Source organism: Haliotis cracherodii, unplaced genomic scaffold (assembly GCF_022045235.1).
Source record: "Haliotis cracherodii isolate W230 unplaced genomic scaffold, xgHalCrac1.p SCAF_7, whole genome shotgun sequence".
NCBI lineage: Eukaryota > Metazoa > Mollusca > Gastropoda > Lepetellida > Haliotidae > Haliotis > Haliotis cracherodii.
In genome coordinates this window covers 48,943,419-49,010,014 of record NW_027266330.1, presented here as the reverse complement: position 1 = coordinate 49,010,014, position 66,596 = coordinate 48,943,419, and the positions used below count along the sequence as shown (strand labels likewise).

General features: G+C 40.7%; 3 protein-coding genes and 2 pseudogenes across 3 annotated transcripts; 3 read left to right on the top strand and 2 right to left on the bottom strand.

The window, feature by feature from the left end:
• Positions 1-21,382: 21,382 nt before the first annotated feature.
• Positions 21,383-35,646, bottom strand: LOC139448525 (monocarboxylate transporter 9-like). Its single transcript, XM_071230080.1, has 6 exons — positions 35,508-35,646; positions 25,662-25,891; positions 24,695-24,838; positions 23,029-24,099; positions 21,942-21,992; positions 21,383-21,719 (listed from the first exon to the last, which is right to left on the bottom strand). The coding sequence occupies exons 2-6, from the start codon at positions 25,861-25,863 to the stop codon at positions 21,646-21,648; spliced, it is 1,542 nt and encodes a 513-aa protein (XP_071086181.1). The 5' UTR covers positions 25,864-25,891; positions 35,508-35,646; the 3' UTR covers positions 21,383-21,645.
• On the top strand, positions 29,399-31,411 carry LOC139447619 (uncharacterized; annotated as a pseudogene).
• A 10,582-nt stretch (positions 35,647-46,228) lies between the features above and the next one.
• Positions 46,229-47,553, top strand: LOC139448414 (uncharacterized). Its single transcript, XM_071229968.1, has one exon. It carries the CDS (start codon positions 46,273-46,275, stop codon positions 47,551-47,553), a length of 1,281 nt encoding a protein of 426 aa, XP_071086069.1. The 5' UTR covers positions 46,229-46,272.
• A 7,647-nt stretch (positions 47,554-55,200) lies between these two features.
• On the bottom strand, positions 55,201-59,417 carry LOC139448571 (monocarboxylate transporter 9-like). The gene is made up of 5 exons (XM_071230140.1): positions 59,216-59,417; positions 58,246-58,389; positions 56,580-57,650; positions 55,497-55,547; positions 55,201-55,274 (listed from the first exon to the last, which is right to left on the bottom strand). Exons 1-5 carry the CDS (start codon positions 59,415-59,417, stop codon positions 55,201-55,203), a joined length of 1,542 nt encoding a protein of 513 aa, XP_071086241.1.
• Positions 59,418-62,511: 3,094 nt separating this feature from the next.
• LOC139448202 (uncharacterized) lies at positions 62,512-64,524 on the top strand (annotated as a pseudogene).
• Positions 64,525-66,596: the final 2,072 nt, after the last annotated feature.

Genomic DNA, 66,596 nt, shown 5'->3' with positions numbered 1-66,596 from the left:
TTTTCAGTATTCAATTATTAAATGTGATATTAGTCCAAGTTTAAACTCTTTGATTTCGATGACATTTAATTTATCAGATATGGAAAGAGGAAAAGGATATTGGAAATTTAATAATTCTTTGTTGTATGATAAGGAATATGTTGAACAAATAAAGAAAATAATAAAGTTTACCCTTAATTAATATGAGGATAAAACATATTTGGAAGGTAAAAGGTATGTGATTAATGATCAGTTATTATGGGAAACTATATTACTTGCTATTAGAGGAGAGTCAATATATCATTCATCCACAAAAACAAAAAGAACTATTGCTAGAGAAAAAAAATTAGAAACTAAACTGTATGATCTGGAAACAAAAATAGATAATGTAGAATTAGAATCGGAAAAGACCAAAATATTGAGCACCATAGATGAACTAAAAGCCGAAAGGGAGGATATGCATGTATATAAACTTAAGACACAGGGATTATTCGTCAGGTCAAAAGCAAAATGGATAGAGTATGGGAAAAAAAACAGTAAATATTTTCTGCATTTAGAACATAGACATTTTTTAAATAAATCTATTAGTGAATTAATAAAAAGTGATGGAACAGTGATTAAAAAACAAAATGAGATATTGGAAGAAACAAAATTATTTTATCAAAAATTATATTCCAGTGAAGAATGTACACAAATTAATTTAGAAGAGCTTTTCACTGAGATAAATATTCCAAGACTAGACACAAATATTTCATTAGATTTAGAAGGTGAAATATCTTATAAGGAAGCTCTTGTTGCACTAAAAAATATGAAAAATGATAAAAGCCCTGGACCTGATGGCTTAACATCAGAATTTTAAAAATTCTTTTGGAATGACATTGGTAAATATCTAATAAATTCTCTTAATTATGCATACAGAAATGAATCTTTATCAATAACACAAAAACAAGGATTGATTACATGTTTGCCTAAAGAAAACAAATCTAAATTACATGTATTTCTAAAAAACTGGAGACCAATATCACTTTTGAATACCTCATATAAATTAGCATCAGCAATAATTGCAAATAGAATAAAAAAAGTACTACCCCAAATTATACATGAAGACCAAAAAGGTTTTGTTCCTGGAAGATATATTGGAGAAGTGACGAGGCTTATTTATGATTTAATGGATTATACTGATACATACCAAATACCTGGTCTATTATTACTCATAGACTTTGAAAAAGCTTTCGATTCAGTGGATAGAAAATTTATTTTAGATGTTTTAGAATTTTTTAAATTTGGACCACAACAGTGGGTAAAAACATTTTTTAATGGTATGGAATCAAGTGTTCTAGTAAATGGTTTTGCAAGTTCTTTCATTAAACTAACTAGAGGTTGTCGTCAGGGCGATCCGTTATCACCATATTTATTTATTGTGTGTGCTGAAATATTGGCAATTATGATTAGGAGCAACAAAAAGATTAAGGGAATTTAAATGGGAAATGTAGAACATATCTTAGCTCAATTTGCTGATGATACTACTCTAAGTTTAGATGGTACAGAAAATGGCCTCTATGCAGTAATGAATACATTATAGTTTTTTGCTAGATTTTCAGGATTAAAGGTAAATACAGATAAGACCAAAATAATATGGATTGGATCCAAAAAGAGATCAATACATAAACTATGTAAAGAATGGAAGTTAGATTGGACAAGTACAAAATTAAAATTGTTAGGAATAAATTTTGATGTGGACCTTGAAAAATTAGTGGAGATTAATTATGAGGAAAAACTGGAAAAAAATGAAAAGGAAATGAATCAATGGTCAGCAAGAAGTTTGACACCAATAGGCAGAAATGTAGTCTTAAAATCCCTTCTATTGTCAAAACTTAACCATTTATTCACTGCAATACCAAATACTTCAGTCGAAACTATTGAAAATTTTCAAAAAAAATGTTTTAGATTTGTATGGAAGGGTAAATCAAGAGAAGCAATATTTCATTACCTAAAAAATATGGAGGAATTAAAGTACCCATTATAAAAGATGTTATAGCAGCACAAAAAATAGTATGGGTGAAGAGATTACTGTATAGTCAGTCCAAGTGGTCAACTCTAGTTTCTTATTGTATACCGAATAGAAACAGATTACTATTGATTGCAGATGCTATGTACATTAATACTTACATCATCCCAAATGTTGTAAATTTATTTTGGAAAGATGTTTTGGAGGAATAGTCGCGATACCCGGGAATGAATAAAATAAAGACTAAAATTGAATTTATAAGCCAATGTCTATGGTATAATAACAATATTATGATTGGGGGAAAACCGGTATTTTATGAAAATTGGTTCTGTAAAGGTTTAATTTTTATTTGTGATTTATTGAAGGATAGCGGGGAAAATATACCTATGAAGAATTTGTGGAAGCATACAAAATTGAAACTGATTTTCTTACATATCAAGGTTTATTAAGTGCTGTCCACCAATATTGTAAAACCAACAATTTAGATAATTATACGGGAATATATTTACGACCTATATTACCCTTCAATGTATCACTTATAATTAAACTGTAAAGGCGGAAGTAAAGACTTTTATAACACTCTTCTACAACCAAATTTCGTAAAAACCCATGGTATGCTTAAGTGGGAAAATGTTTTACAAACAAAATTAGTAATAAAGAGTTGGAAATATAATTTGATGGTTAACAGACGTACACAAAGTGTAAGCCTAATTTGGTTTCACCTTAAGATACTACATTACATTCTTGCAACAAATAGTTATTTATTTAAGATTGGTTATGACGATACCCCCACATGTACTCTTTGTAAAACTTGCCCAGAAACCATTATTCATATGTTTTGTGAATGTCAATATACAATTCATATTTGGGAGGATTTGAAAGATTGGTTAGGGACAACAGTGGAAGGAAGTATTGAGTGATTAACCAAAATCTTTTATTTGGATTTAAAGGAAAAAACAATAACCCATTATATATTCGATTTTTAATTGCAAAATTTGTAATTTATAAACAAATGAGAAAGAAATCAATTCCACATTTTAAACAAGTAAAGTGGGAAATAATTAACTATTATGAAGCTACAAGATCTATTGCTTTCTCAAATTGTAAACAAGCTAAATGTTTCTCTTTTTGGTCTTCATTCCACACATTATTCAAGAATACCAAGATATGATTTGATATTACAATTTGTCTGTTATTCTGTATAGAAACCTTATATATAGATCTACCAGATGTATCAGAGAAACAAACTACTGAATGTACAACAAGGCGATTTAAATATATACCATGCTGATCTTAATGTAATATGTCCCATGTATACTTTGTATTTGAAATGCTGTGAATAAGAAAAAAAAGAAAAAGAAAAAGAAAAGGAGTGTTTATTAATGCACGTTCCACAAGACCTTTCACAGCCAAAATATTTGCTCAATAGACTCACGTTTTCGCGGATGTACCTCTATACCATGCACTGCCCACAATTCCAGACACTAAATACCACGATCACTGCACAGTTCGTTACTTGCTGCTGCTGGGTACATTGTACTGACAGTGAATTGTACCTTGGCTAACATTCAGAATCGGACTGATTTCGATAAATTGAAGAAACCTCGTTGGTGTCATGTCATTAAAGTACGACTGACATACATGACAATCGTTTAATGGTTATACCGCTATGCCATACATTGCTCACAACAATTTAAGACACAAACAATCCTATGTTGTAACGACAATAGGTTGGAAAACAGGCGCCAAAAGTGCCACTACCTCTCTCACTCACCCTCACTGTCCACCCACTCACTCACTCACTCACTCACTCCCACAATCCACTCACTCACTCATTCACTCACCCCAAAGTCCACGCAATCACTAACTCACTCACTCACTAACCCCCACAGTCAACCCACTTACTCACCCCCACAGTCCACCCACTCACTCACTCACCCCCACAGTCAACCCACTTACTCACTCCCACAGTCCACTCACTCACTCACTCACTCACTCCCACAGTCGACCCACACATTCACTCTTCCCCACAGCCGACTAACTCACTCATTCACTCACGCCCACAGTCCTCCCACTCACTCATCCCCACAGTCCTCCCACTCACTCATCCCCACAGTCCACCCACTCACTCACCCCCACAGCCCAACCACTCACTCACCCCCACAGTCAACCCACTCCCTCACCCCCACAGTACACCCACTCACTCACCCCCACAGTCCAACCACTCACTCATCCCCACAGTCCACCCGCTCACCCCCACAGTCAACCCACTTACTCACTCACTCACTCACCCCCTAAGTCCACTCACTCACTCACTCACTCCACCAACACACTCATCCCCACAAGCCACTCACTCATTCACTCACCCCAACAGTCCAACCACTCACTCATCCCCACAGTTCACTCACTCACTCACTCATCCCCACAGTCAACCCACTTACTCACCCCCAGTCAACCCGCTCACTCACTCACCCCCACAGTCAACCCACTTACTCACCCCACACTCACTCACTCACTCACTCACTCACTCACTCACCTCCTCAGTCAACTCACTCACCCCCACAGTCCACTCACTCACTCACTCACTCACCCCTTAAGTCCATTCACTCACTCACTCACTCACCCCCCACATTCTACCCACTCACTCACCCCTGTCCACCCGCTTACTAACTCACCCCCACAGTCCACCCACTTACTCTCTCAATCACCCCCGCAGTCCACCCACTCACTCAGCCCCACAGTCCACTGACTCACTCACTCAACCCTTAAGTCCATTCACTCACTCACTCACTCACTCAACCCCCACATTCCAACCACTCACTCATCCCTGTCCACCTACTCACTCACTCACCCCCACAGTCCATCCACTCATCCCCACAGTCCACCCACTCACTCATTCACTCACCCCCACAGTCCACCCACTCACTCATTCACTCACCCCCACAGCCGACTCACTCACTCATTCACTCATCCCCTCAGTCCACTCACTCACTCACCTACTCACTCACACCCACAGTCAACCCACTCACTCACCCCCACAGTCCACCCACTCACTCACCCCCACAGTCCAACCACTCACTCATCCCCACAGTCCACCCGCTCACTCACTCACCCCCACAGTCAACCCACTTACTCACCCCCTAAGTCCACTCACTCACTCACTCACTCCACCAACACACTCATCCCCACAAGCCACTCACTCATTCACTCACCCCAACAGTCCAACCACTCACTCATTCACTCACCCCAACAGTCCAACCACTCACTCATCCCCACAGTTCACTCACTCACTCACTCATCCCCACAGTCAACCAACTTACTCACCCCCAGTCAACCCGCTAACTCACTCACCCCCACAGTCAACCTACTTACTCACCCCACACTCACTCACTCACTCACTCACTCACCTACTCACTCACTCACTCACTCACTCACTCACTCACTCACCTCCTCAGTCAACTCACTCACCCCCACAGTCCACTCACTCACTCACTCACTCACTCACTCACCCCTTAAGTCCATTCACTCACTCACTCACTCACCCTCCACATTCCACCCACTCACTCACCCCTGTCCACCCGCTTACTAACTCACCCCCGCAGTCCACCCACTCACTCAGCCCCACAGTCCACTGACTCACTCACTCAACCCTTAAGTCCATTCACTCACTCACTCACTCACTCACCCCCCACATTCCAACCACTCACTCATCGCTGTCCACCTACTCACCCCCACAGTCCACTCACTCATTCACTCACCCCCACAGCCGACTCACTCACTCATTCACTCATCCCCTCAGTCCACTCACTCACTCACCTACTCACTCACCCCCACAGTCCACCCACTCACTCATCCCCACAGTCCACCCACTCACTCACCCCCACAGTCCACTCACTCACTCATTCACTCACCCCCACAGTCCACCCACTTACTCACCCCCACAGTCTACTCACTCACTCATTCACTCACCCCCACAGTCCACTCACTCACTCACTCATTCACTCACCCCCAAAGTCCACTCACCCACTCACTCATCCCCACAGTCCACTCACTCACTCATTCACTCACGCCCACAGTCCACCCACTCACTCATTCACTCACCCCCACAGTCCACTCACTCACTCACTCATTCACTCACCCCCAAAGTCCACTCACCAACTCACTCATCCCCACAGTCCACTCACTCACACATTCACTCACCACCCACTCACTCACCCCTGTCCACCCGCTTACTAACTCACCCCCGCAGTCCACCCACTCACTCAGCCCCACAGTCCACTGACTCACTCACTCAACCCTTAAGTCCATTCACTCACTCACTCACTCACTCACCCCCCACATTCCAACCACTCACTCATCGCTGTCCACCTACTCACTCACTCACCCCCACAGTCCATCCACTCATCCCCACAGTCCACCCACTCACTCATTCACTCACCCCCACAGTCCACCCACTCACTCATTCACTCACCCCCACAGCCGACTCACTCACTCATTCACTCATCCCCTCAGTCCACTCACTCACTCACCTACTCACTCACCCCCACAGTCCACCCACTCACTCATCCCCACAGTCCACCCACTCACTCACCCCCACAGTCCACTCACTCACTCATTCACTCACCCCCACAGTCCACCCACTCACTCACCCCCACAGTCTACTCACTCACTCATTCACTCACCCCCACAGTCCACTCACTCACTCACTCATCCCCACAGTCCACTCACTCACTCATTCACTCACGCCCACAGTCCACCCACTCACTCATTCACTCACCCCCACAGTCCACTCACTCACTCATTCACTCACCCCCACAGTCCACCCACTTACTCACCCCCACAGTCTACTCACTCACTCATTCACTCACCCCCACAGTCCACTCACTCACTCACTCATCCCCACAGTCCACTCACTCACTCATTCACTCACGCCCACAGTCCACCCACTCACTCATTCACTCACCCCCACAGTCCACTCACTCACTCACTCATTCACTCACCCCCAAAGTCCACTCACCAACTCACTCATCCCCACAGTCCACTCACTCACACATTCACTCACGCCCACAGTCCACTCACTCACTCATTCACTCACCCCCACAGTCCACTCACTCACTCATTCACTCACTCCCAAAGTCCACTCACCCACTCACTCATCCCCAGTCCACCCGCTCACTCACTCACCCCCGCAGTCAACCCACTTACTCATCCTACACTCACTCACTCAATCACTCACTCACCCACCCACCCACTCACTCACTCACTCAATCACTCACTCAATCACTCACTCAATCACTCACTCACTCACTCAATCTATTTTGTACCGACAAAGGGTAGGATGATTCCAACATGGACATGATGCAATTAGGGGTCCATGATATGTAAAATGACTTGCACGTAATAATTTTCTACAGTCCTTATAAATGAAGTAAACTGATACCAAACCCTTCTATTGACAAATTTAACAAATCGTAGGGGTTATTGTCTTAGCCTAACCTTTTCATACATAATTGTGAACTTCACCTTTAATATATACTGAACCGCAAAAGAACCGTCACCATGGATAGATATATGAGAAACCTTATTTGTCCAAACACTGTAAACATACTTTGAGACATATTAAAAAGACGAAACTTGCCAAAACTGATCATCAAGGTGTCAAATGTTCTTAAGGTGAAACACAACACTAGTCTCTGAGAAAATGGCATCACAAATCATCGATGACTGCCCTTCAACGTCGATACATGAAACGGATGAGGCGGTTGATGAAGGCCATAGGCACTTGAGCCCATACTCTGAGGAACGCCTGACGCACTTCAGCTGCAGTTGTCGGCCTGTCGGACGTCATTCAGTCGTCTTTGAATCTCGTCCCACGGGTGCTCAATGGGATTTAAATTAGGACAGAGGGCAGGCCACTGCATGGCTCTGATGCCATTCTGCTGGAGGATGTCTCTTGTTGCTCTCGCAGTATGGGCATGGGCGTTATCATGCTGAAACTCGTGGTTGCAGCGCTAGCTAAATGAGGTCTCAAGACTTGATCACTCTACCGAGCTGCTGTGACACCATTGCCTCTCCCTGGACAGATGTTCTGGAAGACCACAGGGCCGACCATCTATGCAAGACTAATTCCACCCCACACCATGATGCTCGGACCACCTCACGAGCCTCTCTCAACAACACAAGCATCGGAATAACGTTCCCCGCAGCGTCTCCAGGCTCGCTCGCTCTCTCTCTCTCTCTCTCTCTCTCTCTCTGCCATCTGCTGTTGAGATACAGTAACGGCTCTCGTCTGAGAAGAGGGCTCTTCTCCACTGCTGTTGGCGTCAATGCTGGTGCTGTGTTGCCCACTGAAGACGGTCCCGGCGATGACGTGGTATCAGAATGGGTCCTCGGTGTGGCCTGTGACAGTGGAGGTGTCTGCTCGTCAATCGTCGACGCACGGTGTCCGCACTAATGTGTAACTGGTGTGTCCCCATGGTCTGTCGAGCAGTTTCCCCAGCAGTAACAAAGCGATCTTGAAGATGCTGTCGCACAATCTGAAGATCCTGACGCCGGGTGATGACCCTTGGTCTTCCACTTCGTGGTCGGTCATCTGTAGTGTTGGTGGTCTGGTACCGTTGCTGGAGCCTGTATAAGGTCCTTACGTGGACTTGAAATGGATTGGATTCTTGCCGGGCGGTTTGTCCAGTTTGCAATCGTCCAAGGGCTTGGTGGCGCTGATTTCTTGTCAATCTTGGCATGTGGTGGCAATTCAATAACGAATGAATGTTATCCGATCTTTGTGGATTTTTATAGAGCAAGAAATGGGGGAGCGCATATGTATTTCAATTTGCACGGAGCTGAGGTGCATCGGGTTACCATGGCCGCTGCCGTATTGCGTTTAGGCGATAGCTTTTATTGTCATCTGCTTTGTTTTTTTTATCATCAAATGTCATTTTTCCGGACAAGTTAATGTTACATTTTAGAAACTTTGACAAACATTACCCAGATATTTAAATGACAACTTTCCATGCAATGTTATGCATGTGAGGTTTCGTTTGCGGTTCAATATATAATGAAATATTAAACATAGACTCTATTAATGTTGATAACTTGATAACTTAAATATTCCAGACAATCGTCGAGGCGGTATGACGTTTGAATGAATATAAATTATTTATTTATTTTACTATTAGTGACAAGAATGATTAGATATTGGTTATATTTAATGTTTGTTATTTAAGCGATTTTGTTTTCAATCACATTGTCAATCTATATAGTTATGCTATTTAGATATATGAAGGGAAATGTGTTGATGAATTAACAGGTTTCTTTCATTGCTGCATTACCTATTAGCTATTAGCTAGCTATATATATATTCCACAGTCATGGTGCAGGACCACCTAACATGTTAATCCGGATTAAACAGATGGAAGCATACACAGGACATAATCCACAACATTCAAATCTTTATTTTACATACAGAAAATTGTAATTAATATCTTATGTTATATGTACATATGATCGATTCTTTATTTCCCATGTATATATGCATACACTATATATGACACAATATCGAACGGGGAGAAATGACATTGACATTTGATTTATTAAGAATAACATTTATTATCAGTACTGATGCAAGAGGTGGGAAGGTGCATCAGCGTACTTCTATTTGTCCTTCTCTCGGTAGTTATCCTTTCAGGTCAGACAAGTCCAAGTCCTTGTATTTCTGTTACGTCAACAGGGGGCTTCTGGCCCCCGGCATATTGAAAATTGTGGATCTGCACGTTGTTTTTCCAGGAGGGTGATCATCTCAAAGATGTTGGGATGAGCCTTCCAAACCGGCTTCTTCAGTCTGCAATGCCGACCCTCCAGATGGTTCATGGTTTTGGCCCTTCGGTGGTGTAGTGACCCATTGCAATAGGTGCAAGTCTCCTTCTACTCAGAAGCTGGTGACTTTATCTGCAATTGTTGGTCCTCTGGAATGATATAGAGACTTCCTTTATGCCGACTTGGACAAGAGGATGGGTGTCCATGTCCTTGACCCTGGGATAACCTCCGTGGCCTAATAGTAGAGCGTCTGCACGGAGCGCGGAGGGTCGGAGGGTCGGGGGGTCGATCCCCGGCCGCGTTGTACCAAACGACGTTCCTCAGTGATCTTAACTCATGACTAATAGTTGAAGCCAAGGAGATCAAGTCTTACAGCTAACACATAAAGGCTCACAGATCACGCCTCACACCTGACAGATCAAAGATCATAGATCACCACTCACAGCTTACAGACCAAGACTCACAGTTCACCACTCACAGATCAATATTCACAGATCAAGACTCACATCTATGATGCTATATCTACTCGGTGATGATGCAGTAATTAGAAACAAAGTTTAGTGTATAGAAGGCATTACCTCACCCAGGTAATGTAATCTCCTCGAAAAACAAGCAAGGGTTACATGGTAGAAATTCTAAAAATGCATCTTCGTATGTATATTACGACCATGTATAAAAACATGCTTAGATAATAACATGAACCTAAAACACATTATATTCGAAACAAACAACCAAGTCTGTAAAGTCTTTTGTGAAAATGACATGCTTACAGCCACATATGTCTGCAGGTGAACAAACTTAGTGTTCCCAAACTCAAATGTTGTCATTGCCTTTTTACCGGAAAGTGGACTACTGACAAAATGCAGGTTTGGATTGAAAAGCAGTCGTAAAATCCTTCATTGTGTGGCGCAACACTCACCAACGTCATAATACGAACAAAGAGAGCTGTCATTAAGAATAGCACCAGAACTTCAACTATGACGAGGGGTTTATTTCTACCACATTGGGCAAGACTACATACGCTTTCAGTCAGATCAAAACCACGCTGAGGGTAAACCCAACATGTTTACCGACATCCAGAATCCTAAATAGAAGCTGGGAAGTTCATGTCATATTCCTAGCAGATGGTAGTTTAGTGGTGAAAGTGTTCCCGCGGTTTGGTTCCCTTTATGGATATACACTGTGAAGCCCTTTTCAAATGTGTGTGTGCGTGTCTGCGTGTCTGCGTGTCTGCGTGTATGTCACTGTACTAGTCCACTTTATGCCGGCTTTATAGTAATTGTCCATTGACACGACATACTGCAACGTTGATAACCTCTTCAGGCTCGTACTGATTTCGAGCATCTCTTAAGTGTCTAATTTGGACAAATTTGAATTTCCAAATCTACAGCAGTTCCTGCTAATATTGTTGTTATCATATGCATCATGGTAAAGATAGGGATTGTTTGCTCAAAGCGCTGTGACTCCAACACTTTAACATAGATTTTACGAACTTTAATTTGAAACTACAGTATTACTGTAATGTTGTTGTTCAATATCCGCTGATCTGCGGTCAAAGGCTAGTTTATGTAAAGGCTGTTGCGGTATAACGGAAATAATGGTGACTCATACATTTTATTACGATTGTTTGTTCTGCAATCGGAATTGTTTTTGGCATAACCGGTGGTATCTTACTTCTACATATCCTTATCAAGAAATCTTGATCTTGATGATCAATTACACAGTTCCTGGGATCTGAAGACAAAGAAACCTATGCGTGGTGAATCCGAATTTATTCGACTTTCTGAACTCCTATGCTTTAATATAGACTTATGTTATAACCTCTATCTGCAATGTGTCAGCAATACAACACCTCTGTCAGCAATACTTTAGCAACACCACACCTCTAGATCTGTCAATGATATTCAGAAACACCACATCTATGTCAGCAGTGTTAAAATATTGCAGTAATGCTTTTCAACTAACCTTCATGTTTTGCGATTATTAATCAAATGCGGTTTAAAGATGTCTTTACAATTTGAAAAGCTGTTTCTGCACTAGTTTGCCCAATTTGGCTTTTTCATGGGTTTTTTAAATGTCTTTTTGCAATAACTTCTGGTACAGGAATCCAATAACACAATCATGTAGGAAACATTTGCATCAATCGTTTACCATACAAGGCGCCTACTGCTATACAATAAGCCAGACTGCCCCATACAGAAATACATTCTTTCTTCGGAGATTGGATAAGCTCCCATTCATTAAATCTCATACTTCCTTTTGTTTTATATTTTGACGGTTTCAATATCTTACTAGCTTATTATTTGTCATGTCGGTCACGGGTTTTATAACGGACAGTGACACGTTGTACAGAGTTGTCTACCTTAGTCGTGACAGTATTCCATTATCGCAGAGATAATGATGTATTAGTCAGAATGTGTTCGTGTTCTCGTGATAAATGTCACTTGACTTTCTTACAACATGACACCTGTCAGGCCGTCGCATACCTTAAATGGCCGCAAACCCACATGACTTACTTATGATACTCATGCGCTGACACCTGACGTTTACTCAAGGAATATTGCAACATTTCAAAACCAATTAGTTTGCGATGTCGAGATAAAACGCATCACTGCGTGGCTCCTTCGTGAACATTAAACACATAATAGAATTCCAGATTTCAGTGAACTTTCTGAAGAAGGGGAGGTAATTGGCGAGGAGCTAAATGTAGTGTAATAGCTTCTCCCGGTAGACGCCAGCAACAAAGGTGAAAGGTGAAGGTAGCGCCTATTTAAGGGGTAAAATAACCAGCAAATTTGATTGACGTCACCTAAAACCCTTTGTTTCTCTGCTATCTGACCTAACTCTCTTGGCTAAGTAACTATTGATCGCTTTTGGAACATTGAAGTTGGTGAGTAAGTAAGAGAACCTTACAACTTCATGGATAACAGCTTCTGGTTTATTGCATGTAGCAATGTTTCGATGTAGTTTCTAACATTATCTCCCATTCATTAATATTTTGACTGTTTCGATATAGCGATGTTTCGATGTAGATTCTTACCCAGCTTGATAATGGTGTAAGAATCAACATTACGTCTTCTGTGACATAAGTAAGGCATTTGATGAGGTATGGCACAAGTAATTATTATCTAAATTCAAAGCAGTGGGCATTGATTGAAATTAAATTAAATATTTATCAATAGATTACAGAGAGTTGTAATAATTGGTCAGGCCAATGTAACACATTTAGCAGTCGGTGTACCTCAGGGATCTTTATTGGGTCCTCTACTTTTTCTTATTTATATAAATGTCGGTGTGGATAATCTGCAATATACGACTGTTTGCTGATGAAACTTCATTTCATGTAGTATTTCGAAGATCCCTTAACTACAAGCACAATACTTATGGTGATCTCAATTTAATCGCAGAATAATATGATCAATGGCAAGTAATTCAGTTTTCACGCAAGTGCCACCTTGACATAGAACACCTCTGTCCAGGAAAGGAGAGATCATTAATGAGGTAGTATACCATAAGCTTTTATAAGTATTATTACAAGAAGATGCCAAATAACATATCAGTAATATCACTATGAAAGCTCGTCCTATGATTAATTGCTTGGGGAGTTAAAATACCGCTTGGCATAGAAATCACTAGAAACAATGTATTTATCTGTTATTTTGTCTGTTCTCGACTACAACTCCAATATATGCTGGGATTTTGTCTGGCAAAAGCTGCATGACGAGATCTTTTGTTAGTTAAACTGTGTGCCTGAAGAGCATATAAGACAAAGTATTTTTGTGGCAGACATTTGTTTTTCAACAATCTGAAGCGTAATTACTTTTTTTCAAAAAGATTCTGCGACAATATTTTTTTGTTCTGATAAAATCCCAACCTTAGTGAGTGAGGCTTAATGTTTAAATATCGGAATAAAATATTGTTTGTGGAACGGGGCCCTGGGTCACCTTGCTCGACAAGCAAAGGTGGCTGAGGACCAGTTGCAACCCGGAATCACAGATCCGAAATGATGAAAAAATGGCATAAGTGTCCTGAGGCGTTCTGGCGGCACTGTCTGCAACAACTCCCTGTTTGTGATGACCATGGTTGTTACGAATGTATTGTGCTGTCCTAGTATCTCCTAGCAAATTGGGACAGGGCACTATGACCATGTACGCGAGACGATTATCCCCGAGTTGATTATATTATCACTAAAATAATAAGAAAAAGATGCAAACGAAAATGTTAATACTGCCACGTCAGTGGTGCTCACCTGTGATTATCGTCAACAATTTACAATTTCACAAAGGAAAAACACTTGACAAAAGTTGCTGCATTATTGATATAAAACTAGTTGCTGTCTAGATAAAGAAAAGTAACATTTAATTTTACAGGAAAGAAGATTATATTTTGAGAAAACCTAGGAGCATGGTCAAAACACAAATTGCAATCACTGAATTGTCCACTTTTGATTATTGATAGATCACTGTCATATAGCTGGAATATTACTACCAAACGAGCAGAAAAACATACATACAAGTGAACACGTTTATTAGGGAACAATTATGTTATCTTCTTTGTGAATGCGGCGTTAAAGAAGAAACAACATTCTTTTGTCAAAAGTAATGAGTTTGTTGACGTCATGACACCATCAGTAACAGTTAACGGAGTTCATAATGCTACGTGTAACATCCACGGGCACCCATAACTCATCTCCAGCCTTGACCACCAGTGACACAAACATCAGCTAAATTATCCTGCCGTATCTGGAAGCAACTTCACGACATGGCTATACAGAGGGCAGTGTGTAACTCGTTCCAAGCATTTTCAATCGTGTCCAGAACATCTAGGTTCAATTGACATTGGCCTTGCCAGTCACAGTTAGATGCAGCGTCATAGCTATAGTAGGAAAATATCTAATGACGATAGGCACCGTATGAGAAGGGTCATATCCACAGAAAATCTTGTCTCTGGACTTGGATGCTTCTCACGGAGCTGTGCCCCAATGATCAGGGGTGGCATCAAATAAAAATAAAGTATTAAAGAAAACGTGGTTATAGGTTCACAAGTTTATTAATAACGGTTAATTACAATAAAAGATAGCATAAACCCAGTCTGCGCTGACACATATCACTGTTTAATTACATCACCGCAAACATACCAGTTTAACCAAACAACTGATTACAGTTAAACTGCGTGCCTGAAGAGCATTTAAGACAAAGAATTTTTTGTGGCAGACATTTGTTTTTCTGAAGCGTAATTACTTTTTTCAAAAAGATTCTGGGACAATATTTTTTTGTTCTGATAAAATCCCAACCTTAGTGAGTGAGGCTTAATGTTAAAATATCGGAACTTACGATCACCTTATCCCTGAGGTTGTTTGTAGAACAGGGCCCTGGATCACCTTGCTTGACAAGCAAAGGTGGCTGAGGACTAGTTGCAACCCGGAATCACAGTTCCGAAATGATGAAACAATGGCATAAGGGTCCAGGGGCGTTCTGGCGGCACTGTCTGCAACAACTCCCTGACTGTGATGACCATGGTTGTTACGAATGTATTGTGCTGTCCTAGTATCTCCTAGCAAATTAGGACAGGGCACTATGACCATGTACGCGAGACGATTATCCCCGAGTTGATTATATTATCACTAAAAAAATAAGTCATAAAATAAATAACATCCACGGGCACCCATAACTCATCTCCAGCCTTGACCACCAGTGACACAAAGATCAGCTAAATTATCCTGCCGTATCTGGAAGCAACTTCACGACATGGCTATACAGAGGGCAGTGTGTAACTCGTTCCAAGCATTTTCAATCGTGTCCAGAACATCTAGGTTCAATTGACATTGGCCTTGCCAGTCACAGTTAGATGCAGCGTCATAGCTATAGTAGGAAAATATCTAATGACGATAGGCACCGTATGAGAAGGGTCATATCAACAGAAAATCTTGTCTCTGGACTTGGATGCTTGTCACGGAGCTGTGCCCCAATGATCAGGGGTGGTATCAAATAAAAATAAAGTATTAAAGAAAACGTGGTTATAGGTTCACAAGTTTATTAATAACGGTTAATTACAATAAAAGATAGCATAAACCCAGTCTGCGCTGACACAAATCACTGTTTAATTACATCACCGCAAACATACCAGTTTAACTAAACAACTGTATTACAGCAATAAGAACTAGAGTAGCTAAAACAACACTTTGAAAAGATACTGACCGGATGTGCAGAGAGAAAATTAAGTCGACTGCGACCAATTAACACCTGAGTCAACTAACTCCACGCTCTAGTGAGTGAATAACCTCGTCTGAGTAAATAACGAAAAATAAACACTGAGACCTTATCCCTAAAATAGTCACTTAAGACTACAAAATAGACGATTACGTCTGAATATCCACTAGGCTTAATCGACTGAAGTCTCAGTCACTTTGACTGAACAAGAAAATTCTAAAGTTCCCTAATACCTAGTTATTTACTAGAAAAAGGAGTATTACAAACCCTAGTAACTAAGTTTGTTTCATTACAACCAGACTAAGTCAGAATCTAGATCAACATATCCTCAAACCTACTTACGGACCAAACTGACGTCGGGGGTGACAACCTCTTCTGGACCGTCGGGCAACTGACTGAGGCACCAAGTCCGTTTATCACTAGACTGTGACATGGGTAAATTTGATCTACGGTGACACTTAATTATTGAAACAAGTCCTAGATATTTCAATGCATGTGCAACCGTAGCAGATCAAGGGTGATGTAAGGGGACAGGTTCATTGGACTCTTTTTTTAAAAGTACAATTCATTGTATTGACATACCAAGTCCTCCTTCATCCGTCTCATCCTATTTAAAACCCCTACTTCCCCCCTTTCGAAATACAGACCACCTCCGTGGTCTAGTGGCTAGAGCATCTACCCGGAGAGCAGAAGGTCTTAGGTTCGATCTCCAACCGCGTCACGTCAAAAGACGTTAAAGATGGTACTTGCTGTTATCAAATATGGCGCTCGGCATTAAGGGGCTAAAACAAGTACTGGTCGGATCGGGGTCAGTGTAATGTGTCTGAGTGGGGTATTAATGTTTAAATTATCTCAGTGCGCTGGCACTATAAAATCCACGTTCATCGCCACATCAAACCCCATTCCACCTCACTTGCTAAAACCAGATTAAATAGGAATTGGGAAATCTTAATAATTGTTTCAATGTAGGCAGAGATCAATCATTGCCACACACTAGTGGACGTTTCCGAGTTGAATTAATATTGCACTCAGTGGTTAGTTTTCGAGTTTAACATTGATTTAACTTTGTTATATTTTGAAAAGGACGCCAAAGTCAGTACATTTTCAGCAAAAGCAAGGCTGTCGACATCAAATGGTCAGACTCTTGCCAAGGTTTTGAAACCTAAGCAATGATCTGTCCCGTCGGATCGTCTGTTTGTTAGTTTATCGCCACATTCAGCAATAGTACTTGGTCAAGACAATTTAGTGACTGACATCGTGAATATTGATCCACGCAATTGGGATACAAGGCATGCAGTCAAACCAAGTCCCCGAACCTGATCATCCCATCCAATTTAGCTGCATATTTACCCATTTACTGGAGACCTATATTCCTGCCGGGAATCACCGCGTGTGATGATGGGAAGTACAGCTTCAAGTTTTGAACTGCATTGTCATTAATAAAACGGCAATTCGAAATATATTTTGTTACCCGTGTTGGCAGACGTACATGTGCTGGAGTCCTAAACTGTCACTGATTCCCTTTATCATTTATTATTTTTATCATAGCGACCAATTTGTGACAAACTTTGTCTGAAAGAACATTAACTTCCAGAGGCTAATTGCCTTTAGCCATGGCATGTATATGTCTAGAATCACTTAATTGCCATTACTTATAAGATGCCTATCCCAATCGTTGATCCCTATTGACACCAACACAACAACCACTGCCTTTTGTGCTGATATATATACAAAAAACCCTGTACCGCAAGCCATCTGCTCCCTGTTGTCAGTCCATCATCTTTTTTGCAAGTTTGAATTCAGAGTGTTAGTTTCTACAGAGAACCGTAAAGCCATACCTTGCATATAGGAACAAAAAACACATACCCCCGTTATCCCTGCTGGTCAAGGACAAATAGTAAATAGTTTGTTAATTAAAAAAATATTACAGATTTTAACTGATTTTAACTTCAATGATTTAAAAACTAAGATTGAGTTCCAGTGACAATTGACCCCCCCCCCCCCCCCAATATCATATAAGAAAATCAGTAAATTAATAATTTCCATCTAGCCTTAACAGATATGGTAAAGAATTCATAAATTCAAATTAACACAAAGCACAGATACTTATGATGATCTACATGAGTGGAAACAATTTTGGAAAATATATTAGCTATACAAAACCAGTCATCAAAATTTCTAAATTCCATCATGTTTCCATGAAAACAGCAAAAGAGAAAACTTTCAGAATCTTATAAAAGATAAAAAACAATCATAGTGGTAAATGTAGCAAGTTTGCTGAAGCTAGGATACATATATTGTAAACATGGATCGTACAAAAACTCTACCCAAAATTTATGTTTCACCATGATTCTATGGAAACGGCAAAAATAAAAAAATTAAGAATTCTTCAAACTAGCAAAAGGCACAAGTATTCATTGTGGTAAATATGTGTAGCAAGCTTGATGAAGCTAGGATGCATAGTTAAAAAGATATGGGCCGTACAAAAAAACACCAAAAGTTTTAGTTTCTTAATGTGTCCATGGAAATGGCAAAAATTAAAAAGTTCAGAATCTTCAAACTAGCAAAAGGCACAAGTACTCATTGTGGTAAATGTGTGTAGCATGTTTGGTGAAGCTAGGGTGCATGGTTAAAAAGATATAGGCCGTACAAAACACCCAACCTAAAAGTTTAAGTTTCTAATGTTTCCATGGAAACGGCAAAAATTTAAAAAATCAGAATCTTCAAACTAGCAAAAGGCACAAGTACTCATTGTGGTTAATGTGTGTAGCAAGTTTGGTGAAGCTAGTGTGCATGGTTAAAAAGTTATGGGCCGAACAAAAGCTCGGACGGACGGACGGACGGGCGAGCGGAACGCTATATAACCCCGATTTACTTCGTAAACGGGTGTATAATTACGAATAGTCAATATCAGCGTCACTTGAGTCTCCAACGCACGTGCGTCCATTTTGTCTTCATGTGATAATACTATGTACCTCCATCATTGTGGATTTAGTCGTAGTTTCTGTCCGAACTTATGCCGAGTACATCCCTAATTAGCCAGGTGTTCAGGTGGTATTTCAGTTATTAAAGAAAATGTGACACTCGATTTGCTCTCACTTGTAACTTTAGATACAGATAGTAGTATGGGACGCCCAAAAGTCAGCAGAATAAAAAACACAAGACTTCTGTTCTCAAATTAGATATGAAATATGCCCTCAAGGAACACCTCATCAACAAACCTAACTATAAACTGCCTTGACAAGAAACCAAATAATTTGATTTTATCACTGGTCCTAACCCTTTGGCGTGGATGGTTGCTCAAATTATCAATCCCTGGATTTGTTTTGTCCAAACTCGAATATTTACATGCCACATTATAACTCGATTATTGAGTGCTGCGTTACACAACAAACACACACACTCATTCATAATATGATAATAGTTGTTATCATCCAAAACTGGCTCCCACAGGAGATATCGCTTGGATGAGATCAAGCGATATCTACACTGTAGATATCGCTGCAATGAAATTACATCACAATGCTTTGTAGACCATTGTGACGTCACTGGTTACCATGACGTCACAATCAAATGACATCACTAATGGCTCTGCTACTGAAGCTGTTTGCAGTACTTTTTACACTGAAGACACTGCTAATTACTGTCTACAAATTTAAAAAGTTAAAAGAATGATGTTGGATGATAAATAAAATCTCACCCTCGTGCCTTTTCATAGCAAATATATCAACACTCGTTGATAAAAGTGGCCAAAATCCTCGGCAAGCCTCGGAATTTTTCCACTTTTATCAACTCGTGTTGATATATTTGATATCAAAAGACACTCGGGTGAGATTCTCTATCTTTTTACCGTGCACTCAACAAAACATAGAAGAAATACAGTGTTACTTCAATCGTAAATTAGATTAAAGTGCACCAAACCTTGACATTAAAATTGTATGCGAAAAGTTGAAATTATTAAATGATGCGCAAGACTATTTTCAGATTCATTACTATACTGGCATGTTTCGGCAGCTGGACGATGGTTTTGGTTAATGATACATGTGTAGCAATGAACATGAGTCTCTGTGTCTTGCTATGCCAATCACCAATCTCATTAAAATCAGATCTTAGTTCTCGCTACAGCTAAACAAAGATCTGAGGACAACCCATTACGGGTCAGGTCAGACCGACCTTGCGCGAACTTTGACCGACCAATGGAATGACCAATCAGAAGGCAGCTTTCTCGTGCTTTACGCCACTAATTTCAATTTGGCGACTACGCTTCGAAACATATTTTGACAAATTCTCGATTACAACTTTGAAACCTGAACAAAAGAACATTCTGGAATGGCTAATAGATTCAGTCGTTAAACCCGTAACTATCGGTCTGAGTAAAAGTTTTCAGGGTTGCATGATTAAAAATCACATTCCGACTGTCATTTTCATAATCTGGTAAGCGACTTTCTGATTAGTCGGATGAAAGGTCGTTCTGACGTGACCCCTAATGGGTTGTCCTCAGATCTTTGTTTAGCGGTAGCGAAAACTGAGGTCAGATTTTCATCAGATTGTGCCATCACACACTTTTCGGTTTAAAAACAAAATACCAATCTTGTGATGTTTTGTTGTGGTGTGGGGGCTGATGCCATGTAAAGTAGTGGCATTGACGTGGTGTGTGAATAATCATGTTCGGAGTCACGTGTTGAGACTGAACTTAAACCAACCATCATCATTCCATGTGCAGAGTGCAGGGAGTTTAACAGTTTGCAAAAGTCTGCAATATGACATCAGTGCAAGCCAGTCTTGACAACAGATGGTGGGTTGTCACCAGCGATAACATTTATTCCTCAGTGTTTTCTAGTTCACATGCGCACGCTAAGCCAGACATGATTAAAACCAGTGGAATGTATCCGTGCGTGTTTCCGTATCGTAAATGTGATATATTGGGAATACAATTGTGATATGCGATATATATATATTTATTCAGCATGATACCCTTGTTCGTGGGTTTACGTTGTATGACGGCGGTCTGTAAATAATAGAGTCTAGATCTGGACCAGACAATCTATAGTGCTTCATATCATGAGCATCGATCTATGCGATTGGGATACGATGACATGCAACAATCAAGTCAGCGAGTCTGACTCATTAGTCGCCTCTTACAAGCATGGTTCGATTCCCGACATGGGTACAATGTGTGAAGCCCATTTCTGGTGTCCCCCGCCGTGATATTGCTGAAATATTGCTAAAAGCGGCGTAAAACCATATTCACTCACTCACTTACAAGCATGAGTTGCTGAAGACATATTCTAGCCCGGATCTTCACGGGTCTCTTTGGTTTAAGAAAACGGTCTACAACCTACATAACTTTCATGCTGCATGCTGTTGAACTTTATTTATGTTGTATCAAGTAGTGTCTGTCTGATGTGTTGTCTTCAGACATTTACCACATTGGTGAAGCCCATGATCACGGCTCTGGTAGGGGCATGTCTGAAAAGATAATCAAGGCGAACCGGAATCCGAAACCATGATGAAAAGTTTCCTGGCACGCCAAAGTGGACGTAACTGTGGTCAACTGTGCCTCCTGTGAAGTTGTAACGACAGCTGATTATCATACAGGTGTTCTAATGGACTCATTCACTCCAAAGTAATCTCCATTTATGAGGATCCGTGTAACCTCCTGTACACTGGCACAACAGCTGCACATACTGAACCTGCGATAAGACATCCACCTGTACAAAATAGACAATATTTAAATAAACTGCCTCCTATGATCCATATCTGCAAAATGGAACATGTATTTGCTGTTGATACTGAATTGTCGTTTTTACGAACAAAACGACTATACAGCGTGATTGTAATGCCCATTAATACACAAATAAATCGCATGAAACCACACTATTGTTTCTGGGCTCTAGGCTTGTGTATCGACAGCAACCTGTCTGATGTCTTACCTCCAAAGAAGTAAGTGTTATCGTAGACCTTACTGCTTTCATAGATGATACCTGAAAGAAAAGGGAAGGTATTTTTCATTTCTATTCACCAAAGTATATCTTGAATATGTTGATCCGTTGCTAAGGTTAAAACACACATACATAAACACAATCCCAGAATTTCTTCTTGCATTCTAGCTGTGTTAGTAAAGGCTAAATTATGTATGCATTTAACTGAGGCGCGTATTTATGAATGAAATGTTGCTCTTTTTTAAATAATGTAGGTTCATGATCAAAATGTAGCTTATATAGCGGGAAAACTAGAAAGTTGTGGTATGAGTTGAAAGCACTAGCCAATTAAAACTGTGTTCAATCTTACTTTCATTATTACTATATTTTGCCTGAGAGTTTACTATGCCTTTTCTATATATATATATAGAAGATATATATGTATATATATATATATCCAAGGTATGATATCTCCACTGGCCACCCATGCTTCGTTGCAGAAGTGGCGTAATCATCTCAATCTCACTTAGCACTAACTCAGCACAGATTGTATCTCTTGGTGTAATTTGAATGGGCGGCTATATTCAGGCAAAGTCATTTGAGTGAGTGAGTGAGTGAGTATGGTTTTACGCCACTTTTAGCAATATTCCAGCAATATCACGGAGGGGGACACCAGAAATGGGCTTCACACATTGTACCCATGTCAGGAATTGAACCCAGTTTTTCGGCGTGACGAGCGAACGCTTTAACCACTAGGCTACCTGACCGCCCCCAGAGTCATTTGAATCGGGTTTAAAAGTTATGACCACGAATGGATCCAAAGTATGTATAATATAGGAACTGGATACAATAGCGATATGGATACCAAATAGTTTAAACTTTTCAGCATAATAAATTCGTTATGGTGTTTTTAGTTACCATATACGTAGTCATATTAGGTGACGCCTCGTCCAATATTTTTCTGCTCACCTAATATCACACCGTTTATATGGCAACTAAATACATAACTAATAGTATAACCGATGGCCATTCAATACCCTTCAGAAGATAATCCAGTATCCTGAAACCTTAATCCACAATGGTATCAATAAAATCTTACTTGCTACAGGTGGACCAAGAATATATCCGATTCCTATGGCGAAATGAGTTACTCCAAATCCAACAGCGAGATTAGCTACCCCTACACATTCCACGGTCATTGGGCTCAGGATAGAATGAAGGCCTCCCCCATACAGGCCATACAAGGCGCTGAACACCATCTGCAGAGAATACGTGTGTGAGTAGAGCGGGAACACCAGAGCCAGGATTCCTATTATTCCAAGACAGCTAACATGGAGCAAGATGATACTTATATCCTTGTCGTTTAATATCAGGCCTGTGAATATTCTCGACATAAGGCTAGTCAGACCCGTTGCAGTGAAGAGATTTGCGGACTGAATGCGAGTGCTGCTCTTAGAGTAAGCATAATTTGGCAGATGGAAAAGGATAGCATTTTCACCCAGACCTAAGAACATCAGACTGATGTTGTAGAAAAGGAATCCATTCGCTGTTATAAGAGGCAAGTTTCTTTTAACATAACTCCACCATCTTCTTTGCAAGTTTGAATTAAGTGTGTTGGAATGTAACAGTGTTGAATCCGCTTTCATGGTGTTTCCTTCTTCTACGATCAAACAACGATTTCTTGAACATTTATTTTCCTCGCAACTCCCTGGTTTCTTTTCTGTTACCTGTATCTGATTATTGTCCTGCATATTATGGTCATCCAAACCATTCCTCTTGTTGTTAATAATGTCACATTTTACACCAGTATCACGTTGCCCCTGTTCTTCCGTCAAGTTACCCGATTCATCCTGAAGTTTGCTACCTTCAACAAAGAGTGTCACTGACTGGTAATCATGCTGTTGATCTGGGACGATAACGTTGACCGTAGCTTGTTGTCTTGGCCTCATCAGAGATCCTGCGACACAGAGGTGACTCCCTATGGCACCAAAGATCAGAAACGCACCACTGAGAGAATAATGTTTTAGTAAGATGGCAACTAAAGGGCCTCCAGCAAACAGACCCATGGCGGTTCCTGCAGTGGAGACGCCAAATGCAAGAGGGAGGCGTTTTTCAAAGTAGAGTCCAGGTATGGTACCTGCTGCATTTATTGCTAGACCTGCTCCCAAACCTAGAAAGCAGTAAAACAAAACTTTATGAACACCCAAGAGAAGTGTTATGTATTTTGTAGTTTTGTACAGGTATAGCATACTTCGAGACGGGCGCACCGTACATTTAACCCGCTTCATCAGTCAATCACTAATATGAGTAATATATTTATGTTTTGATATAGATATTTCTCTTGCACTCATTCTCTCTATTGTTTTTCTCTCGTTATTTCTCAGACCCGTGAAGATTCCGGGGTAGAATAGGTCTTCAGCAAAGCATGCTTGCCGTAAAAGACGACTATGCTTGTCGTAAAAGGCGACTAATGGGATCGGGTGGTCGGGCTCGCTGACTTGGTGGATGCATGTCATCGATCCCAAGTGCGTGGGTCGATGCTCATGATATTAATCACTGGATTGTCTGGTCCAGACTCGATTATTTACAGACCGAAGTCATATAGCTGGGATATTGCTGAGTGCGGCGTTAAACAACAAACCAACCAACCAACGTTATTTCTCAAATGGCAAATGCATTGTGGTGACTTCTTCCTGATCCATCTCATATTGAATATAATATGTTTGAACGAAATCGCCTAATAATATTACAATGTCTAATTTTACCTGTGAGGATGCCATTAGTGAACAAAAGACCATTGACGCTCTTTATAAAGGAAGATACACTCAGACCAATCAGAACCAACGTTCCTGCAAGACAGGAAGCTGCTTTGCAGCCAAATCTGCTTGTAAAGACTCCAGCGATTGGACCTGATAGAAAAACAGTCAATTAATTGATGAAGTGTTTGCAGAATACAATATATCTAGCAAAAAAGTATTTATAGTCAGATTCTTTATTGTTGATGACTTCTTAATTCTAAAGGGCTAGCAAAGTGAAAAAATGATTGTGATTTTTTTGTGAATATTAATTATCCTACATGTATTAAGTCAATAATTTATTTCCAAGGGGGGAAAAAATCGTAGCATTAGGAAAAAATGTTTAATGTACCTGTGAAAGTGTTGAAATCACATACTCTGTAATTGGTTTCCAAACCAAACATATTTGGGCAACGATGCAGCGGTGCATGACAAAGTTTTCATTTGCTTATTTGTAACTCTTGGTTACTACACATAGACATACATTGTTGAAAGTGTAAAATGGGACCTTTGATCTTGAAAAGGTGAACAATTAAAAAAATTAACAATCTGTAACAGGGGCTTTGAAAGGCATTTAGAAGTAATATACATAAGGAAGAGAATATATGGATATCAACTTCTTTATTATGAAGACCACAACGTTTCGGAGTATATGCTTACTCCTTCATCAGGTGAATGAATGCCATGAGCCAGAGAGCATATATATGTACATGTTAGGACAACAATAATTAATAAGATAACAAAAGGTGGAAAATAATAAAGGGTTATTACCTATCAACGCCAATCATCTGTTGGCTAACAAGGGAAAGCGCGTCGAACACCGGGAACTCATTTTCACCCCAGTAAGGGAAATGCCCTCAGTGGTTGCATTCTTCGTTTGGGGGACAATTTTGCCTGTTTTTTATCTTATCAAAATCTACAAAGCTGCTCTACCTACCTGACAACGTGGTCGTTCCAACCAAAGTGGAGCCGATCCAAGATGTCCGCGAAAGGTCATTTTCTACCTCTTCCAAGATGGCAATGTTGAATACACCAGGCGAATATAACAACGTCCCTATGATGAAGTTGGAAAAGGTTGCAGCAAACAGAACAACCCAGGCGTATCCACTGTCAGTATCCTTGCGGTGTCTTGTATCCATGGCAATGGTTCCCCTTTGTTCGTTGGCGCTGAGAATCACACCAAGGAAATACAACTGCAGACAGTGAGTGCGTTAGAAATTCATCATGCCATATTCATATATGTAATTTTCGTTAGATTCATTGTGACCTCCACAAGGTTTTAAAAGCTATACGCAGGTCAAGTGTATGTTGGGAGGATTACAAAGTTCATAAAACCTTATTAGAGTTATCGTTAAGCCTGGTACTGTGTGTGTCCACCATTGCCATGAATGACTGCACGACATCCTCTGCCTGTGGAACCATGAAACCTGTGAATGAGGGATTTGAATAAATTGCTTCAGATTCTGTGACACTGGTTGATGCTGATGTAGATGTCTGTCCAGCTCATCCCATGGATAATCAATTGGGTTGAGATCTGGTGCCATGACAGTACGTTTATGTCTGAGATCTCGGGTAATCAGTAATCATCCTGTGTGGGGAAGAACATCGTTATGCCGTGCCATGGCGCCTGCTGCTTGCAGAGATGGAACATTGTTGGGACGTAAGGAAGAAGACGTTTATTCATGAATGAATGAAACAAACGTTCATATTTTTTTACATTTGGATTTACATAGGTAAATGTCTTTTTAAATATATAGACAGGTTTTTAATAACAGAATCATTTGGGGAATTTTCTCTGCTACTTTTTTAAAAAGTACAAATTAACAAAAAAAGGGCACTCATTTTCTATTTCATAGCGGTTACATTTCATACAAAAACTAAACGATGACTCTGTGGTTGTATTAAATTGAGCTTTCTGTACATTCAGATTATGGTTTATACAACAGAATTTACATAAAGCTCTAAGAAGCTCTCTTTCACATGCTAAAGCAGACAGATATTTTTCTGGTTCAAGTAATGATTTATATGATGAATAAACATCAAGGAAAGAGGAATGGGTGATTTTGTAATGCCAGGTTTGGAATCGCCACAATCCTGAGAGAACCAAACATATGAAAACCCAGTTTGAAACACTAATTGTCTTACATAAGAAACCCACTCAGTTTGACCATTTTCGTCAAATGCTTTTAACATATGGTAAGAGGCATACGGATATCCTGTTTCATGTAATCTAAGCAGTCGACACCGGGACTTACCACAACGACTGTAATAGTGTACACACAATGATGTTCTTCCCAGCTCTCCCAGAATTGCATTTCTTTTACCAACGGAAAGATGTAACACTATCCAGTATGGCCAGAGGCTGTGTAGAGGTGAGCTTATTGCGTTCATCAGAAGAAAGGTTACTGACCCCCCTTAAAGGTTCGAGTGTCATTTCATGACCAGGTGATGGTCATAAATCGGACAGTGTTGACAAAGAGTTTCCAGTGTACTGTACCACGAACTTGTGTCGACCCCCCTTAAAGGTTCAAGTGTCACTTCATGACCAGATGATGGTTATAAATCGGACAGTTGTTGACCGGTTTATTGTACCACAAACTTATTTTGACCCCCCTAAAGATTTGAGGGTCACAGCTTTCCGCTGAGAAACTCCTATATAAACCGCACTGTGAGTGTAGTCGGGGAGAGAGGCAGAGAAAGGCGCTGAACACTGACCAGGACCAGACCGACAGAGCAGTCCAGAAGAAACGGCAGAAGAACACGAGCCAACGGCCAACAGCTAACAGTCAAGTCACCGCTCAGAAGGCCAGCACACTGGGACGAGCTCTAGTCAGACTGGGTCACGTCTGAAACAGCCCATAGCCTCTCTCACAGTCTCTGCCACGCCCTTGTTAAGTGTTCGCGTAGTACCAGCGTATAAAATTAGTCCTTGTTATTATCAAAACTGCTGAAACCGAAGACCGAGTTTGTCTGTTGTGCTACATATAGAGCACGTTGGGGTTCTTCTTTGGTGCCGAGACCAGGATCCCTCTCAAAACAAAGGAACAGCCTGGGACAAGTGAAGATTGACGCTCAGACCAACTTGGGTAAGTAGCTCAGATTTCTTCTGTTTCATTATTCGTTATGGCTGGCCAGGAATTGGGAGAATTTTTGACAGGGATAGCACGACAAATAACAGGACAGTTAGCTAATTTTTCAACAACTTTAGGAGCACAGGGAATAGCGCAAGTTATCAATACATTTGATGGGAAACCTACAAAATTTAAGGAATGGCCGAAAAGTATAGAAAAATATGCGGTATTAACAAATGCAGATCAAGAAAGAATAAATCTGGTAGCCTATCAGTCAAGTTCAGGGGCAGTTAGTGATTTTATCCATAGGTATCTACAAGACCATGATCAAGCAACAAGGCAGAGTATAACGTTGGCAATAGTCGTAGGTGCTCAAGGCATCGCTAATTTATTCCGTTCATTTGAAGGGGATCCAGCCATGTGTTAAGCGTTGGCAAATGCTTAAGTATATTCCGGATTATTAGGGAAGTTTTTTTTCAGCATATAAGAAACTGAAAGTCGATTTTATTAAATAGGCTAAACAAATCATAGGGATGAGGGAAACCCTAAAACGGGAGAACAAGGTTCATATCAAGAACAGAAAAGGGAAACTGTGAACACAACAAGAAATTCATCAATGCTAAGACATACACGTGGCCCAGGTCCGGTCAAAAGTATGCTAATATAGTTAGGGATTGTAAAAACATAAAGGATCCAAATATGAGGATCAGTTCTTGATCGCGGGTTTCGTCAAGGGTGTACTGACATGATAACGGTGATGATCAGTATTTGGTCGCGAGTAGCGACAAGAGCATACTGATATGATTAAAGAGATTTCCTAAACAGTCAGAACTTATGGGACGAACTATGGGGCACACAGGGGAACACATAACAGAGGTTTAAACACTGAACACTCCTTCTCATGATGACACTGATTGGAAGGAGGAGGAGGAGACAACATTCCATATAAATTAAGCTGGTAGCCCGAGCAGTGGTAGCTGGTACAGTTAAGATAGGAAAGCAAGTCATCCGAAACTTACAGAAAGCAAGACAAACAAGTAGAGTTCCATGGTTCAGTTGTGGAAAGTGAAGTTGCGGATAGCGACAGGTTCAGTTGTGGAAAGTGAAGTTGCGGATAGCGACAGGTTCAGTTGTGGAAAGTGAAGTTGCGGATAGCGACAGGTTCAGTTGTGGAAAGTAAAGTTGCGGATAGCGACAGGTTCAGTTGTGGAAAGTGAAGTTGCGGATAGCGACAGGTTCAGTTTTGGAAAGTGAAGTTGCGGATAGTGACAGATTCAGTTCTGGAAAGTGAAGTTGCGGATAGCGACAGATTCAATGGTGGAAAGTGAAGTTGCGGATAGCGACAGATTCAATGGTGGAAAGTGAAGTTGCGGATAGCGACAGATTCAGTTGTGGAAAGTGAAGTTGCGGATAGCGACAAGGAGACATGTGGATAGAATCCACTGATCTAAAACGAACTAGGGCCTCTACTGAAAACGCACATTCCAACAAAGTAAAAAGGTGGAACAGTTGCTCCAGGCAATGGCTGGTTTATTATAGTTTTATATGGTTTGGGAATAGAACCAGTGTATATGATTAATTACTCTTATGTTTCAGAGAGAACATGTTTCCTCTGGGTTTACTCTTCCTCATGTGGTTAGCACAGGGTTCGATTATGTACGAAAACATTGTATTTCAAAAACTGAATTATATTACCACGACAAGGTCTAAATGGCTAGTAACCTTCGTTATTGATTTAGACCCATATAGTCAGTTTATTGGGAAGTGTAGGTATAATATTGATCAAGTCGCGATGATGGTTAGACAGTTCGTGAGTCGCTACCACTCCGATAAATCAACAGGCATCTTAAGCATGTACATCAAATTAGACGAAGAAATAACAAGATTGAATACAACTTTAAATAGCCTAGCAGACAACTTTTAAGAATATGGTAGGTTGCGCACACGACCCAAGCGTTCGCTATTGCCGTTTATCGGTAGTGCCTTGAGTTTCTTATTTGGCACTGTGTCTGACGCTGACCTAAGTTCTATTAAACAAAATGTACGTAGGCTTGCAGAGAATCAAGCAGGTATGGCACATGTCATTCAAGAAGGGCTCTCTATTATTAATACGACAAGAATTCAAGTATCGGAGAATCGACATGCCATTAATGAAGTCATTAACGATCTGGATATAGTAGGACAAGAAATTGCTAATGTTTCCACTACATTGAGCAATGGAATAGCAAAGTTAGAATGGGCAAGAAAGACCTATTTGCAAGTGGAATTAGTAATCGAAAATATTCGAAGCATGGTACAAACGTTTTTGTCATATTTAGAACACCTCCAGCTGCAAATGAATATGTTGGCTTTGGGTCATCTGTCACCCAGCACCATAACACCAAGTCAGTTGTTGGCCCTATTAAAGGGCATAAAAACTCACCTACCTATTAGATTCAGGTTAGCAATTAATCCGGTAGACTATTTATGGGGATTCTATAAGACTTTACTGTGTACCACCGTCCTATTTGATGATAAGATATTAGTAGTCACAACGATTCCACTTTTAGATGTTAATGGTGAATTTGGAATATACCAGGCTCATAATTTGCCGGTACCACTAGTCATGAATCATTTAAATACAGGGTCAAACAACATAAATAATATGGTAGCAAAATATCGGTTAAAAACAGAGGTAATCGCAGTCAATGCACAACATACGAAATATGCATTACTGAAACCCTCAGAAGTTCAGATATGTACAAAACCACTTACGGGCTATTGCCATATCCAGAGCCCGATCTACCCAATCAATCTTAGCCAACTATGTGTAATTGCTCTGTTTATGAAAGACGAGACCAAGGTCCGACAGACATGTCACACCGAAGTCAAACCAAATGCTATATTGCCTAGGGCAGAATACCTTACTGCAGGACGCTGGGTATTGACAACCAATAAAAGGTTGGATCTTGTAGTGGTATGTGACACGGATAGCAAGTTTTCATATACCATAGTGGTCTTACCTCCGTTGTCAATAATTAAACTGAGCGCATCATGTTCAGCATCTAATGATCATTTGACCTTACTCCCTTATTATCATAATGAAAGCCAGTACGAGTTGGAAGATAATTTTCTGAAGTTAGTTCATCCCCCGAATGTTTCCAACATGTTGCTCTGGAAACCTTTTTTGAAAACTGCTATAAAACTGTACTTGACTAGGTTACCTGATAAACTCAAGAGTATCGAGAATATCCCTATGAATCATCTTATTGATCAGCTTAATCATTTACAGGCCATGGTACCAGATGAGGAGACGTCAGATTGGAAATATTTCTTGGGAATAACCTTAACTGTAGTGGGAATTCTTGGGGGAATTTTATTGTATGTAAGATTTATTAGACCCTGGCTAGCCAAGCGAGGAATGAGTAGGAGGAATGTCTTGGCTACAACCGAGTTTGAGATGGCGCCAGTTGACACTTGGAGCGCAGGTCGCGCCTACAGAGGAAACCTACCCTCTGCGCCACTCTTGACACAAAGGGACTCCGATCCAGCAGAAGAAGTTCGACCAACTCCCGCCATACGGAGCATCTACCCGACGCTGGATGCGGGGACCCGAGGGCATCGTGAGTTTGACTAACCCACGTTGACAGGAGTACGGACAACAGAGAACTACATGAACTGTTGTCGTCGCATACGATCAGAACACCATACTACAGAACTTTACAAGTTGACTGTGATAAGAAAAAGAAATATACACAACGCATGAAAGACGATTTAACATGGTCCAGCAGTTTGCACTTCGGTTCTTGATGTGCGAGGATGATTTGTACCCTGTTTCAGAATGTGTTTTATTTGTGAATTTATATATGTATGCATATTAACTATATTCTAATTAACAACGGCTTGTTGTGGCTTGTACATACATTTGAGGTATTCGTATTAACTATATGCTAATGATATGCTAATGAAGTTGACAACGGATTGTTGTGGATTGTACATATATTTTGAGGTATTCATGTATCTACGGATTGTCATAATTATTTTACGAAATTTTATGCTGAAAATTTCTCAATAAGAAAAGGGCGTATACACTATCCAGTATGGCCAGAGGCTGTGTAGAGGTGAGCTTATTGCGTTTATTGTACCACAAACTTGTTTTGACCCCCCTAAAGATTTGAGGGTCACAGCTTTCCGCTGAGAAACTCCTATATAAACCGCACTGTGAGTGTAGTCGGGGAGAGAGGCAGAGAAAGGCGCTGAACACTGACCAGGACCAGACCGACAGAGCAGTCCAGAAGAAACGGCAGAAGAACACGAGCCAACGGCCAACAGCTAACAGTCGAGTCACCGCTCAGAAGGCCAGCACACTGGCACGAGCTCTAGTCAGACTGGGTCACGCCTGAAACAGCCCCATAGCCTCTCTCACAGTGTCTGCCACGCCCTTGTTAAGTGTTCGCGAAGTACCAGCGTATAAAATTAGTCCTTGTTATTATTAAAACTGCTGAAACCGAAGACCGTGTTTGTCTGTTGTGCTACAAAGAACACTTTATAAAAAAATACTTTGAACCTTTTCAATGCTTTTTCTATAGGCACATCCCCATATTTTGAGCCATATAAAGGAACAGGAGCAGTCTTTGAATAAAATATTTTAGCAGCAGTAACAAATGGGAGAGATGGGACTTTCGTTATCATATTTAACACAGGAAAAGTCGCTTTCCCTGCTTGAATAGCTCGTGTATAACATGCTTTAGTCCAAACAAGCCTTGAAGAGAATAGTAGACCAAGGTATTTGAAATATGATACAACTTCAATTTGCGAACCTTTATAAAACCATTTCTCAGTTTTCCTCAGATGACCACCCTTTCTAAAAACTATTACTTTTGTCTTATTTAAATTAACTCCAAGGCATCATTTGACATAATTAGAGTCTAAAGCATCTAGATTTCTCTGCAGTCCGATTACACAATCATCAACAAGAGTGACATCATCAGGATATAATAAAAACGTGATTTCGTCTAAATTATCTTACACAAATATGCCTCTAAGCCCAAGAATCTCCATTTCACGTACAGATTCGTTTATAAAAAGTATAAAAGAAGAGGACTCAACATGCATCCTTGTCGGGACGTTCTCCACGATAAGGTGTACCTGTGAAGTTGCCTATGATATGAACAAGATCTGATCATCACCCATAAGAGATGGCTCCCCACATTATGACACTTCCTGTACTTTTTGTAAGCAGCGTCCTTTATAATGCTCATTCCATCGCAGATACACACAGATCCACCCATCTATTCTTTGAAGAAGGAACAGGTTTACGGGACAATGCAAAACCATGCACCAAGGTTATTAAATCGTCCAAAACACACACACACACACACACACACACACACACACACACACACACACACACACACACACACACACACACACACACACACACACACACACACCATCCCTGCTCGACCCCCATCCCCGACAAATACTGATGCAAGGGTAGTAACGAAACAATGGACATAGCGCTCTCGCGACCAACATAGATTGCTGTGGACAAATTCTTACCCGGAATCGCCACGGGGTGAACATGCCAAGCATGTTTTCTCGAAGCTGTCCTGATATGCTTTCTTTGCATCTGTGGTGTAGTGGATAAAGCGTGTGCCCAGAGAGAAGGTCTGTGATTCGATACCCTGGCCGCGTCATTCGAGTTTAATAGTAATTTACCAAGGAAAAAATGTATGTAGGGTTTCTCGTCCATTCCACGTTTTTGTTTAACAAAGATATTCTCACAATTCTCACATTATGTTATCAACTAATTTCTTGTTACTTTGGAACATACAATTGACGTTAATATGTTTTCTGTAGGGGAGAGAACACAGCTAAGTAATCGCAATGAAGTGTTCAATCAGTTTGTGCGTTTGTTAGCTTATTGTAATAGCATGGATGTTACGCAGTTGATGAATATTAATCTCATGGTCAATCAAAGAGAGTTAAAAAGTGGATACACTTTTAAAGAATTCACAGTCGGTAAAACAAGGGATCACTCACCATTGGAAAGAGAAAATGATCAGTTGTCTGTCAATGCGTTACGTCACACTGTTATGTTTTAAAATAGCCATGATAATGTTTAATACTAATGCTTCTGGTGAAATGCGTTGTGGTGAAATGCGGTTTAACGTAGCGTTCTAGATTATTGAACTTATATAGTGACGTGCATGCACCTCTGCGTGTGTGTGTGTGTGTGTGTGTGTGTGTGTGTGTGTGTGTGTGTGTGTGTGTGTGTGTGTGTGTGTGTGTGTGTGCGTGTGTGTGTGTGTGGCTGCTTGTACTAGTCCGGAATAATGATTATTTTTACAAAGCTGGCCCACTGAGATACCATGCCGCAGTTTAACACTCACACACAGTATAATTGTTTTACCCCTTTTATGCCGAGATCCAGGCAGAGGAACAGCAAATACCTTTTTTCAACGTCTCTTGGTGTGACGCTGCCAGGGATATAACCCTCGACTTCCCGCTCTCTGGGCAGACGCAGACGATTATGTGTGTGTGTGTGTGCGTGCGTGTGTGTGTGTGTGTGTGCGTGTGTGTGTGCGTGCGTGCGTGTGTGTAGTAGAATATTCCGACAAGTACTTTTGTTACTGTGTTGTTATAGGTGAAATTGGGTTTAACGTCGTTTAACATGGATTCCATTCTCTCAAACATATAATCCTGACTTCCAGAGGACAAGTTTTTTGGTATGTCCTTTCTGCCGACCCAAAGGCAGGGTAAAACATCGTCATAGAACGTATGTGCATTACGCTGGCAAACTCTTTTGACTGAGCCCGAGTTGTTTTATTCCCTATTACGTCTTTTGGTATGACACGGTGACTGAAACCGGCTTACTGCACACATTCAGTCAATAGCAGTTAAGCTTAACTGGGTAGATATTGTTCAGTATGACCTGTATGGCATATTGTCATGTACACGTGTACTTGGTTTGGCACTGTTTTGTTTTGTTTATTTGTTGTTTAACGCCACACTCAGCAATATTCCAGCTATATGACGGCGGCCTGTAAATAATCGAGTCTGGACCAGACAATCCAGGAATTGTCATCCTGAGCATCGATCCACGCAATTGGGATATGATGACATGCATGGTTTAATTCAACATGTAGTGACATATATATCCAACATTTTATTATTCTAAATAATCAGGTAATCTAGCAATGTCTAGCAACTAAATCATTCTACGAGTTTACCAACTGCGTGTACACTGTACTCATTGTGGTGTCATGGACGACAGGTGCGTGCCTCCATAGCGTTTGCAATACACTGAATATCACGGTCACTGCACAATTGGGTACTGCTGCTGCTGGTTGCAATGTACTAACAGTGAATTATACCGTGGTTAACATATTCAGAATAGGAATGATTTCGATAAATCATAAAAAAGAATCACCTCGTTATACGAGTGTTTGTTAATGCACGTTCCTCAAGACTTGTCACAGCGAAACAATTTGCTCACCAGACTCTCGTTTTTGTGGATATACCTCTTTTCCATGCATTGCCCTCAACAACTCAAGACACTGACTGCCACGGTCATTGCACAGTTCGTTGTGGTAGAGTACAATGTACTAACAGTGATTTGTACCTTGGCTAACATATTCAGAACAGGACAGATTTCGATAAATTGAAAAAGCCCACTTGGTATCATGTCATTAAAATAAGACTGACATAAATAACAATCGTCAACTTACATTTCTCCAAGAATCCTCGCTAAATGCGCACAGAAGCATATAATCCCAGGAAGAAGACAATTCAGTCACTATATTCTCAATAAACATCTTTTGTGTAACTGAATGTTTCATGCATGTCATAGCAATGGACCTGCATGGCCGCCATCATCAACCTAACACACATACCGATTGTATGGAGAAGACGACCTGACCTACATTACACCGCGCAAGCTATTAACGAACTACTTCATTGTGAATGACACCTGAACAACTTCGGGATTTTTTCTGTCATGATATAACTGAATTTCTGTTCAAGGTGGATTCAAAACTAACTCACTCAAGAGCGCAGTGAACGTCCTGTCAGTCAGACAGCCAGCGGGCGGTGAGTATCCATAGCAACTTGTCTGGATGGAAGGGAGAATCCCATTCATGGTTTCACATTACATTCTCCCATTAGCTGGGAGTGAAACTGATCCCCCATGCACTGACCTCCCGCTCTGTGATGATAGCATGGCACACTTTGGGGGACCCTTCATTCTATATCAGTGGGTGTGGAGACGGTTGTGCAAGATATATTTGTTATTGGTATTGGGTCATCGTTCAGTAAATTTAATGTAAATATTTCCTTAAACCCCCACGTTCAACCACTGATGATTCTAGACACACTCTAATTACCATTTTCTGTACCATGGTTGTTTTGCCATGTATCTCCTCCCCTTCCTCTAAATAAGTGGGGCGGTCGGGTCGCCTTGTGGTTTAAGCGTTCGCTCGTCACGCCGAAGACCCGGGTTCGATTCCCGACATGGGTACAATATGTGAAGCCCATTTCTGGTGTCCCCCGCCGTGATATTGCTGGAAAATTGCTAAAAGCGGCGTAAAACCATACTGACTCACTCTAAATATGTGGACTCTGGCCAGCCCTTGTCTTCGTCACTGAATTCATTATCATTTTGTTTTCAATTGACTACTGACCTTCGACAACAAATCTCTTGTTTCTGAATTATCTAACTGATAAAAGTGATCTTCTACTATAGCGGATCCAAGTGGGCGATCAGCGCGCTTCACTATTGAAGTACCTGGTAATGATGATGTGAAGAGAGGCATTCTTCAAAAGATTAAACAGGTGAAGATACATTTGTGGGCAGAAACTAATATGCCTGCAAATAATGCTGTCGTCCTCGATCGTGTCTTGACGTACTACCTCCAAAACCATTGCCTGACTGTCCCAAAAGATCCACCCGTGACACACCTCAAAGCAGGAGTTGGGAACACTGATGACAGGTTTTTCATCATATCCGAGTCATCCATGAAAATATGCCTAGATGTAGCAGAGCAGGATGGGCGTAAATGTTCAAGTAAAATGAACATAGGTTGTTGTCAACCAAGTTCATCGTTAACAATTCCTTTTTAGTGTATATAATTTTGTGTAGGAATTCTAATAGTTTTGTATCTATTGTAGATATTCTATATTGCAAAAATACATATTTCCAATGAATTTGATTGTTAAATTCTTGTTCCCACTTCTCACAAATGTCTGGAAAGTTAGATGATGAAATGAAGTTGTCATAAAATATCCTAGAACCTTTGCTTGTCTTAAGTAAATCAAGGCATGGAGAAGAAATGATTAGTTGCATCATGTTTAGATTATTTGAATTATGCACAAGATCTTTCCATGGCTTAGGGATGTTTAAGAGCAAACGGTTATAGCCTAATAAAGTACATTTTATGCCACACATCACTTTCAGCTCAGGGAGTGAAGGGACGTAACTCTTCTTATGGCTTAGTCACTTTGCACTTGAGGTTAAGGGTCATATCATCAAACATGTTTGCGCACATCTGTTATGTAACAGACACATTATCGGCCGTATTCTACACCAAGGTTGGTATTTTTATTTGCATTTCTATTTACTTTCTATTCCAACGGCTGCTAGCCGTATTTTTTCTTATCATTATCCCTAGTATTTCTGCGACGAAACGAAACACGTATGGGGAAATCGGATCTCCTTGTCTACATCCTCTCTCGTTGCTGAAATATGATGACAAGTGACCGTTTTGTATGACACAAGAAGTAGAGTTTGGTATCAGGATATTTACCCATGTTTGAATATAAGTTCCAAAACCAAATTTATCCAAAACCTTCATAATGAATCGTTTAGAAACTGTGTCAAAACTCACTCACTCACTCACCCCCACGGTCCACCCACTCACTCAATCCGCCCACAGTACACCCACTCACTCACTCACCCCCACAGCCCACCCACTCAACCACTCACTCAATCGTCCCCACAGTCCACTCACTCACTCAATCCCCCCACAGTCCATCCACTCACCCACGCACTCACTCAGCCCCACAGTCCACCCACGCACTCAATCGTAAACACAGTCCACACACTCACCCACTCACTCAATCGTCCCTACAGTCCACCCACTCACTCATCACCCCGACAGCCCACGCACTCACTCACTCACTCATCCCCACAGTCCACCCATTCACTCACTCACTCACTCATCCCCACAGTCCACCACTCACTCACTCACTCTAACCGCCCACCCACTCACTCACCCACTCACTCATCCCCACAGCCAACCCACTCATTCACTCACTCACTCATCCCCACAGTCCACCACTCACTCACTCACCCCAACAGCCCACCCACTCACTCACTCATCCAAACAGTACACTCACTCACTCACCCCACCGCCGACCCACACACTCACTCATCCCCACAGTCCATCCACTCACTCTCTCACCCCCACAGTCAACCCACTCACTCTCTCACCCCCACAGTCCACCCGCCCACTCACTCACCCCCAAAGTCAACCCACTCACTCTCTCACCCCCCAGTCCACCCACTCACCCCCTCACTCACTCACTCACTCACTCGCGCACTCACTCACTCACTCATCCCCACAGCCAACCCACTCACTCACTCATCCCAACAGTCCACCCACTCACTCACTCACCCCAACCAACCGCCCACCCACTCACTCACTCACTCAATCCCCCCACAGTCCACCCACGCATTCAATGCCCCCACAATCCACTCACTCACTCAGTTGTCCCCACAGTCCACCCACTCACTCAGTCGTCCCCACAGTCCACCCACTCACTCAGTCGTCCCCACAGTCCACCCACTCACTCAGTCGTCCCCACAGTCCACCCACTCACTCAGTCGTCCCCACAGTCCACCCACTCACTCAGTTGTCCCCACAGTCCATCCCCTCACTCAGTCGTCCCCACAGTCCACCCACTCACTCAGTTGTCCCCACAGTCCACCCACTCACTCAGTTGTCCCCACAGTCCATCCCCTCACTCAGTCGTCCCCACAGTCCACCCACTCACTCAGTTGTCCCCACAGTCCACCCACTCACTCAGTCGTCCCCACAGTCCACCCACTCACTCAGTTGTCCCCACAGTCCACCCACTCACTCAGTTGTCCCCACAGTCCATCCCCTCACTCAGTCGTCCCCACAGTCCACCCACTCACTCAGTTGTCCCCACAGTCCACCCACTCACTAAATCCCCCACAGTCAACCCACCCACTCACTCACCCCACAGTCCACCCACTCACTCACTCACTCATCCCCACAGTCCTCCCACTCACTCACTTACTCACTCAACCCCACAGTCCACCCACTCAACCACTCACTCAATCGTCCCAACAGTCCACATACTCACTCAATCCCCCCCACAGTCCACCCACCCACTCCCTCTCTCACTCACGCCCACAGTCCACCCACTCATTCAATCGTACCCACATTCCACCTACCCACTCACTCACTCACCCCCGCAGTCGACCCACTCACACACTCACACATCCCTACAGTCCACCCACCCACTCACTCACTCACTCAACCCCCCAGTCCACCCACCCACTCACTCACTCACTCACTCACTCACTCACTCACTCATCCCCATAGTCCACCCACTCACTCACTCATCCCACCCACTCAATCTATTTCGTAACGACAAAGGGTAGGATGATTCCAACATAGACATGATGCAGTTATAAGTTAAACTTGGGGGCCATGATATGTAAAATGACTTGCATGCAATAGTTTTGTATAATCCTATAAGTATACTGATACCAAACCCTTCTATTGACAAACATAGAGGTTATTGTCTTAGGCTAACCTATTCATACAAACTTTCCCTTTAATATATACTGAGTCAAATTAAAAACTTCACATTTTAAAAAGTAATCCCATATATGATATATAACGGACAAATGTATCAGAGAAGGTAATTTTTAATCATTAATGTCCAAAGAAGGATTTTAATTAATGGTGGTAACCATAATTTGTTCCAAGCACCTACGGCATTCGGTAATAACATCAACAGTTTAAATCATAAGTCCCAAGCACGATAATCTGATGGCACAGTAGCGTGTATGGCCACCATGTGCGTTGACAACTGCCACACAACGCCTCCGCATGGACCTTCTGATGCTTGTGAACACATGGTTGGGAAGAAGACTGCCAAGAGCATCCAGGACATGTTCGATGGGATTGAGGTCGGGAGACCTTGACGGCCAGTCCATGACGTTGACTCCCGCATTCTGAAGGAAAATCCCTACCTCTCCCTGGAACGAGGTTCTGAAAGACCACAGGGCCGACCCTCTGTGCAAGACCAATTCCACCCCGGCACCATGATGTTCGGACCATTTCAAGAGTCTCTCTCAACAACACAAGCATCCGAATAACGATTCCCAGGGAGTCGCCAAACTCTGATTTATTAAGAATAACATTTATATTCAGGACTGATGCAAGAGGTGGGAAGGTGATTAAGCGTACGGCTTTCTGTCTTCTCTCGGTAGTGATCCTTTCAGGTCAGACAAGTCCAAGTCCTTGTATTTCTGTTACGCCAACAGGGGGCTTCTGGCCCCCAGCATATTAAAGTTTGTGGATGTGCACGTTGTTTTTCCTGGAGGGTGATCATCTCAAAGATGTTGGGATGAGCCTTCCCAACCGGCTTCTTCAATCTGCAATGCCGACCCTCCAGATGGTTCATGCTTTGGGCCCTTCGGTGTTGTGGTGACCCATTGCCAAAGGTGTAAGTCTCCTTCTACTCAGAAGCTGGTGACTTTATCTGCAATTGTTGGTCCTCTGGAATGGTATACAGACTTCCTTAATGCCGACTTGGACAAGAGGATGGGTGTGCATGTCCTTAACCCTGGGATCACGAGGGGTTTATTTCTACCACATTGGGCAGCACTACATACGCTTTCAGTCAGATCAAAACCACGCTGAGGGTAAACCCAACATGTTTACCGACATCCAGAATCCTAGATAGAAGCTCATGTCAGATTCCTAGCAGATGGTAGTTTAGTGGTGAAATTGTTCCCAAGGTTCGATTCCCTTGATTGATATACACTGTGAAGCCCATTTCAAATTCCTAGTAGATGGTAGTTAAGTGGTTAAAGTGTTTCCGCAGTTCGATTCCCTTGAAGGATATACACTGTGAAGCCCATTTCAAATTCCTAGCAGATGGTAGTTAAGTGGTTAAAGTGTTCCCAAGGTTCGATTCCCTTGATTGATATACACTGTGAAGCCCATTTCAAATTCCTAGTAGATGGTAGTTAAGTGGTTAAAGTGTTTCCGCGGTTCGATTCCCTTGATTGATATACACTGTGAAGCCCATTTCAAATTCCTAGCAGATGGTAGTTATGTGGTTAAAGTGTTCCCAAGGTTCGATTCCCTTGATGGGTTTACACTTTGAAGCCCTTTTCAAATTCCTAGCAGATGGTAGTTTAGTGATGAAAGTGTTCCCGCGGTTCGATTCCCTTGATGGGTATACACTGTGAAGCCCTTTTCAAATTCCTAGCAGATGGTAGTTAAGTGGTTAAAGTGTTCCCATGGTTCGATTCCCTTGATTGATATACACTGTGAAGCCCATTTCAAATTCCTAGTAGATGGTAGTTAAGTGGTTAAAGTGTTTCCGCGGTTCGATTCCCTTGATTGATATACACTGTGAAGCCCATTTCAAATTCCTAGCAGATGGTAGTTAAGTGGTTAAAGTGTTCCCGCGGTCCGATTCTCTTGATGGGTTTTCACTTTGAAGCCCTTTTCAAATTCCAAGCAGATGGTAGTTTAGTGATGAAAGTGTTCCCGCAGTTCGATTCCCTTGATGGGTATACACTGTGAAGCCCATGGTAGTGGTAAAAGTATTCTCTTCACTCTGAAGCTGAATGTCGGGTTTGATTTCCGGATGGGTGTAGGTCATGAAGCCGTGAAAGTTCTGAAGATGTGTCAGGAAAAAGAAGAAGTGATCTTTTGTCTCAGGCACCCACCAATTTCACCCTAGTAGCTAACTCACGCGACCCGTGAAGATCCGGGTTTGAATAGGTCGTAACTTGTCGTCATAGTCGACTATGCTTGTCGTAAGAGTCGACCAAAGGGATTGGGTGGTCACGTGTGTGTGTGTGTGTGTGCATGTGTGCGTGTGTGTCACTGTACTAGTCCACTTTATGCCTGCTTTATAGTGATTGTCCATTGACACGACACACTGCAACGTGGATAACCTCTTCAGGCACAGTATACTGATTCCGAGCAACTCTTAAGTAGCTAATTTAGACAAATTTGAATTTCAAAATCTACAGCGGTTCCTGCTAATATTGATGTTATCATATGCATCATGGTAAAGATAGGGGTTGTTTGCTCAAAGCGCAGTGAATCCCACGCTTTAACATAGATTTTACGAACTTTAATTTGAAACTACAGTATCACTGTAATCTTGTTGTTCAATATCCGCTGATTTGCGGTCAAAGGCTAGTTTATGTGAAGGTTGTTGCGGTATAGCGGACATAATGCTGACTCATACATTTTATTACGATTGTTTGTTCTGGAATCGGGGTTGTTTTCGACATAACCGGTATTTCGTTGTTCTGACTTCGACAAATCCTTATCAAGAAATTAATACTTATGGTCGATTCCACAGTTCCTGGGAACTGACGACAAAGAGACCTATGCGTGGTGAATCCAGATTTATTCGACGGCAAGCAGATACAAACCACGTCGCCATCACCATAGCAACGAATATTGGTAATATTCCTTAACGTGTAACAGGCCATCCTGGATAAGCCAGGATATTATAGTAATATCCCGAACCACATTCCATCCACCATTGTCCAGTTTATTATGGGGGCAGTCGTCAAAGTGGTTGATTGATGGAGTATAGCTTTACGTCTCTTTTAGCAATATTCAACCAATATCACGGTGGGGGACACCAGAAATGGGCTTCACTGTACACATGTAGGGAATCGAACCCAGGCCTTCGGCGTGATGAGCGAACGCTATAACCGCAACGCTTCGTTCAAGGTACCGCAGTTCGCAATACCAGGTTGCGTACGAGAATCATTCCAACCATACGAAATATACCTCGTTGAAGGTATGCTTCATGGTGTTCAGTTCAAATGTTTATATACATGGGCAGATGTTTTAGCTTTTCATCTTGAACAATCTGTTCTGACGTATTGTATAATGTGAGTGGAAACAGGTGACACATACAGACGAGAGGTCAGAACGTTTAGGTGTTTGATCTTGTTTGAATACATGACCAATTCGGAGTGCTTGGGGACATTTTAGCAACACCATACGTCATATAACTCCTATGCTTTAATACTAGTATTGACTAATGTTACTGAATCTGATACTCATGCTGCTACTATGTGCCGGGGTAGAACAGAATCCTGGGCCACGTACAGGGATCAGAGATGACCAGGGACCCATTACCCGTGGTAATCCTCGCCAGTTACGTTTGACAACAGAGGGTGAGTCTGTAAATCTTGAATCAGTCATGGACGCCTTGAACAAGCTCACACACAAGGTTGACGATGTCATGAAATCGAACATTGACTTCGGGTGTAAACTCGATAATATTGACTCTACTCTTGTATCTGTTACTACTCATCTCGCAGAGGTGAAATTAAAATGTGAGAAATTGGAATCGGAAAATGAGAGACTAAGAAAATATGTGTATAATCTTGAAGATAAGGTTGATTACCTCGAGAATCAGAGCAGACGATGCAATATTATCTTCCACGGCGTAGACAGGGCGACGGATGGCGAAACATGGGATGACTGTGAGAATGTAGTGCGTAAGATCATTAAGGATAAAATGGAACTGGATGAATCGAATATTGTTATGCACAGAGCCCACAGAATCATTAAAGGAAAAGCGATCATAGCAAAGATACCGGACGATCATGATAGGAAACGGATTTACGAAGCGGCAAAGAAACTTAAGAGTTTCAATATGTGGATTACAGATGATTTTTCAAGATTGGTCAGGGAAAAGCGGAAAAACCTTAAACCTATGTTGACGAAAGCCAGGGAAGAAAATCGTAGAGCGGTTCTGCGCTTTGATAAGCTGATAATTGACGACCAGGTTTTCACGTACGATGTTGACAAGGATAGGGTGATTGAATTAGATCGGCGTCGGGGTTCCCGATCTGCACGTGCGGGTAGTCCCCAGAATGTCAACACGGATTCACATGATACTACATAGGAATGTGGCCGGGCCCACAACAGTGATATTGATGACGATGATCACACTGTATCTGTGAATGATGACGTGAGTGACTGTCAATTTATTATTAAACATTTCGAGTTTATGTCATGGAACATTAATGGTTTAAGGAGTAAGTTGGATAATACTGAACTAATTGATTTTTGTTCACAGTTCAACATTTTTTGTCTTCTTGAAGTTTGGAGAAACTGTGAGAAAGACATGATTGCAACAGTGTTCCCCGGTTATTGTGTTTATGTAAATTACAGAGATTACAATCCGCGAGGCGGTGTGGTTGTATGTGTTCGGTCTGAACTTGAGCGCTATATCAAGTATGTGTGTCTAGATTTCACCGATATTATATTGGTAGTCTTTGAGAAAAGTTTGTTCAGTTCATTGTATGATTACATCTTTGTATTTACATATATACACCCTACTGGTTCCTCTGTGGTAACAGATGTTAGACCACTGCAAGGTATAGAGTATCTCGAGCAAAGCTTTTTATTTATCACTAATCATTTTCCAAATGGTAAGTTTATAGTATTTGGGGATCTTAATGCCAGGTGTGGAAATCAGTCCGATTTTGTTGTGCATGATGGTAATCGGTACATACCGAGCTTTGAGGACATGGACTATGTGTCTGATTCTTTTGACATGCCAAGACGAAGCCGTGATGATGTATGCAATGAATATGGAAAGGAACTCCTAGATTTATGTTCAACTCATAACATTCACATGTTGAATGGGAGATGTGCGGGTGATACAGAGGGTAGCTTTACTTGTTTTAAAGGAGACGGAGCAAGCTTGGTTGATTACTGTTTATGTTCAAGTGACTTATTTACCAGAGATATTGACTTTACTGTACGTACACGGTGTGAGTCTGATCATTTTCCAATCGTTATGTCATTGCAAGTACATACTGACAGTACAACGGAGTATGGGGCAGAAAACGAGGAAAATAATACATCGTCAGATATACTAAGATATGTTTGGAAGGACACTGTTATTGAAACTTTTCGGCAGTCTGTCGCCGATATGTTATCACCTTATGTATTAGATAGTGACAGAGACCAGGTTCCACTTAATATCGAGTCTGCGGTAGAAACTTTGGTTGATGTATTTCATATTTGTGCTGAGTCTTGTGGTCTTTTAAAAAAGAAGTATAGTAATGTTTGCCGGACTAAGGATAGTAAGAATTGGTACGATGATGAGTGTATGAAATTAAAAAGACAAAAGTTTAATAAACTTGATCTATTCAGAATCTCAGGAAGTAAGGAACTTTTGAAGGAATATGTTGTAATTAAGAATAAATATAGAGAAATGTGTAGACAGAAGAGATTGAAGCATGATGAACATTGTATAAATGATCTGGTTAATAATAGTAAAAGTGGTAAATCCTTCTGGAGACGCATCAACAATATTATTTCTTCACCTTCTGTGACAGGGAACCCAGGCATTACCAATATACAGTGGACCGAATATTTCCAGCATGTGTTTAATTTAACTGATATGCTTGTGGATGAGGACATTCTAGATGAGGCAGAAACTTTTATGAACAATCATGATAATAATGAGTGCAATTACTGTAATGATGATGTTATGAATAATCTCCTTAATGCTGATATAACTGAAGAAGAAGTATCATCAGCTATACATAACTTGAAACTGGGTAAATCGGCTGGACCGGATGGAATTCTACCGGAAATGGTGAAATGTTGTAGTACTTCAATCGTATCATACTTAACTATAGTTTTTAATAGGATTATGCAAAGTGGTGTATTCCCTTACGAGTGGGCAAAGGGTATAGTAGTTCCCCTGCATAAGAAAGATAATATAAATGATGTCAATAATTATAGAGGAATAACGCTGATGGATGTATTTGGAAAGTTGATGACAACAGTATTAAATAATAGACTCAAGACCTTTGCCGACGTTTATGATACAATCCCTGAATCTCAGGCAGGATTCCGAAGCGGATACAGTACAATTGATAATATATTTACATTACAATGTTTAGCACAAAAATATCTCTCTAAACGTCGGGGTAGATTTTATTGTTTGTTTGTTGATTTCCGTAAAGCATTCGATTCGATTAACCGAAATCTCCTGTGGTATTCATTAATGAAAAATGGAATACATGGTCTTTTATTGGTGGTTTTGAAGGATCTATACTCTAAGATTCAGTGTGCTGTCAGGACATCAAATAACTCTCTTTTAGATTATTTCGAATCACTGAGTGGTGTAAGACAGGGCTGCGTGTTGAGTCCTTTTCTGTTCACGATGTTTATCCATGAATTACAGTCAATGATAGAAAGTAGTGATATGCGAGGGATTTTTATTGGAGAGGAGTTTATGGACATATTACTTTTACTATATGCAGATGATTTGTGTATTTTTGATGACACAGTAATAGGTCTGCAAAGAAAAATTGATATTTTATCCAATTTTTGTAAAAAGTGGGGACTTGAAATTAACATGTCTAAAACCGAAATTTTGGTTTTCAGAAGAGGTGGTACTTTAAGGTATGATGAACGATGGTTTTTGAATGATAAACGTATAAATGTTAGTACTTACTATAGTTATCTGGGTGTTCTGTTTTCAAATAGATTGTCTTGGACTAAATGCATTGATACTCTCAAGATAAAAGCCAATAAGGCTTTGTTTGCCATTAAACAATTGCAATTTCACTTTGTAAATATGCCAGTTAATATTTTATTTAAATTGTTTGATATTAAGATAAAGCCCATTCTTCTTTATGGTGCTGAGATCTGGGGCTGCAAAGGTAGTCAAATTGTCGAAACTTTTCATACTAAGTTTTGTAAATTTGTTTTAGGAGTTGGTAAATATGTATCAAGTACGGCAATATTAGCTGAAAGTGGAAGAAATGGTTTGCATGTGGATTATCATATGAAGTGTGTTAAATACTGGTGTAAACTGATTAGAATGAATGATGAAAGATATCCCCGACAGTGTTATTTGTTAATGAAGAAGCTGGATGAATGTGGTAGAATTACTTGGGCAACTCATGTTAAATATTTACTCGACATATATGGATTTGGTAATGTGTGGTACGAACAGAATATTGGTGATGTTAAGTGTTTCTTGCAGCTGTTTAGACAACGTTTGTTGGATTGCAACAAACAGAGTATACAGATGAAAATTTATGAGTCTCGTAAATTAAGGTATTATTCACACGTCAAGATATTATTGGATATGGAATATTATGTTACAGCTTTCAGAAATAGAGACCATAGACGTATGATGTGCCTGTTGCGATTAAGTGAATTGCCTATACGGAGTAATCTGGGCAGAAGAGAGGATATTGATTCTTCACAACGCTTTTGTCGGCTATGTAACAATGGTTGTATTGAGGACGAAGTCCATTTTGTGTTTGTCTGCCCGTTTTACGCAACATTAAGACAAAAGTTTATCCCTGTAAGATTCTATAGCAATCCATGTATTAAGACTTTTAGTAATCTCTTAAATAGCAAAAATGACTGTATACTCAGAAATGTAGCTAAGTATGTGAAGGAAGCCCTATTATTACGTACCAAGTCGTAATATTCTACCCTTAAGATTGTTTGCAATGTAAATTGTCTCAATTGTATATTACTATATATAACTGAAATGTACATGGGCCTATGGCCTCCCACACATGAATAAACACACTAATGTTATAACCTCTATCAGCAATGTTTCAGCAATACCACACCTCTGTCAGCAATACTTTAGCAACACCACACCTCTAGATCTGTCAATGATATTCAGTGACACCACATCTATGTCAGCAGTGTTAAAATATTGCAGTAATGCTTTTCAACTAACCTTCAAGTTTTGCGATTATTAATCAAACGCGGTTTAAAGATGTCTTTACAATTTGAAAAGCTGTTTCTGCACTAGTTTGCCCAATTTGGCTTTTTATGGGTTTTTTAAATGTCTTTTTGCAATAACTTCTGGTACAGGAATCCAATAACACAATCATGTAGGAAACATTTGCATCAATCGTTTACCATACAAGGCGCCTACTGCTATACAATAAGCCAGACTGCCCCATACAGAAATACATTCTTTCTTCGGAGATTGGATAAGCTCCCATTCATTAAATCTCATACTTCCTTTTGTTTTATGTTTTGACGGTTTCAATATCTTACTAGCTTATTATTTGTCATGTCGGTCACGGGTTATATAACGAACAGTAACAGGTTGTACAGAGTTGTCTACCTTAGTCGCGACAGTATTCCATTATCGCAGAGATAATGGTTGTTCGTGTTCTCGTGATAACATGACACCTGTCACGCAGTCGCATACCTTAAATTGCCGCAAACCCACATGACTTACGTATGATAATCATGCCCTGACACTTGACGTTTGGTCAAGGAATATTGCAACATTTCAAAACCAATTAGTTTGCGATCTCGAGATAAAACGCACCAATACGTGGGTCCTTCGTGAACAGTGAACACATAATAGAATTCCAGATTTCTGTGAACTTTCTGAAGAAAGGTAATAATTGAAGGAGGTAATTGGCGAGGAGCTAAATGTAATGTAATAGCTTCTTCCGGTAGACGCCGGCAACGAAGGTGAACGGTGAAGGTAGCGCCTATTTAAGAGGTAAAATAACCAGCAAATTTGATTGACGTCACCTAAAACCCTTTGTTTCTCTGCTATCTGACCTAACTCTCTTGGCTAAGTAACTATTATCTCCCATTCATTAATATTTTGACGGTTTCGATATAGCGATGTTTCGATGTAGATTCTTACCCAGCTTGATAATGGTGTAAGAATCTACATTACGTCATCTGTGACATAAGTAAGGCATGTGCACAAGTAATTATTATCTAAATTAAAACAGTGGGCATTGATTGAAATTTAATGAAATATTTATCCAATAGATAACAGAGAGTTGCAATAAATGGTCAGGCGTCCAATGTAACACATTTAGCAGTCGGTGTACCTCAGGGATCTTTATTGGGTCCTCTAATTTTACAGGAAAGAAGATTACATTTTGAGAAAACCTAGGAGCATGGTCAAAACACAAATTGCAATCACTGAATTGTCTTGTCCACTTTTGATTATTGATAGATCACTGTCATATACATGTAGCTGGAATAATACTAACAAACGAGCAGACAAACATACATACAAGTGAACACGTTTATTAGGGAACAATTATGTTATCTTCTTTCTGAATGCGGCGATAAACAAGAAACAACATTCTTTTGTCAAAAGTAATGAGTTTGTTGACGTCATGACACCATCAGTAACAGTTAACGGAGTTCATAATGCTACGTGTAACATCCACGGGCACCCATAACTCATCTCCAGCCTTGATCACCAGTGACACAAACATCAGCTAAATTATCCTGTCGTATCTGGAAGCAACTTCACGACATGGCTATACAGAGGGCAGTGTGTAACTCGTTCCAAGCAATTTCAATCGTGTGCAGAACATCTAGGTTCAATTGACTTGTACATTGGCCTTGCCAGTCATAGCTAGATGCATCGTCATAGCCATAGTAGGAAAATATATATTGACGATCGGCACCGTATGAGAAGGGTAACTCACATAGAAAGTCTTGTCTCTGGACTTGGATGCTTGTCACGGAGCGGTGCTCCAATGAGCTCCGGTTAATTACAATAAAAGATAGGATAAACCCAGTCTGCGCTGACACAAATCACTGTTTAATTACATCACCGCAAACATACCAGTTTAACCAAACAACTGTATTACAGCAATAAGAACTAGAGTAGCTAAAACAACACTTTGAAAAGATACTGACCGGATGTGCAGAGAGAAAATTAAGTCGACTGCGACCATTTAACACCCGAGTCAACTAACTCCACGCTCTAGTGAGTGAATAACCTCATCTGAGTAAATAACGAAAAATAAACACTGAGACCTTATTCCTAAAATAGTCACTTAGACTACAAAATAGACGATTACGTCTGAATATCCACTAGTCTTAATCGACTAAAGTCTCAGTCGCTTTGACTGAACCAGAAAGTTCCCAAATACCTAGTTAATCAGGGGAAGGTGGGTTATCCACGGATTACAAGAAAAACTGAGTATTGAGCTTAGAAATCAAGGAAAGGCTGGTTATACACGAATTAGTAACTCAGTTTGTTTCATTACAACCAGACTAAGTCAGAATCTAGATCGACATATCCTTAAACCTACTTACGGACGACACTGACGTGTTTCGACCGTGACCACTCCAGTGACAAGACAATCGTGAACGATTTCACGAAGTCTGGCAGGTGAAGATAGAGATCTAGAAAGACTTAAGTTATACAGCGCGCGCCGACGTCGGAGGTGACAACCTCTTCTGGACCGTCGGGGAACTGACTGAGGCACCAAGTCAGTGTATCACTAGACTGTCACATGGGTACATTTGATCTACGGTGACACTTAATTATTTAAACAAGTCGTAGATATTTCAATGCATGTGCAACCGTAGCAGATCAAGGGTGATGTAAGGGGACAGGTTCATGGGACTCTTTTTTTAAAAGTACAATTCATTGTATTGACATACCAAGTCCTCCTTCATCCGTCTCATCCTATTTAAAACCCCTACTTCCCCCCTTTCGAAATACAGACCACCTCCGTGGTCTAGTGGATAGAGCGTCTACCCGGAGAGCAGAAGGTCTTAGGTTCGATCTCCAAGATGGTTAAAGATGGTACTTGTTGTTATCAATTATGGCGCTCGGCATTAAGGGGCTAAAACAAGTACTGGTCGGATCGGTGTCAGTGTAATGTGTCTGAGTGGGGTATTAAAGTTAATGTGTATCTCAGTGCGCTGGCACTATAAAATCCACGTTCATCGCCACATCAAACCCCATTTCACCTCACTTTCTAAAACCAGATTAAATAGGAATTGGGAAATCTTAATAATTGTTTCAATGTAGACAGAGATCAATCATTGCCACACCCTAGTGGACGTTTCCGAGTTGAATTAATATTGCACTCAGTGGTTAGTTTTCGAGTTTAACATTGATTTAACTTTGCTATATTTTGAAAAGGACGCCAAAGTCAGTTTTTCAGCAAAAGCAAGGCTGTCGACATCAAATGGTCAGACTCTTGCCAAGGCGAAACCAAGGTTTTGAAACCTAAGCAATGATCTGTCCCGTCGGATCGTCTGTTTGTTAGTTTATCGCCACATTCAGCAATAGTACTTGGTCAAGTCAATTTAGTGACTGACATCGTGAATATTGATCCACGCAATTGGGATACAAGGCATGCAGTCAAACCAAGTCCCCGAACCTGATCATCCCATCCAATTTAGCTGCATATTTACCCATTTACTGGAGACCTATATTCCTGCCGGGAATCACCGCGTGTGATGATCGGAAGTACAGGTTCAAGTTTTGAACTGCATTTTCATTAATAAAACGGCAATTCGAAATATATTTTGTTACCTGTTTTAGCAGACGTACATGTGCTGGAGTCCTAAACTGATTCCCTTTATCATTTATTATTTTTATCATAGCGACCAATTTGTGACAAACTTTGTCTGAAAGAACATTAACTTCCAGAGGCTAATTGCCTTTAGCCATGGCATGTATATGTCTAGAATCACTTAATTGCCATTACTTATAAGATGCCTATCCCAATCGTTGATCCCTAGTGACACCAACACAACAACCACTGCCTTTTGTGCTGATATATATACCAAAAAAATTGAACCGCAAGCCATCTGCTCCCTGTTGTCAGTCCACCATCTTTTTTGCAAGTTTGAATTAAGAGTGTAAGTTCCTACAGAGAACCGTAAAGCTATACCTTGCATATAGGAACCAAAAAGAAGTGAGCAAAGCTCACATACCCCCGTTATCCCCGTTGGTCAAGAACAAATAGTAAATAGTATGTTAATTAAAGAAATATTACATATTTTAACTGATTTTAACTTCAATGATATAAAAACTAAGATTGAGTTCCAGTGACAATTGACCATACCCCCCCCCCCCCCCCCCCCCAGCAAGTTTGCTGAAGCTAGGATACATTTATTGTAAACATGGATCGTACAAAAACTCTACCCAAAATTTATGTTTCACCATGATTCTATTGAAACGGCAAAAATAAAAAAATTAAGAATTCTTCAAACTAGCAAAAGGCACAAGTATTCATTGTGGTAAATGTGTGTAGCAAGCTTGATGAAGCTAGGATGCATAGTTAAAAAGATATGGGCCGTACAAAACACCCCCAAAAGTTTAAGTTTCTTAATGTGTCCATGGAAATGGCAAAAATTAAAACGTTCAGAATCTTCAAACTAGCAAACGGCACAAGTACTCATTGTGGTAAATGTGTGTAGCAAGTTTGGTGAAGCTAGTGTGCATGGTTAAAAAGATATGGGCCGTACAAAACACTCACCCTAAAAGTTTAAGTTTCTTATTTTTCCATGGAAACGGCAAAAATTTAAAAAATCAGAATCTTCAAACTAGCAAAAGGCAAAAGTACTCATTGTGGTTAATGTGTGTAGCGAGTTTGGTGAAGCTAGTGTGCATGGTTAAAAAGTTATGGGCCGTACAAAAGCTCGGACGGACGGACGGAACGCTATATAACCCCGATTTACTTCGTAAACGGGTGTATAATTACAAATAGTCAATATCAGCGTCACTTGAGTCTCCAACGCACGTGCGTCCATTTTGTCTTCATGTGATAATACTATGTACCTCCATCATTGTGGACTTAGTCGTAGTTTCTGTTCGAACTTATGCCGAGTACATCCCTAATTAGCCAGATGTTCAGGTGGTATTTCAGTTATTAAAGAAAATGTTACACTCGATTTGCTCTCACTTGTAACTTTAGATACAGATAGTAGTATGGGACGCCCAAAAGTCAGCAGAATAAAAAACACAAGACCTCTGTTCTCAAATTAGATATGAAATATGCCCTCAAGGAACACCTCATCAACAAACCTAACTATAAACTGCCTTGACAAGAAACCAAATAATTTGATTTTATCACTGGTCCTAACCCTTTGGCGTGGATGGTTGCTCAAATTATCAATCCCTGGATTTGTTTTGTCCAAACTCGAATATTTACATGCCACATTATAACTCGATTATTGAGTGCTGCGTTACACAACAAACACACACACTCATTCATAATATGATAATAGTTGTTATCATCCAAAACTGGCTCCCACAGGAGATATCGCTTGGATTAGATCAAGCGATATCTACACTGTAGATATCGCTGCAATGAAATTACATCACAATGCTTTGCAGACCATTGTGACGTCACTGGTTACCATGACGTCACAATCAAATGACATCACTAATGGCTCTGCTACTGAAGCTGTTTGCAGTACTTTTTACACTGAAGACACTGCTAATTACTGTCTACAAATTTAAAAAGTTAAAAGAATGATGTTGGATGATAAATAAAATCTCACCCTCGTGCCTTTTGATAGCAAATATATCAACACTCGTTGATAAAAGTGGCCAAAATCCTCGGCAAGCCTCGGAATTTTTCCACTTTTATCAACTCGTGTTGATATATTTGATATCAAAAGACACTCGGGTGAGATTCTCTATCTTTTTACCGTGCACTCAACAAAACATAGAAGAAATACAGTGTTACTTCAATCGTAAATTAGATTAAAGTGCACCAAACCATGACATTAAAATTGTATGCGAAAAGTTGAAATTATTAAATGATGCGCAAGACTAGTTTCAGATTCATTACTATACTGGCATGTTTCGGCAGCTGGACGATGGTATTGGTTAATGATACATGTGTAGCAATGAACATGAGTCTCTGTGTCTTGCTATGCCAATCACCAATCTCATTAAAATCAGATCTTAGTTCTCGCTACAGCTAAACAAAGATCTGAGGACAACCCATTACGGGTCAGGTCAGACCGACCTTGCGCGAACTTTGACCGACCAATGGAATGACCAATCAGAAGGCAGCTTTCTCGTGCTTTACGCCACTAATTTCAATTTGGCGACTACGCTTCGAAACATATTTTGACAAATTCTCGATTACAACTTTGAAACCTGAACAAAAGAACATTCTGGAATGGCTAATAGATTCAGTCGTTAAACCCGTAACTATCGGTCTGAGTAAAAGTTTTCAGGGTTGCATGATTAAAAATCACATTCCGACTGTCATTTTCATAATCTGGTAAGCGACTTTCTGATTAGTCGGATGAAAGGTCGTTCTGACGTGACCCCTAATGGGATGTCCTCAGATCTTTGTTTAGCGGCAGCGAAAACTGAGGTCAGATTTTCATCAGATTGTGCCATCACACACTTTTCGGTTTAAAAACAAAATACCAATCTTGTGATGTTTTGTTGTGGTGTGGGGGCTGATGCCATGTAAAGTAGTGGCATTGACGTGGTGTGTGAATAATCATGTTCGGAGTCACGTGTTGAGACTGAACTTAAACCAACCATCATCATTCCATGTGCAGAGTGCAGGGAGTTTAACAGTTTGCAAAAGTCTGCAATATGACATCAGTGCAAGCCAGTCTTGACAACAGATGGTGGGTTGTCACCAGCGATAACATTTATTCCTCAGTGTTTTCTAGTTCACATGCGCACGCTAAGCCAGACATGATTAAAACCAGTGGAATGTATCCATGCGTGTTTCCGTATCGTAAATGTGATATATTGGGAATACAATTGTGATATGCGATATATATATATTTATTCAGCATGATACCCTTGTTCGTGGGTTTACGTTGTATGACGGCGGTCTGTAAATAATAGAGTCTAGATCTGGACCAGACAATCTATAGTGCTTCATATCATGAGCATCGATCTATGCGATTGGGATACGATGACATGCAACAATCAAGTCAGCGAGTCTGACTCATTAGTCGCCTCTTACAAGCATGAGTTGCTGAAGACATATTCTAGCCCGGATCTTCACGGGTCTCGTTGGTTTAAGAAAATGGTCTACAGCCTACATAACTTTCATGCTGCATGCTGTTGAACTTTATTTATGTTGTATCAAGTAGTGTCTGTCTGATGTGTTGTCTTCAGACATTTACCACATTTGTGAAGCCCATGATCACGGCTCTGGTAGGGGCATGTCTGAAAAGATAATCAAGGCGAACCGGAATCCGAAACCATGATGAAAAGTTTCCTGGCACGCCAAAGTGGACGTAACTGTGGTCAACTGTGCCTCCTGTGAAGTTGTAACGAATGCTGATTATCATACAGGTGTTCTAATGGACTCATTCACTCAAAAGTAATCTCCATTTATGAGGATTCGTGTGACCTCCTGTACACTGGCACAACAGCTGCACATACTGAACCTGCGATAAGACATCCACCTGTACAAAATAGACAATATGTCAATAAACTGCCTCCTATGATCCATATCTGCAAAATGGAACATGTATTTGCTGTTGATACTGAATTGTCGTTTTTACGAACAAAACGACTATACAGCGTGATTGTAATGCCTATTAATACACAAATAAATCGCATGAAACCACGCTATTGTTTCTGGGCTCTAGGCTTGTGTATCGACAGCAACCTGTCTGATGTCTTACCTCCAAAGAAGTAAGTGTTATCGTAGACCTTACTGCTTTCATAGATGATACCTGAAAGAAAAGGGAAGGTATGTTTCATTTCTATTCACCAAAGTATATCTTGAATGTGTTGATCCGTTGCTAAAGTTAAAACACACATACATAAACACAATCCCAGAATTTTTTCTTGCACTCTATCTGTGTTAGTAAAGGCTAAATTATGTATGCATTTAACTGAGGCGCGTATTTATGAATGAAATGTTGCTCTTTTTTAAATAATGTAGGTTCATGATCAAAATGTAGCTTATATAGCGGGAAAACTAGAAAGTTGTGGTATGAGTTGAAAGCACTAGCCAATTAAAACTGTGTTCAATCTTACTTTGATTATTTCTATATTTTGCCTGAGAGTATACTATGCTTTTTCTATATATATATAGAAGATATATATGTATATATATATCCAAGGTATGATATCTCCACTGGCCACCCATGCTTCGTTGCAGAAGTGGCGTAATCATCTCAATCTCACTTAGCACTAACTCAGCACAGATTGTATCTCTTGGTGTAATTTGAATGGGCGGCTATATTCAGTCAGTCATTCAGTCATTTGAGTGAGTGAGTGAGTATGGTTTTACGCCGCTTTTAGCAATATTCCAGCAATATCACGGCGGGGGACACCAGAAATGGGCTTCACATATTGTACCCATGTCGGGAATTGAACCCAGGTTTTCGGCGTGACGAGCGAACGCTTTAACCACTAGGCTACCCGACCGCCCCCAGAGTCATTTGAATCGGGCTTAAAAGTTATGACCATGAATGGATCCAAAGTATGTATAATATAGGAACTGGATACAATAGCGATATGGATACCAAATAGTGTAAACCTTTCAGCATAATAAATTCGTTATGGTGTTTTTAGTTACCGTATACGTAGTCATATTAGGTGACGCCTCGTCCAATATTTTTCTGCTCACCTAATATCACACCGTTTATATGGCAACTAAAGACATAACTAATAGTATAACCGATGGCCATTCAATACTCTTCAGAAGATAATCCAGTATCCTGAAACCTTAATCCACAATGGTATCAATAAAATCTTACTTGCTACAGGTGGACCAAGAATATATCCGATTCCTATGGCGAAATGAGTTACTCCAAATCCAACAGCGAGATTAGCTACCCCTACACATTCCACAGTCATTGGGCTCAGGATAGAATGAAGGCCTCCCCCATACAGGCCATACAAGGCGCTGAACACCATCTGCAGAGAATATGTGTGTGAGTAGAGCGGGAACACCAGAGCCAGGATTCCTATTATTCCCAGACAGCTAACATGGAGCAAGATGATACTTATATCCTTGTCGTTTAATATCATGCCTGTGAATATTCTCGACATAAGGCTAGTCAGACCCATTGCAGTGAAGAGATTTGCGGACTGAATGCGAGTGCTGCTCTTAGAGTAAGCATAATTTGGCAGATGGAAAAGGATAGCATTTTCACCCAGACCTAAGAACATCAGACTGATGTTGTAGAAAAGGAATCCATTCGCTGTTATAAGAGGCAAGTTTCTTTTAACATAACTCCACCATCTTCTTTGCAAGTTTGAATTAAGAGTGTTGGAATGTAACAGTGTTGAATCCGCTTTCATGGTGTTTCCTTCTTCTACGATCAAAAAACGATTTCTTGAACATTTATTTTCCTCGCAACTCCCTGGTTTCTTTTCTGTTACCTGTATCTGATTATTGTCCTGCATATTATGGTCATCCAAACCATTCCTCTTGTTGTTAATAATGTCACATTTTACACCAGTATCACGTTGCCCCTGTTCTTCCGTCAAGTTACTCGATTCATCCTGAAGTTTGCTACCTTCAACAAAGAGTGTCACTGACTGGTAATCATGCTGTTGATCTGGGACGATAACGTTGACTGTAGCTTGTTGTCTTGGCCTCATCAGAGATCCTGCGACACAGAGGTGACTCCCTATGGCACCAAAGATCAGAAACGCACCACTGAGAGAATATTGTTTTAGTAAGATGGCAACTAAAGGGCCTCCAGCAAACAGACCCATGGCGGTTCCTGCAGTGGAGACGCCAAATGCAAGAGGGAGGCGTTTTTCAAAGTAGAGTCCAGGTATGGTACCTGCTGCATTTATTGCTAGACCTGCTCCCAAACCTGGAAAGCAGTAAAACAAAACTTTATTAACACCCAAGAGAAGTGTTATGTATTTTGTAGTTTTGTACAGGTATAGCATACTTCGAGACGGGCGCACCGTACATTTAACCCGCTTCATCAGTCAATCACTAATATGAGTAATATATTTATGTTTTGATATAGATATTTCTCTTGCACTCATTCTCTCTATTGTTTTTCTCTCGTTATTTCTCAGACCCGTGAAGATTCCGGGGTAGAATAGGTCTTCAGCAAAGCATGCTTGCCGTAAAAGACGACTATGCTTGTCGTAAAAGGCGACTAATGGGATCGGGTGGTCGGGCTCGCTGACTTGGTGGATGCATGTCATCGATCCCAAGTGCGTGGGTCGATGCTCATGATATTAATCACTGGATTGTCTGGTCCAGACTCGATTATTTACAGACCGAAGTCATATAGCTGGGATATTGCTGAGTGCGGCGATAAACAACAAACCAACCAACCAACGTTATTTCTCAAATGGTAAATGCATTGTGGTGACTTCTTCCTGATCCATCTCATATTGAATATTATATGTTTGAACGAAATCGCCTAATAATATTACAATGTCTAATTTTACCTGTCAGGATGCCATTAGTGAACAAAAGACCATTGACGCTCTTTATAAAGGAAGATACACTCAGACCAATCAGAACCAACGTTCCCGCAAGACAGGAAGCTGCTTTGCAGCCAAATCTGCTTGTAAAGACTCCAGCTATTGGACCTGATAGAAAAACAGTCAATTAATTGATGAAGTGTTTGCAGAATACAAGATATCTAGCAAAAAAATATTTATAGTCAGATTCTTTATCGTTAATAACTTCTTAATTCTAAAGGGCAAGTAAAGTGAAATATATGATTGTAATTTTTTTGTGAATATTAATTATCCTACATGTTTTAAGTCAATAATTTTTTTCCAAGGGGGAAAAGAAATCGTAGCATTAGGAGAAAATGTTTAAATGTCCATGTGAAAGTGTTGAAATCACATGGTCTATAATTGGCTTCCAAACCAAACATATTTGGGCAATGATGCAGCGGTGCATGACAAAGTTTTCATTTGCTGATTTGTAACTCTTGGTTGCTACACATAGACATACATTGTTGAAAGTGTAAAATGGGACCTTTGATCTTGAAAAGGTGAACAATTAAAAAAATTAACAATCTGTAACAAGGGCTTTGAAAGGCATTTAGAAGTAATATACATAAGGAAGAGAATATATGGATATCAACTTCTTTATTATGAAGACCACAACGTTTCGGAGTTTATGCTTACTCCTTCATCAGGTGAATGAATGCCATGAGCCAGAGAGCATATATGTGTACATGTTAGGACAACAATAATTAATAAGATAACAAAAGGTGGAAAATAATAAAGGGTTATTAGCTATCAACGCCAATCATCTGTTGGCTAACAAGGGAAAGCGTGTCGAACACCAGGAACTCATTTTCACCCCAGTAAGGGAAATGCCCTCAGTGGTTGCATTCTTCGTTTGGGGGACAATTTTGCCTGTTTTTTATCTTATCAAAATCTACAAAGTTGCTCTACCTACCTGACAACGTGGTCGTTCCAACCAAAGTGGAGCCGATCCAAGATGTCCGCGAAAGGTCATTTTCTACCTCTTCCAAGATGGCAATGTTGAATACACCAGGCGAATATAACAACGTCCCTATGATGAAGTTGGAAAAGGTTGCAGCAAACAGAACAACCCAGGCGTATCCACTGTCAGTATCCTTGCGGTGTCTTGTATCCATGGCAATGGTTCCCCTTTGTTCGTTGGCGCTGAGAATCACACCAAGGAAATACAACTGCAGACAGTGAGTGCGTTAGAAATTCATCATGCCATATTCATATATGTAATTTTCGTTAGATTCATTGTGACCTCCACAAGGTTTTAAAAGCTATACGCAGGTCAAGTGTATGTTGGGAGGATTACAAAGTTCATAAAACCTTATTAGAGTTATCGTTAAGCCTGGTACTGTGTGTGTCCACCATTGCCATGAATGACTGCACGACATCCTCTGCCTGTGGAACCATGAAACCTGTGAATGAGGGATTTGAATAAATTGCTTCAGATTCTGTGACACTGGTTGATGCTGATGTAGATGTCTATCCAGCTCATCCCATGGATAATCAATTGGGTTGAGATCCGGTGCCATGACAGTACGTTTATGTCTGAGATCTCGGGTAATCAGTAATCATCCTGTGTGGGGAAGAACATCGTTATGCCGTGCCATGGCGCCTGCTGCTTGCAGAGATGGAACAATGTTGGGACGTAAGGAAGAAGACGTTTATTCATGAATGAATGAAACAAACGTTCATATTTTTTTACATTTGGATTTACATAGGTAAATGTCTTTTTAAATATATAAACAGGTTTTTAATAACAGAATCATTTTGGGAATTAAATTTTCTCTACTACTTTTTTAAAAAGTACAAATTAACAAAAAAAGGGCACTCATTTTCTATTTCATAGCGGTTACATTTCATACAAAAACTAAACGATGACTCTGTGGTTGTATTAAATTGAGCTTTCTGTACATTCTGATTATGGTTTATACAACAGAATTTACATAAAGCTCTAAGAAGCTCTCTTTCACATGCTAAAGCAGACAGATATTTTTCTGGTTCGAGTAATGATTTATATGATGAATAAACATCAAGGAAAGAGGAATGGGTGATTTTGTAATGCCAGGTTTGGAATCGCCACAATCCTGAGAGAACCAAACATATGAAAACCCAGTTTGAAACACTAATTGTCTTACATAAGAAACCCACTCAGTTTGACCATTTTCGTCAAATGCTTTTAACATATGGTAACAGGCATACGGATATCCTGTTTCATGTAATCTAAGCAGTCGACACCGGGACTTACCACAACGACTGTAATAGTGTACACACAATGATGTTCTTCCCAGCTCTCCCAGAATTGCATTTCTTTTACCAACGGAAAGATGTAACACAATCCAGTATGGCCAGAGGCTGTGTAGAGGTGAGCTTATTGCATTCATCAGAAGAAAGGTTACTGACCCCCCTTAAAGGTTCGAGTGTCATTTCATGACCAGGTGATGGTCATAAATCGGACAGTGTTGACAAAGAGTTTCCAGTGTACTGTACCACGACCTTGTGTCGACCCCCCTAAAGATTATAAATCGGACAGTTGTTGACCGGTTTATTGTACCACAAACTTATTTTGACCCCCCTAAAGATTTGAGGGTCACAGCTTTCCGCTGAGAAACTCCTATATAAACCGCACTGTGAGTGTAGTCGGGGAGAGAGGCAGAGAAAGGCGCTGAACACTGACCAGGACCAGACCGACAGAGCAGTCCAGAAGAAACGGCAGAAGAACACGAGCCAACGGCCAACAGCTAACAGTCAAGTCACCGCTCAGAAGGCCAGCACACTGGGACGAGCTCTAGTCAGACTGGGCCACGCCTGAAACAGCCCATAGCCTCTCTCACAGTCTCTGCCACGCCCTTGTTAAGTGTTCGCGTAGTACCACCTACAAAATTTAAGGAATGGCTGAAAAGTATAGAAAAATATGCGGTATTAACAAATGCAGATCAAGAAAGAATAAATCTGGTGGCCTATCAGTCAAGTTCAGGGGCAGTTAGTGATTTTATCCATAGGTATCTACAAGACCATGATCACGCAACAAGGCAGAGTATAACCTTGGCAATAGTCGTAGGTGCTCAAGGCATCGCTAATTTATTCCGTTCATTTCAAGGGGATCCAGCCATGTGTTAAGCGTTGGCAAATGCTTAAGTATATTCCGGATTATTAGGGAAGTTTTTTTCAGCATATAAGAAACTGAAAGTCGATTTTATTAAATAGGCTAAACAAATCATAGGGATGAGGGAAACCCTAAAACGGGAGAACAAGGTTCATATCAAGAACAGAAAAGGGAAACTGTGAACACAACAAGAAATTCATCAATGCTAAGACATACACGTGGCCCAGGTCCGGTCAAAAGTATGCTAATATAGTTAGGGATTGTAAAAACATAAAGGATCCAAATATGAGGATCAGTTCTTGATCGCGGGTTTCGTCAAGGGTGTACTGACATGATAACGGTGATGATCAGTATTTGGTCGCGAGTAGCGACAAGAGCATACTGATATGATTAAAGAGATTGCCTAAACAGTCAGAACTTATGGGACGAACTATGGGGCACACAGGGGAACACATAACAGAGGTTTAAACACTGAACACTCCTTCTCATGATGACACTGATTGGAAGGAGGAGGAGGAGACAACATTCCGTATAAATTAAGCTGGTAGCCCGAGCAGTGGTAGCTGGTACAGTTAAGATAGGAAAGCAAGTCATCCGAAACTTACAGAAAGCAAGACAAACAAGTAGAGTTCCATGGTTCAGTTGTGGAAAGTGAAGTTGCGGATAGCGACAGGTTCAGTTTTGGAAAGTGAAGTTGCGAAAAGCGACAGGTTCAGTTGTGGAAAGTAAAGTTGCGGATAGCGACAGGTTCAGTTGTGGAAAGTGAAGTTGCGGATAGCGACAGGTTCAGTTTTGGAAAGTGAAGTTGCGGATAGTAACAGATTCAGTTCTGGAAAGTGAAGTTGCGGATAGCGACAGATTCAATGGTGGAAAGTGAAGTTGCGGATAGCGACAGATTCAGTTGTGGAAAGTGAAGTTGCGGATAGCGACAAGGAGACATGTGGATAGAATCCACTGATCTAAAACGAACTAGGGCCTCTACTGAAAACGCACATTCCAACAAAAGTAAAATGTGGAACAGTTGCTCCAGGCAATGGCTGGTTTATTATAGTTTTATATGGTTTGGGAATAGAACCAGTGTATATGATTAATTACTCTTATGTTTCAGAGAGAACATGTTTCCTCTGGGTTTACTCTTCCTCATGTGGTTAGCACAGAGTTTGATTATGTACGAAAACATTGTATTTCAAAAACTGAATGATATTACCACGACAAGGTCTAAATGGCAAGTAACCTTCGTTATTGATTTAGACCCATATAGTCAGTTTATTGGGAAGTGTAGGTATAATATTGATCAAGTCGCGATGATGGTTAGACAGTTCGTGAGTCGCTACCACTCCGATAAATCAACAGGCATCTTAAGCATGTACATCAAATTAGACGAAGAAATAACAAGATTGAATACAACTTTAAATAGCCTAGCAGACAACTTTTAAGAATATGGTAGGTTGCGCACACGACCCAAGCGTTCGCTATTGCCGTTTATCGGTAGTGCCTTGAGTTTCTTATTTGGCACTGTGTCTGACGCTGACCTAAGTTTTATTAAACAAAATGTACGTAGGCTTGCAGAGAATCAAGCAGGTATGGCACATGTCATTCAAGAAGGGCTCTCTATTATTAATACGACAAGAATTCAAGTATCGGAGAATCGACATGCCATTAATGAAGTCATTAACGATCTGGATATAGTAGGACAAGAAATTGCTAATGTTTCCACTACATTGAGCAATGGAATAGCAAAGTTAGAATGGGCAACAAAGACCTATTTGCAAGTGGAATTAGTAATCGAAAATATTGGAAGCATGGTACAAACCTTTTTGTCATATTTAGAACACCTCCAGCTGCAAATGAATATGTTGGCTTTGGGTCATCTGTCACCCAGCACCATAACACCAAGTCAGTTGTTGGCCCTATTAAAGGGCATAAAAACTCACCTACCTATTAGATTCCGGTTAGCGAATAATCCGGTAGACTATTTATGGGGATTCTATAAGACTTTACTGTGTACCACCGTCCTATTTGATGATAAGATATTAGTAGTCACAACGATTCCACTTTTAGATGTTAATGGTGAATTTGGAATATACCAGGCTCATAATTTGCCGGTACCACTAGTCATGAATCATTTAAATACAGGGTCAAACAACATAAATAATATGGTAGCAAAATATCGGTTAAAAACAGAGGTAATCGCAGTCAATGCACAACATACGAAATATGCATTACTGAAACCCTCAGAAGTTCAGATATGTACAAAACCCCTTACGGGCTATTGCCATATCCAGAGCCCGATCTACCCAATCAATCTTAGCCAACTATGTGTAATTGCTCTGTTTATGAAAGACGAGACCAAGGTCCGACAGACATGTCACACCGAAGTCAAACCAAATGCTATATTGCCTAGGGCAGAATACCTTACTGCAGGACGCTGGGTATTGACAACCAATAAAAGGTTGGATCTTGTAGTGGTATGTGATACGGATAACAAGTTTTCATATACCATAGTGGTCTTACCTCCGTTGTCAATAATTAAACTGAGCGCATCATGTTCAGCATCTAATGATCATTTGACCTTACTCCCTTATTATCATAATGAAAGCCAGTACGAGTTGGAAGATAATTTTCTGAAGTTAGTTCATCCCCCGAATGTTTCCAACATGTTGCTCTGGAAACCTTTTTTGAAAACTGCTATTAAACTGTACTTGACTAGGTTACCCGATAAACTCAAGAGTATCGAGAATATCCCTATGAATCATCTTATTGATCAGCTTAATCATTTACAGGCCATGGTACCAGATGAGGAGACGTCAGATTGGAAATATTTCTTGGGAATAACCTTAACTGTAGTGGGAATTCTTGGGGGAATTTTATTGTATGTAAGATTTATTAGACCCTGGCTAGCCAAGCGAGGAATGAGTAGGAGGAATGTCTTGGCTACAACCGAGTTTGAGATGGCGCCAGTTGACACTTGGAGCGCAGGTCGCGCCTACAGAGGAAACCTACCCTCTGCGCCACTCTTGACACAAAGGGACTCCGATCCAGCAGAAGAAGTTCGACCAACTCCCGCCATACGGAGCATCTACCCGACGCTGGATGCGGGGACCCGAGGGCATCGTGAGTTTGACTAACCCACGTTGACAGGAGTACGGACAACAGAGAACTACATGAACTGTTGTCGTCGCATACGATCAGAACACCATACTACAGAACTTTACAAGTTGACTGTGATAAGAAAAAGAAATATACACAACGCATGAAAGACGATTTAACATGGTCCAGCAGTTTGCACTTCGGTTCTTGATGTGCGAGGATGAATTGTACCCTGTTTCAGAATGTGTTTTATTTGTGAATTTATATATGTATGCATATTAACTATATTCTAATTAACAACGGCTTGTTGTGGCTTGTACATACATTTGAGGTATTCGTATTAACTATATGCTAATGATATGCTAATGAAGTTGACAACGGATTGTTGTGGATTGTACATATATTTTGAGGTATTGATGTATCTACGGATTGTCATAATTATTTTAAGAAATTTTATGCTGAAAATTTCTCAATAAGAAAAGGGCGTATACACTATCCAGTATGGCCAGAGGCTGTGTAGAGGTGAGCTTATTGCGTTTATTGTACCACAAACTTGTTTTGACCCCCCTAAAGATTTGAGGGTCACAGCTTTCCGCTGAGAAACTCCTATATAAACCGCACTGTGAGTGTAGTCGGGGAGAGAGGCAGAGAAAGGCGCTGAACACTGACCAGGACCAGACCGACAGAGCAGTCCAGAAGAAACGGCAGAAGGAGCAGTCTTTGAATAAAATATTTTAGCAGCAGTAACAAATAGGAGAGATGGGACTTTCGTTATCATATTTAACACAGGAAAAGTCGCTTTCCCTGCTTGAATAGCTCGTGTATAACATGCTTTAGTCCAAACAAGCCTTGAAGAGAATAGTAGACCAAGGTATTTGAAATATGATACAACTTCAATTTGCGAACCTTTATAAAACCATTTCTCAGTTTTCCTCAGATGACCACCCTTTCTAAAAACTATTACTTTTGTCTTATTTAAATTAACTCCAAGGCATCATTTGACATAATTAGAGTCTAAAGCATCTAGATTTCTCTGCAGTCCGATTACACAATCATCAACAAGAGTGACATCATCAGGATATAATAAAAACGTGATTTCGTCTAAATTATCTTACACAAATATGCCTCTTAGCCCAAGAATCTCCATTTCACGTACAGATTCGTTTATAAAAAGTATAAAAGAAGAGGACTCAACATGCATCCTTGTCGGGACGTTCTCCACGATAAGGTGTACCTGTGAAGTTGCCTATTATATGAACAAGATCTGATCATCACCCATAAGAGATGGCTCCCCACATTATGACACTTCCTGTACTTTTTGTAAGCAGCGTCCTTTATAATGCTCATTCCATCGCAGATACACACAGATCCACCCATCTATTCTTTGAAGAAGGAACAGGTTTACGGGACAATGCAAAACCATGCACCAAGGTTATTAAATCGTCCAAAACACACACACACACACACACACACACGACCAACATAGATTGCTGTGGACAAATTCTTACCCGGAATCGCCACGGGGTGAACATGCCAAGCATGTTTTCTCGAAGCTGTCCTGATATGTTTTCTTTGCATCTGTGGTGTAGTGGATAAAGCGTGTGCCCAGAGAGAAGGTCTGTGATTCGATACCCTGGCCGCGTCATTCGAGTTTAATAGTAATTTACCAAGGAAAAAATGTATGTAGGGTTTCTCGTCCATTCCACGTTTTTGTTTAACAAAGATATTCTCACAATTCTCACATTATGTTATCAACTAATTTCTTGTTACTTTGGAACATACAATTGACGTAAATATGTTTTCTGTAGGGGAGAGAACACAGCTAAGTAATCGCAATGAAGTGTTCAATCAGTTTGTGCGTTTGTTAGCTTATTGTAATAGCATGGATGTTACGCAGTTGATGAATATTAATCTCATGGTCAATCAAAGAGAGTTAAAAAGTGGATACACTTTTAAAGAATTCACAGTCGGTAAAACAAGGGATCACTCACCATTGGAAAGAGAAAATGATCAGTTGTCTGTCAATGCGTTACGTCACACTGTTATGTTTTAAAATAACCATGATAATGTTTAATACTAATGCTTCTGGTGAAATGCGTTGTGGTGAAAT

Excerpts from the sequence above, each read along its gene's own strand:
- LOC139448525 (XM_071230080.1), bottom strand. The coding sequence starts at position 25,863 with ATGGATACAAGACACCGCAAGGATACTGACAGTGGATACGCCTGGGTT. Across the intron at positions 21,993-23,028 it reads TCTTGGTCCACCTGTAGCAA|GTATCATCTATGAAAGCAGT; the intron begins GTAAGATTTTAT and ends CTTTTCTTTCAG. Across the intron at positions 21,720-21,941 it reads TAACACTTACTTCTTTGGAG|GTGGATGTCTTATCGCAGGT; the intron begins GTAAGACATCAG and ends TATTTTGTACAG.
- LOC139448414 (XM_071229968.1), top strand. The coding sequence starts at position 46,273 with ATGTTTATCCATGAATTACAGTCAATGATAGAAAGTAGTGATATGCGA.
- LOC139448571 (XM_071230140.1), bottom strand. The coding sequence starts at position 59,417 with ATGGATACAAGACACCGCAAGGATACTGACAGTGGATACGCCTGGGTT. Across the intron at positions 57,651-58,245 it reads CACTAATGGCATCCTGACAG|GTTTGGGAGCAGGTCTAGCA; the intron begins GTAAAATTAGAC and ends ACTGCTTTCCAG. Across the intron at positions 55,548-56,579 it reads TCTTGGTCCACCTGTAGCAA|GTATCATCTATGAAAGCAGT; the intron begins GTAAGATTTTAT and ends CTTTTCTTTCAG.